Source organism: Physeter macrocephalus, chromosome 13, assembly GCF_002837175.3.
Source record: "Physeter macrocephalus isolate SW-GA chromosome 13, ASM283717v5, whole genome shotgun sequence".
Lineage (NCBI taxonomy): Eukaryota > Metazoa > Chordata > Mammalia > Artiodactyla > Physeteridae > Physeter > Physeter macrocephalus.
The window spans coordinates 85,682,847-85,747,099 of NC_041226.1; the positions used below are offsets into that span (position 1 = coordinate 85,682,847).

At 46.9% G+C, this 64,253-nt stretch overlaps 1 protein-coding gene across 2 annotated transcripts; it reads right to left on the reverse strand.

The window, feature by feature from the left end:
- Window positions 1–15,811: 15,811 nt before the first annotated feature.
- On the reverse strand, window positions 15,812–54,094 carry LOC114483930 (mediator of RNA polymerase II transcription subunit 27-like). Of its 2 annotated transcripts, none has more exons than XM_055089634.1 (3): window positions 53,871–54,094; window positions 51,420–51,564; window positions 15,812–15,891 (listed from the first exon to the last, which is right to left on the reverse strand). In XM_055089634.1, exons 1-3 carry the CDS (start codon window positions 54,071–54,073, stop codon window positions 15,844–15,846), a joined length of 396 nt encoding a protein of 131 aa, XP_054945609.1. In that variant the 5' UTR covers window positions 54,074–54,094; the 3' UTR covers window positions 15,812–15,843. The 2 variants fall into 2 exon arrangements, with proteins under 2 accessions (XP_054945609.1, XP_028353427.1); XM_028497626.2 differs by lacking the exon at window positions 15,812–15,891 and adding an exon at window positions 36,847–36,891.
- Window positions 54,095–64,253: the final 10,159 nt, after the last annotated feature.

The window sequence follows — 64,253 nt, forward strand, 5'->3', positions numbered from 1 at the left end:
AGCCCCTTTCATAGGGCCGACCACTAGAGAATGGTTTTCTGTGTATCTGTCTTTGCCAGACTGTCTCGTACCATTTGACAAGCCCCACAGGCCTAGCGGAGGGCTCTACATGGATGCTCAAGAAATGTTTGCTGGGAATGGGATGGCTCGACGGAGGCAGAGCATAGTGCCAGACACGGAAGGATATAAAAAGAAATGTTCTCTGCTTTTAGGGGGTCGAGATCTGCCCGGAATGCACGCTCCGTAAGAGCAGCTAAGAGCACCACAGAGCTCCTTAGTCTTCATTGCTAGGTCCCCTTGTCTAGAACAATGCTCTGCATAACAGTTATAATAACGAGAGCCAATGTGTGTATAGGACTCATTGTGAACTAGGTGTTATTCTAATTCATTTAATCCCATCAAACTACACAACCATCCTATGAGGCAGGTACTATTATCTGTATTTTACAGATGAGGAAATTGAGCCACAGATGGTAAGTGGCCTGCCCAAGGTCAGGGAGGGCCCAGTAAGAGGCAGGGTCAGGCTTACAATCTGGACAGCCTGGCCCCGAAGTCCCTGCTCTGTAACCACTCCGCTCCACGGCCTCTCCAGAACTTGGCATGTTCTCGGTAAGAATTTTTAATTTTATTTTTATTTCCTTTTTGCTTTTTTTTAAACCAACGCTTGTGTCGAAGTAGCTTTTAAAATACATGAATACATAACTGGCAAGGGACGGCTAGGGGAGATTTGAACTAAATGACAGAGCACAGTGGGAATCTGGGCTCTTAATCACCTTCATGCAGAAGGTCCCTACAAAGTGGGAGGATGGTGGGGCTCTACTGCCTCCCCTTCCTCCCCTTTCCTCATCTGTAAAATAGAGATAATAGTACCTGCGGCATAGTTCGATTGAATTAAATGAATTAGAATAACACCTAGTTCACAACGAGTCCTGTACACACATTGGCTCCTGTTATTATTACTGTTACGTGGAGCATTGTTCTAGACAAGGGGAAAAGGCCCAGCCCAGCCTTTTCAGGGTGCAACGAGCAGTCACACTCAGTTAATAAGGGTTTGCTGTGAGGCTCCCTGGGAAGTAGAGAGAGCAGATGTGTCCCCAGCCAGGCCCCTTAGAAAACGGGCGCGAGCTCGTGCCATTCGGGCAACCGCTCCCCAGCTCACGGCCACTCTGACCACTGGCGCTTGCCGCCTCTTCTAACTCCCTGCGACCGATTGCTCTCGACTCGCGCTTGTTCTCTTCCAGGCCTCCGCCTGCGGCTATGTGAGTGGGCAAATTTGCACACACCACCTTTTCACCCAGTTAGTGCCTCCTCGTACCTGAGAAACAAAGGATGGACAAGAAGCTGGCATCACAGAGCCACAATTTTTTTTTTTTTGGCAATATAAAAACGTGTAAAAAGTTTTGAAAGTCAAAAGCTTTCTCATCGACATAGGCGCCAAAACTCCTGTGGCAGCAAAGACGGACATGAACTGATGTGAGTCTATTTAAATCTTAATTTATCTCACGTAGTGTGAATAGGCAAACGGTTTGCTACACAATCTTTGATTACAGGGTACTGCCCCAGACCCCGCCGGAGACATTCGTAGTATATGAACCATACTACCTTTCAACAATCCAAAATATTCAAAATCCAAAACACAGTCAGACCCGAAAGCTCTGGATAAGGAGCTGTGAAGCTGTGCCCGGCAGTGGCGAGCGGGCCGGGCAGCAGGCGTGACTTCTGGTCACGCGGGTCTCAACCTGAACTTCACCTTCGCAGAGAGTCCCCTCTGGCCACCGGATCCAAAGGCGCCTCTGGGTACTCCCCATCACACTGCAGTGCTTCACCTTAATCACGGCAGTAAACCCAAACAGGTATTTTATATGTATCGTCTGTTTGTTTGTTTAGTGTTTACGTCCCCCACTCTACCCCGCCCCCAACACATACGCTAGAATAAAAGCTCCACTGAAACCCAGACTCTGGCTCTCTTCATCACCACTGCAGCTCCGACACTCAGAACAGGGTCTGGCACGCGGTTGTAGCTCAATAAGTGCCTGACGAACGAATAAATAAGAAAACACTCAGAAAAGGCACGGAGGCATTGCAGGAGCAGTGCGCAGCCAGAGCCACACACCCTGCCTACACAAATGAAAAATCCACATACTCCCAAGCAGTATGGATTTTTCACACCCTCTGTGGACTTTACTTGGTAGACAGTCGAGGGAGGGGCGCCGCTGAGGGTATCAGGCAGGGGAGTGGTACAATCAAAGGGTGCTGTAGCCTCATTCTTCAAAGCAGCCCGAGATCCTCTGCCATCAGAATCACCTACAGAGTGCCCACCAAAAATGCAGATTCCAGGGCCCCACCTTAAATCTGCTGGATCAGAATTTCTACCAGGGAGCCCAGGAATGAACACTGTAAGAAGCAACCCAGGCAGCTCTCAGACACACTAAAACCTGAATCCATTCACAGTATAATCTCAAAAACATTCGTTGACTCACTGATTGAAGAAGTCAGTCTCTAGCTGGAACCCACCAAGAATACGCTACACAGGGAAACCTCAGACAAGTCACAATTAGCTAATCTGAGGACACAACACTAGTTGGCCCACCACGTGGATTCAGGGTTTTAAACATGGATGCAATATGCTTCCAGCGTTGAGAAGCTTCCATCTTTCCAACTCCTGTAAAGAAAAAAAATCTGACTGTTTCATGCATATATTGTTGAAGACTGGTGGAGCCAGCAGGATAGGAACGCACACGGGAGAGACTGAAAGAGCTTTTAGAATCCTGAGACCCTCCTCCAGCGCTTACCTACACTTGATTAAGCAAATACAAAACCTGCATTGCAAGAGTCTTCAAACAGTTAAATTTTCAATCTTTATAAAAAAGAAAACCCATCAGATTTGATTGATAAGTGTACTTTTTAAAACTAAGAGTAGAAAAGTGAAGATTGGCAACATTTTTTGCCACATAATTTGCTTTCTTTGCCTTTTTCCACAGCACTGCACATAAATCAAAGAAATGCTAAAGAGGTCCATATATCACCAACTGGCATTTCAAAACTATTTACCAAGTCTTTAACAGACACAGGTCAGAGTATGGAAAACTATGACCAAGGAGGCTGAAATTAAAGGGAGAAGATTAACTCAAACACTGACAGAGAGTTAATGAAGTTTACAAGTAACTTTCCAATGAGCGAGTGATGATATTTAATAAGAACAGCCTCGGTGAAGCAGAGTTACAAACTATGCAGGGGGGCGGAAGGCAAGCCAACAGAATTTTCCAGGCAAGAATGTATATTTGAACAAGCTGCCCTTCTATGATTAAGCACAGAAATCTGGGAACAAGGCAGGGGAGATGATGTTTTAATAAGGTATGAGACAGGCTTGTGAGCTGCATTTTGTACTCTACCCTTGCAAAAAAAGCGGGGGGAGGGGTGTCCAAAAGTTGCAGATCAAAGTATACAGGCTACTATGTGCGTGTGAGCTGCTGCTAAAGGTGGCACAGAGGTCAAGAAAGGTGGATTTAAATGGGCTCGACTTCCCATACAGAAAATGCAAAGATCCCTCCAGGGCAGCGTGCTGAAATGGGTGGCTTATGTCCTCGTTTTCAAGGACAGGAAGAGATGTAAAAGGCTTTACTTGTCTGCCTTCATCAGCTCAGCTTACCATCACAAAATACTGGGAGGCTTAATCACAGACCCTTATTTCTCATACTTCTGGAGGCTGGAAAGTCCAGGATCCAGGTGCCAGCAGACTTGGTTCTCAGTGAGGGCCTTCTTTCTCGCCTGCACAAGGCCGGCGTCTCGCCATGTGCTCACGTGACCTGCTCTTTGTGCGCTCACAGTGGGAAAGCGCTCTGGTACCTCTGTCTCTTCTAATAAGGATATCCAATCCCATTATGGGCGCCCTACTCTCATGACCTCATCGAATTTAATCACCTTAAAGGCCCCACCCCCCTAATACAATCACACTGAGGTAACATTAGGGCTTCAACATATGACATTTGGCGGGGGTGGGGGGATATAAACATTCAGTGCATAAAATGGTCCATCTGTCCAGGACGGCACAGGCCTGGTGAGTGCCTGGCCAGGTGCTCTACCATTATTCCAAGAAGCAGGGCTGTGTGCACTGGCACCAGAGCCATACTTGGCCTTGGGGACAGCATCCCTCCTCCTCCCCACTAGAGCACTGCTGGCCTTCCCCCGTCCCAGCACAAGGGTAGTGGCTCTAACTTTAATGGAGTCACTGCTTCTTTGAAAAGTTCAGCTTTTAACACTGCAGTCACCCCCGACGTACTCTCGCCCTCAACTATCACTCCGGAAAAGCTAACTGCCGATAGCCAAAGTAAGAAGAAAGCTCCACTGAGAAAGAGGTTTTAAAACAGCTTGTAGGTAGAAAAAGGGGGGAAAGGTCAGTCTTTTCTTCTCAAGGATTCAGTGTTTTATCATCTCTCTTTGCTGCTACATAATGAAATATTAGCATCAGACAGATCCTCTTAGAAGGCATACTAGGGAACCAGAGCCATATTACTCTATTGCAAATCAGCCAGGTGCAAGTGTCTGCACAAATTTCTTAGACTCGTGCAATGAAAAAGAGACCTTTCATGGAATATGAGCCCACTACATCAAAATGGGCTTTTTAAAATACTCAGATGTTGGAAACCTGTGCGTAATAGAAGGCAAAATGTATGCAAAACAGGAGCCAGAGGTCTTCTTGTTGCACAAGGTAGAACGAACAGTCATGTTCACCATACTCCCTCCCCAAACCACAAAAACAAGAGCAAATAAATAAACAGGGGGTGTTAAGTCCCCAGGATAAAGAGAATAGGAGAGGAGACGACGACAGAAAAGAGGTCAACTGAACCGTAGAATATAGAAAGCACATGGACCGGCACTACCTCAGCGGAGAGCAGTACTTGAAACCTACCCTGGCTGGCGGGAGGTGGGAGGGAGAGGGGAACAGGGTTAGGGAGGCTGGGAGGGTAGAATAAGTCAATAGAGAGCAAAGTGAACTAGACTGTAGAATTTCCAAAGACTAAGGAAGTGGAGGCGCCCAGTATGGTGGAAGGCCAGTGGGGTGGGAATAAAAACAAGGAGTATCGGTTAAGTCTTTTGTAAAGATAGATCCCTTACTCCCATCAGCAGCCAGGAGAGGCTGACCTAGAGAGTCTCAGAGACAACTGAAAACAGGGGGACAAGTCTGCACTCCGAACGGCGAGACGGCCTCCCACGCCCAGACTTCACAACAATCGCGTTTCACTATATGGCTTGGCTGTGAACAACACTTCAGAGTCATGACAGTATAAAAACTGAGTATCAGTTAAAGCAAATTGATGGAGAGAAGGTGGGATATGAGAGTTAAATCTGTCTTCCATCGTGGAGTCAAAAGATGACATCTAAAACAGCAGTCTAAGCAAGTTGTTAAGAGAAAGTGTAGGCAAGTATCCAGAGAAACAACTAAAAGAGTTCAAGGGCGTTCCCTCCAGGGAGTGGTGTGTGGAACAGTCAGACAAAGGACGAATGCTTTTGTCACAAACCCTGCAGGAGTACTTATTCACCCTTCTGTATGCCTTTGATGAAAATAAAAACTACACTAGAAAACAAGAAGTAGAGCTTCCAAGTTAAGCAGGTCCTGAAAACGTAAGCCCCTGCATCCTACAAACCGGGCGTCATCACCTGGGGACCATTAGTTTACTATAGTAACACTTAATTTTATTTCAAGCTTTACTGCGGCAGTTAAAGGTTTTTATAATAGCAGATGCCTTCCCTCCCACACATCAATTAATTTGCAAATTCTCTCAGGTTGCAGAAATAATGAGGTGCAGAAAGCTTTTCTCCACTGGTGAGCAGTGCCATCAGAAGGCAGACGTGGTGGGCGAGGCGATAACTGTGATGTTAGCTGCAAGCCAGAGCAGACCGGGCTCGGGAGGGCGCTCTGCCATTAGCCCGCTAGCCCCGAGGACCCGTCCCGGGCCTCAAATCAAGAGAAAGGACACGACGGCAACCGCCATGAAAAATGGAAAAACAGTGGGAAAATTCTAGAGACGCGCAAGGGAGCGAGAGACAGTCTCTGCCTCATGAAATAAACTCATGGTTTTCATGCTCCTGTTTATAGGTTCTCATTCGGTGTTTGCCACCAAAGTAAACCTTTTGAAAAGAAACGATGAGGCGCTCTCAGTTCAACTTTGGACCGTGGCGTGGCAAAACCACCTATCGAGCCCACACATTTGATTTCTTTTCTTTTCTTCTTTCTGAAAGAGCTGAACCGAAGTAACCGGAGTTGTTTCAAAACACAGGGTTGAAAATAGTTACACCGCTTCTGGCTCTGCCAAAGAACTGTCTCTTTTCTCACTTTCACTTAAATCTCTTTGTTTTTAAATGACCCAAATGACAAGATGAACAAGAAGACACTTTATCATTTTCACCTGTGCAAATAACATTTTGTACAGAACAAGGCGTCAATTGTAGACCTTAACACCCTGAGGAGCTGAGAGGGCTCAAGAGGCAGAGGCCACCGGTAGGAATGGCAAACACCCCCATCACCAGGGGCCATTTCCCTGGTTCCACTTGCTCTAGGAAAGCCCTCTCTTCCACCCAGCCACCCTCTTGGCATCTTGTCCCCCCACTCCCGAAGCCTTGAGTCAAGCCCCTCTCCTCATGGGCAGCGCCTGGCACTGCAGCCCACGCTGAGCCGTCTTTCTGGCCTGCGATAAATTGTCCGAGTGTGAATAAGCATTTCAGAAGGCTTCCTGCCTTGAGGATTCACCTTTCCAACGAACTAAACAGGTGTCTACAGCAGCCTGACAGAGAGCAAACCCACATTTCCTCCCTCACACCTGGTCCTGTCCCGAAGTAAACTATCACGCGGATAGCCGGCATCCCCCGCCGGCCGAAAGCAGTCTCACGCACGGCGCTCGCCCCTCTAAACACATCACTCTGTCAAGAATGCCCGTCAGAGCCTCAGGAGTTTGCGGGCAATAATTTTCTTTACACGCCTGTGAAAGCAATCCGAAGTTCCCCTGGCATTTTTCCGACCTGGCATTGTCTGTAAAGGGCACAGGTTAACAACGTTTAAGAAAAGATCACATACAATATATAAATCATGAAGATTCCTGGGACATTGTTTGGTCCAGGACTTCAGATTCAATACCATTATTACCAAGAAAAGAAACTGCTTTTCCTTCCACTTGCACACCATACTGGGCTCCAAAAGCACCATTAAAATGCCAACAAAGGCATTTTCGGATCTACAACCATTTGACATTTTTGCTAAGGAAATTCAAATTTGAAAAACTTTGGTAAATTTAGAGTCTTGTGAAGTACCACCCGCCTCCCCTTCCACTCCCCTAAAAAGGGCAAGAAAATGCATCATCAAAGGTTACCCCTCCCTCGAATGTCATCAGAGAGTGGTATTTCAGCACATACATTTGTGTATATAAATCTCCAACTGTTCTGAGATCTCCACCATCGCTGGCATAACCGGATGAGTTAATAATGGAACGGCTGCCTTCCTAAACTCCTTTTTATTTTATTTTCTCTTCATTTCTGTTGGTGTAACTTAGACCCTTGGTGTTCTGTGCAAGTCTCTGGATTCTATTTGGCCTAAATGTAAGAGGAAGACACCTTCCTTGCTTCCCCTACCAGCCCCCCCTCCCTACTCAAGAATCCAAGGACATTCATAACTTGGTGATTAAAGATACACTATTTTTATTTCAAAAATTCAATCATAACACATTCCCTTCTTTAAAAATTTTATAGCATCTACACTTTCAATCTGGGATTTCTCATTCATGCTAGGTGAGCCTCTTATGTTCTATATTAAATGCAAGGCATGTGTGATCAGTACTATTAATAATATAACAGTGCCAATCTCAGAAGCGGCAACACAGCACTGACACGCAGCCCCCCTGAAGAGATGTGGAAACGTGAGTACCACTGCAATATTATTAAACACGGCGGACTAAAGAATGCGCCTTACTGCTCTGTCCCTCCCAGCTAAAGAATCAGGAGGAATCTTGCCTTTCTTTCCCGAAGGCATAACATATCATTAGCTCTCATAAATATAAACAGATCTGAAACAAAAACAAGGGATTACCTTTATTAGATTCAAGGAAGAAAGAGAAGGTGAGTTTTAAAGTATTCATGGACAAATCAAGACTACAAACTCATCAAAGTGTATCAGACTCAAGGATTTAAGGTCACTAAAGTCACCTTTTATGATTATGACAATAAAATAAACCCCAGTTCTCACTTCTTCAAGAACCAGTTTCCTAACAAAGCTTGCCCTTCACTTTGATATCATCGCAGTGCTCTGTCCAAGGGTGCAACTTGGGAAATGTTCTCTAGAGACGTCTGTAGAAGAATCCAAGGTATACCTCACTCCCAGGTCCGAAAGAAGGCTAAAAATGAGCAAGTGGTGGAGAACAGAGTCTCAAAGTGATAGCTTGGGTTTTTGACATGTTATCGTGGAGACATTTAACAGCACCCTCCTTGTTTCCTCAGCAATCCCATGTACTAGTTAACCTGGGGATGGTTCCTCCCTTTGCATGCAGTGGATTCAGGCAGAGTTCCTAACTGGGCACTGTCTGTGGCCATCACCCTTCTCCTGTCTGGCTATGAGCACAGGTCAACGAGAAAGAGACTCAAGGTAGGAGGACATTACATACAGGGTTTTGTTTTGTTTTTCATTTCATTCTTTTTTAAAAATCCTTTATTGAAATATAGTTGATTTACAATGTCTATTATAAAACATCCGATTGTTGAGAGTAAAAAATGGGGACTGTTTGTGCTGAGGCTTCAGCTCACAGGTATGTGAAGGTGGCCTGGTTCGTTCACAGCACGATAAATTCGCCAGAGCACGCGCACGTGCGCGCACACACGCGTGTACACACACGCACACTTACCTCAAATGAGCAGCACAGAAACAGAAAAGACAAATCAAGACTCCTAGCCTACACAACTTCTGAAACAATGACAATAGCCTCTAAGTGTCTAGTGAGTGCCAGGCATTTAATGCTTACGACCCGATAAAGGAGCAGGCGTTCTCATAAACCTCACTTCACCTTTAAGGAAAGAAGCTTAGGGAAGTTAAGTTACTTGACCAAAGTCACACAACCGATCTCAGGTCCAAATGAGCCCAACCCTGCAAGTTTAATTACTAAGCTATACTGCCTTGTCAAATAGAGTTTCACTCATTCAATAATGAATTATTAAAGAGAATAATAATGAAGGATAGTTATAGAGATGTACTGCAAATCTAGTATGCCTGGCACTGCTCTTAAGTACAATACTGGGAATAAAGCAAGGAACCAAGCAGACGCCCACCCTCACGCAGAGTGCGATCCAGAGGGGCACGGCAAAGACCGTGCACAAAAGGAATAAGGAAAACACGCCGGGTGATAAACGCCAGGAGCGTGGAGAAAAATGCAGCGGGGAGCGGACAGGGGCAGCGAGCGGGGTACGATACTCAACAGGGCGGTGGAGGAAGGCCTCTCTGAGAAGGTGCCACTTGCGCCGAGACCTGAAGGCGCAGAGGCGTCTCGAGGTACCCAGGGGAACTTCGGACAGGGGAGGAGACGCAAGCACGGTCTGCCGGGCACACGCTGACGCTAAGAACCCCAGCGGGGAGCCTCTTCCGGGACAGCCGCACGTTGCACCTGCGCCGCTCCCCTCCCTCGGGCGCCCGCGGGCGGGCGGGCGAGCAGGTCTCGGGCCCCACCGCCACCGCACGGGACGGCTGAGCCGGGCCGGTCCTAAGCCCGGGCCTCCTCGCTCTCCACTTCCATTCGCCAAAATCCCTTCCGCACGAGGCGTGCTCCTCCGGACGCGGCCGTTCCACACGCCCTCCCACGCTCGGTTCCACACAGGGAAAAATGTGCTCATGTACCTCTGTTTGCCCGTTGGATTAACAAAGATCTAAAGACTAGACAAAATCGAGTGCGAGGTAGAAAACAGGCGCTTGGTCTCTGCTGGTGGAGACTGTAAACCGGTACCACCATCCTGAACGGCAAATGGACAGTATCTACCAAAAGGGTAAACGCAGGTCCCCGTACGCCAGAGACCCCTCTAGAAACTTACTGGACATCTGGGCAAACACTAACATGCAGGATATCTGCTGTGGCATTGGCCAGAATAACCTAAATTATTATTATTCATACCCTCAATTCCCTCTGTGGCGAGCCGGGCATGGTGCCTCCACAGAGCAGACTCTGAGCGGCTGTTTAAAAAAGAATGAGGTGAGAGTAGTGCGGATGAAATACTGGCCTTCCAAAAGAATGTCTGACAGGAGCTGCAGCCGTAAATGAAGATCCCTTCATTCTTAGGAGCAGAGGGTGAGGATACAGGAGATCTACTCTCCAGTGCTTCAGCAGAAAACAATAATGACAGTATGTATAACGACAAAGATAAAGTCAATGTGGCTGAATCCAGTTAAAGAGTATACAGAGTTTCAGGCACGATTCTTTCTTATGACTTTTCTGAAAGCTGGAAATATTTTCAAAATAAAAAGTTTACGAAAAGTGTCAAGACCACGGCCCATCATCACTAGGGGAAGGCTCTACGAAGGAGCAGGCATCCAGGCCGGTACCCGAATCAGGCCGAGAAGGGGCAGGGGCGGAAGACCTCTCTGTGGCAATAACTAGCCCAAAGCTTCAGTCAGTCAGTTACCACACAATCCCGTGACCCAGCCGGAGAGGCAGTAACGCAAGTTCTGACACACATGCTGGGTCAGGGGCCGTGCAGCCCACGCTCCCACCCACACATCTTCCCAGTCCAGCCCAGCGGGAGCTGACATTCTGACTGATGGCTATGAAGGACCTGCAAACTCCTCAAAAGAAAAATAAAAGAATAAACAGGATGAAAATACATTTGTGCGCTGGATTACTTAAAGTAGAAAAAGAGATATTTTAGAAACACCTGAAAAAGCCAGAGAACAAAAATATTATCTGGCTAGCTTTTTTTTTTTTTTTTTTGTGGGGGGGGGTGCACCGGGTCTTAGCTGCAGCAGGCGGGCTCCTTAGTTGTGGCATGTGAACTCTTAGTTGCGGCATGCAGGTGGGATCTAGTTCGCTGACCAGGGATCGAACCCAGGCCCCCTGCATTGGGAGCACAGAGTCTTATCCACTGTGCCACCAGGGAAGTCCCCTGGATAGCATTTCATAAATAAGAACACCTCATCTTCCTAAGCATCTGGATGCACTCGGAATACAGGTCATTTGGTTTATCTGTTATCGTGTTTTAACTGTCTTAGTAATTCATTAGTCGGGAGTGCCAACATCCCCTGCTTATTAAGAATGAACATGTTGCGATAGTTTGGGTTTGAATCTTGGCTCTGCCCTTTATGACCTGAATGATCTTAGGCAAGTGACTTAACCTCTTTTTACCCCAACTTCAAAAACATATAATACACATAATTTCATAGGGTTGCCTGTGAAAACTAAAACACACCATTCACCGCAGAAATATTACCGATTCTATTTCCAGGTACAGTGCTAGGTGCTAGAGATACAGCCTTGGGCCTCACGGACCTTACAGCCTGTTAAGTATAGCTAGACATTAAATAGATAACCGCCGAAACTAAAAATTCACAAACCTTTGTGACAAATGCCTCAACAAAAAGGCCCAGTGCTGAAAGCCCAGGCCAGAAGGACATTCCCAGCAGAAGGAACAGCATGCGAAAAAGCAGAGGGAAGGGGGAGCTTGTGAAAGTGAAAGGTGAAAGCGCATGTGAAATGTTTAATCGCAGTGCTGGGAGCAGGGGAAGCCCTCCACAAAGGGCGGCGGTAATAACAGAAGCCACTAGACAAGAAGCACACCCTGACCATCGTATGCACGTAGTACTCCATTTATGGTGGAGAATGGGACGCTTGAGTCACAAAGCAAATAAGCAGAGTAGAAATGAGTGTAATCTTAATTTACGGGCTCACTATATATGGGGTTGCTATATTCTGATCACTTTCTGAAATGACTTTCTGACTGAGTGTTGCCTATGGAGTGAAAGCATGAACAGTAACAGCTGTGTGAGGGTTTTCAAGCCCACTGTTCAGTTCTGTACCTGGGAACCAGCTCGTTCGGCCACAAATCGCCCCAGGCATCTACACGAAATAAGAGTAAGGTAGGCTTTTAGAACAGTGGTTCTAGCAGTTGAAAGACTAGTTACTGGCATACAAAACAAACAGCAAGCCATTGAAATCCAGGGAGCGGATGGTAATTCATATTTCAAAATCTGAAGCTTGGATGGTAGAGAGAACAGATGGCTGTGCAATATGCAAACACATCCACAGCAACAATGGCTGCCTTGGGTGGCCGAGAGCGAACTGGAGCTGCCGGGCGGTGAGGGGAAAGGACGGCGGCCTGGCCAGGAGGCTCCCGGGGACATCACAAAATGCCAACAGGCAAAACAGGCAGGGCTCTCCCCGAACAGCTGGGGCCGGGCAGAAGAGGCATGTTTCTTGCACACAAGCTTTGGCCAAAACAGAGCGCCTTCCCACGCCAGAAGTAAGAGGAGCGTGCAGATCTCTGGATCCAGCAGTGACGTGTCACCTGTCTCCCCAACACCAGCTAAATCCCGCCTGCCCCACGGATGCCACAAGCTGGGTAGTGGGAGGACGGATGAGTGACGCAACCAATAAGGGGCAAAGAATCCGCAGAAGTTATAGCCGGGAGGATGCAACCTTTCATCTAGTACACGCTGCTACGTATTTAAGAAAAAACAAAAAAAGGCCCAAAGAGAAAATGGCTTCACCAAGGCGACACTTTCATCCATTTCTTTCACTCATTCATTCGTTCGTTCGACAAATATTTATGGGCTGCTTCCTAAAATGTGCCAGGCATCTTCTAAGCCCTTGGCAAACATCAATGAAATAAACAAAGAATATGTCCTAGTAGAGAAAGACAGACAATAAGCACTTTTCTTTTTTAAAGTAAAATATGCGGTGTGTTAGAAGATGAAACGCGTTATGGTTTTAACACATGCAGGGTAGGGAGGCTGGAAGCGAGGGTGCTGCAATGTTAAATACGGTGCTTACTGAGAAGATGAATCTTGAGTAAAGATTTGAAGATGAGGATACAGACATGTGGCTATTCAGAGGAAGAACGGTCAGCCCAGAGGCCCCGAGGTGGAGATGGGAGCACACCTCGGATGTCTCGGAATCAGGAAGGAGGCTACTGGCTGCAGCAGAGACAGCAAAGGAGAGAGGAGAAGCGCAGGGCTGGGAAGGATGGTGGGCAGATCTCACGGGGTGTGGAAGGCCACCGAAAGCATGGCGGCCTTTACTCTGGGACAGATGGGAGCCACTGCAGGGCTTGAAGCAGAGCAGTGACATGCCTGGACTTTCCTCACTAAAGGACACCCTGACTGCTGGTCAAGACTAGGCTACAGAAGCAGGGAGAGTCACCAAGTCCAGGGCAGGCCCAGAACAAGAACATGAATGTCAACCTGGTTTAACAAGGGCTTCAGACTTAAGTGGTAATATTTTGGTCCTTTTACTTTCAACTTGGACTTCTAAGTGGCAAAGAACGTCATAGACCAAAATAACTCCCCACAGGATAAAAGGGTTAATGATTTTCAGATGGGAGGAGAACTTCTCAGGCTTCAAAAAAAAGTAAGAACACAGACAGAACTATTAGTAGATTTGATGTTCAAATGCTTTAACTTTATCATCAAACCTGTCATTTACAGGTGTGATCAAACACGTCATTTACGTGAGTGCAACGTGTCAGGTGCTTTGCTGAGAGGCAGGAGGGCTCAGGGGCCGGCGGAGGGCACGGCTCTGGGGCCAGACTTCACCACCACCCCGCCGTGGAAGATAAGCTCCCAGCCCCCTGAAATGAGAATGCTAATAATAACTGTACATATGCCTTAGGGCTGCTGTGGGGATTAAACGTGTTAATTCACGACAAAACCTCGCCCACCGCCTGGCACGTGCCAGCGCTCAATGAACGTCGGCCGCTGTCAGGACTTGCTGCCACAGTGCAGTCCGCGGATGGGCCCCAGGCCGCCACACTGAGGCAGGAGAAGGAGGCGGGGCCTCACGGTTGCGGACACTGAGCTGAACCGCCCCCCGCCCCCCCGCCCCAGGCTGTCTGATGTCAGAGGCCGCGCCGGGTCCATGTCAGCTTAGGAGGGAGGCCTCCTTCAAGCGAGTCCACCTGGAGAGTGAATGAGGACACCGCTGCCCAAGGATGAGGAAAAGGGGCCGGGGGCAGGTGTCCACCGGAGCAGAATCACGCCCCGTGTGGGCCAGGGGACACTATGACACACACACTGGGTCCCCCCTCGAGGCGGTTTCACAAGGGACACCCTTCACCTCTGTGACCGCAGGTCCATCCCTTATAAAAGATATTACCTACGGCCTCTCTTCTGGCTCTGAAATGTCATGGTTCTGTTTTGGATTTTTTTGCGTGCCTGTTTCCTAAGGCCGTAGAAGGGGGAAAAGTATCAATAAAAAAGCAGGACAATTTGATAAAGAGAAAACAGACAACACGTACTCCCCCTCCACAAACACTTTCTGATACGAGAAATCTCACTCACAGTACCACACCGTTATCAACCACCACACGTCACTTCTCAAGATGCCGTCAGATAGAAATTGATTACTTGTGAGATTTCAGCTCGTCGTGCTCAGAATCAGTCCTGACACACGGGTCAATCGACACTAAACAAAACCAGGCCTTTCGAGCCTCGGGGCCTCACTCTCTTCCCTGAGGCGGGGAACTGAATTATTAAAAGATGAATAGCAAGTGTCGCCACCTTTTTGCTTTATTTCCCTATGGGAGAATAGGTGAAACTACACGAGGTAAGAGACTGCATGGCAGGTGACTTAAGAACAGTCATTTATAAAACACATACATATAACACGGGGGATGGAGTGGCGGGGCAATGAGGAAAGGGGCTGAGTGAGCCGAGGTGACTCCACACCCAGAGAAGGTGTCACCTGACGGGAGCCTGCCCATGCGAATGTCACGAGAAAGCTATAAATAAGGCTGCAAATCTATACGCTGGGCAGAAGTGCGACGCGGCAAAACAAATACTAAGGCAGCATGTTTACTTTTAGCCGCGTCCTGATGGGGACAGACGGCAGGGCCTAACTACACCCAGACCTTTTAGCCCGTTGAGAGAAATCTGGATCAAGGACACGAAGGCCCCAATAAGAAGTATGAGAGGTGACAAAGTATTACACTTACTCAGCAGGTTTTCCCTTCCTCCCGCTGGCATGTCCCAGGCACGTGCACTCCACTCCACCCTCACACACCTGCACACACTTCAGGATGTGCTAGGAAGGCTCCAGCAACATTTTAATTTTCCCCCTTCTTTCGCTAATTTCAGAGATAACGGATGCTTACCTTAGTCACTGTGTCTCGTGCAGAGACTGGGTGAGGGAAGGCATCTGCAGCCTTGCTCCAAAGAGCCAGGCTGCACCCGCGGCCAGGATCCAGGGCCACGGAGGTTCCAGCATGACTCCGGGGGGTGCCGCTCACGATCTATCAGTGGAGCAGTGCAAGGCAGGGACCGCACTACTCACATGACCAAACCATGGGCAGCAAAGAAGGATAAAAAGGAGGAAAGAGAAAGAACAAAATCAAGCTGAAGAAGAGGGGCAGAGAGGGGAAACACAAAAAGAACAAAAGGCAGGTCAAGAGAGGGCCGCCAACATCGGCGTCCCTTAGTGCCTGACCTGGGCCGTCAGTGGAGGCCGGAAGGATGGAGAGGAGGAGATGCACTGGCAGAGGGGAGAGGAGCGTGGTGACGAGGAGAAAGCAGCACAGACACAGTCATGGGGGAGCCAGGCTTGAGTGGGTCGAACTGAGCACACAGACGTGTGTGCGTATTCTCCCTGTTCTCACATCCTCTGTCTTTCACCATCAGCCTGGTGATTCAAAGGCGAGGAGCGATTGCGTGGACACTAAGCTCTGGAAAGAACAAGGTACGGGAAGCGTAAGGGAGTGGCAATGAATGAGCATTTAACTTCTGAGAATCCAGCCTTGGGCCGGCGAGTGGCTGTACGGTGCCCACAGAGCTCATCCGCGCCCTCTCCCCGCCCGGGGCTGCGGGCTCCCCTCGTGGAGTTGGCCGGCCTGCAGTGCTCCTGTGTGTGTCGACAGAGCTCTAGTCGTGAGCTGAACCCCTGCTGCTGAAAAATGTGCAGCCACAGGAGCTGTGGACCAGAAAAAAAAAATTATGTTTCTAAATTTTTAAATATTGTGTGGCTTAAAAACTTAGGACCGAAGTCCAAATTAGTACTGTGTGGCAAGAAGAAAAAGGGGGGCTGGGGGGAATTCAGTCTGAAGCAATTACGTGAAAGCACATGCATGGGGTCTGGCCTATGATGGCAGCTGCCACTGACTTTCTTCTTCTCAAGGATGCAAATGCTTAAGATAGATTAAATACCTACTTTGCTTGAATACTCTTGATAATGAGTTTCTTTCCTTCTTTTAAGGGTGTTTGATGTTGGCAGTTGATGGATCTTGAGTTAAATTGTTTTAATTCAGAACAGCACCATCTGTTGTTAGGATCTGCCGGCTCAAGACAGGACGCAAGAACACCACCGCTGAGAGCCAGCGAAGGTGAGAAGCAAATGGTGCAGATGTTGGTGCGGAGACGTGGGTGGCAGGGTGGAGAGAGCACTGTGCGGGGAGTTCAGAGACTGCGATTCTTGCCTCAGCCCGGCCTCTGAGTGCCCATGAGATCTGGGACTCGATTTCTTCCTCTACAAAACGGAAGACTGGCTTAAAGACGGCGATGACGGTGACCCTGGCAATCATGACTGGCAGCTACGATTCTTAGTGCATGCTGTGTGCCTGGCACTGAGAGGAGAGTATTACACAAACGAACTCACCTATTCCCTTTTTATACCTTGTTTAAACTCCTTATGCCCGAGAGTATGTGTACTAACGTTGTCCCCATTTCACAACTGAGAAAATCGGACTCAGAGAGGTAAAGTCACTTGCCCAAGGTCACACAGCTAAGAGTGGGAAAGCCAAAATATGTGTCTGACTCCGGAGACTGCGCTTGTAACCACAGTACCATGCTGCCCAGCAGCCACTTAAGAGCCTTTGAAGAGCCCTGGGATTCCCGCCCCTCCAGTATGCAGAGCCCAGTGGCTACAATCTCCCTTTGCTCTGAGTCCTCACTGAAGCAAAAGCCAAGATGAGAGCTAAGCAATTCTGCTCCTGGAATCTTAGATCTGGGAGTGGACTCGGCTGCACCCGGCAGTACTGCAAGACAGGTCTCATTTCACTGGGCTCCACTTTCAGTCCACATCTGTGACTCGAATATTGAAGTGAGTTGTAAAAATTAACAAAACCTGAACTAGATCCAGTGGAAAATCCCCAGCATTTGATTTTTGAAAGGCTCGCTAAGTATCTGCCAAGATATGCTTATTCACTTGGAACCATGGCATTGACTGCATAAAAGGGGTGACGGTGTTCCCATTAATCGTGTGGACATTACCTCGACCAAGCCTAGATACGGGAACAAATTAGGGGGGCCATCAGGTTACTTTGTGAGGGGCAAGGTAAGTTTTCTAGTAACATCTGAAGTAGGCAAATATAAAACTCTCAGTAATAAAAGCACTACCTCCAAACAACTTGAATGTACTCTTCAGAAATCTATATAATTAAAATTAGGAAGATGAGGAGGACATCATACTCCCAAGAAAATGAGCAGATAGTACAGTGTTTCAAAAGAGAAAGGAAATATAACAATCTACCAGAAGCTCAAGATTTAGGTGCTAGTATCACAGATATTTTTACTGCCAGACTCTGGGCAACTCATTTAACCTTTAAGGCTCCATTTTCCCATCTACCATCTTAAAAAAAGGCAGGGGGTGGGGGGGTGGGGGGGGGGTGGTAGGTAAAAATGTCTGCCTTCAGGAAATAATAACCTCACAATCGGGAACACTGCATGGTGGGGTGCGCTGGGGGAGCTGGAGGGGGAGGGGCTCAAGCACCTGGGCAGGAACTGTCCCCTGGCTTGGCTTCTTCAACTAGGAGTAGGCACACAAGTATTCACTTTCTTATTATTTATGCATTTCAGTATGAATAGCTTCATAGTTTACACATAAAATCTGGCATAATTTTCAAAAGAAAAATCTCTTCTGATTGTCCTAATGGGGAGAGCAAATGAAAATATATTCTATCAGAAAACGGTACACGATGACTTCGATTAAAATTTAAGTTAACAGATTTAAAAAGGAATTCTAATGGTCAGCACCGTAATTTATGCTTCAGGAAAAAGAGTCTTGGCGTGAGAGAACCAACATTCGACAGCACAGTAGACGGATATCAGTAAGATAAATGAGAAACCATCCAACCGAAAGAAGGGCCAAAGCATGAACGAGCAAAGCGCAAACGAAGACACGCAAATACCACTTCCTCCTGGGGAGCCGGCAGAGCTCTTCTTCCGTTAATATCCGGTATTGACAAAAATCACGGGAAATGGCATCTGCACACACTGTGGTCCAGGGTGTCAGCTGGGACTTATTTTCTTCCTCATAATTGCTATAATTTCCAAATTTCTGTAATAAACCTGTAACTTTCACCATTTAAAATGTAAGTTTTTAAGTGACTCATGAGTTTACTGAAAGGAAAAAAGAAAAAAAGGACAAAGGGTGGACAGAGAGCCAGGAGAAAGGAAGGAGGGAGAAGAAGGAAAGGGGAGCCTGAGGCTTGGCTCCAGGCTCGGCAGCTGCAGGCCTGGCACAGGTCACTAGTTCTCCAGGCTCAGTTTTCTCCTCCATGAAAGAGGGACAACAGTGCATATGTCAGAGTTGCTTCTAGGCTGAGAAATAACATAAAGCACCTAGCACAGTGTCTGAGAGCTTTACAGGTGCACAACGAATGCTCTTTTTATTATTACTCCTATTTCCCACGGCCGCCACTTCTTCGGGGGTCTTTCATCAGAAACCCTGGAGGGAGAAGGGGCTGGTGCCCGGGAGGTCTGTCCTCAGGGGCATGAGAGAGGCGGGAGGATGATGCAGGCTTCCCCCATCCCCGGGGTGGCTGGTCTATTGGCAGCCTGTCTGCCCACTGCACCACATTTTTAGTTTGCAAGCTAACGTTGTTTCTAATTATCTGCTTTGCAGTTGGATCTGCTGACCTCACATCTGAAGGACAATCCTGTATCTGCTTAAATGATCAAAAACAGTGCACATTTTACCCACAAAGTCCATAGTTGGAAAATTACCTGTAGAACTGAGTCAAAATGAAGACACTCATTTAATTTGTTTCGTTTCTGGTCAGTTTTCATTTAACAAGGAACAGGCCATTAACAAGGCAAAAATAAAATTTATTTAATCCGGTGGAAATGCATTAAAAACAGGGAAAGGTTTTAATCGAATTCAGTGGAAATGCATTAAAAACAGGGAAAGGTTTTAATCGAAAGTGTTATCTCACGCCACACACCAAAAGTAATTTTAGATCGATTAGAGTTAAAAGTATGAAACCAAGTCACAGAAAAACATGGGGAAAACAAGATGTGACCATCTCACAACTACTTTCTTCGTTCAAAAGAGACATGAGACAAAAAGAAAAAGACCAACAGATTTGACTAAATAAATACTTTAAAACTTCTGTGGGTTAAAGAAATATATATATAACAAAATCTAAGGCAAGCAACAAATTGGGAAGAATATATACAAAAGCAAAAAACCTTAATAGTAATAATGTTAAAGGAAAACAATGAAAAATATTTGCACAACGTATGCCAAGATATGTGTTCAAGAATATTCCCTGCAGCATATTTTTAAGTATAAAATAACTAGGCAACCTGTCTATCAATACGAGAAAGTAAAATATAGTGGCTATATCCATATGGTGGAATAGCATATGTATGGTGTACATACATATGATCTATATGATATATTACTGAATGAAAGAGAATTATAAGATGTTTAGTAAGATCCACTTTTGTTGTTGTTAATTACACACACACACACACACACACACACACACACACACACACACACACACACACACACAGAGGAAGAGGTCCTAGAGAACTACTCACCAAGATGTTAATAGCAGTTATATCAAAAAAAGAAAAAAAAAAGTGGTTACATCTGAGTGGTAGGGGGAAAAGGGTGGGAAGGAACCCCACCCTAGCCCTTCCCTTTTTACTTTTTAGACCTCTGTGCTTGTTTGTTTTACAACAAACAGATATTATCTTACAATTCCACAGAAAGCAATACTGTGGCAGCCACTTCCAACTGCTTGTCAATATCCATTCTCCTTTACTTTCTTAGAAACAGAAGCCCAAGTTTTTAAACAGGAGCCACTGCTGCCCAGCCAAAGGACTATATTTCTCAGCAATCCTTGCATCTAGGTATAGCCAAGTGTCTAAGTTCTGACCAACAAACAAAATGTTCTGGCAGGTTCTGCGAAACCTTAAAAGCTCATGATGACTGCCCTCTGCTCTTTCTTCTTCACTCCTTCTTCCAGGTTGCTGCTAGGAATGAGAATGTGATGATGGCTGGAGCTCCAGCAGCCATACCGGACAACTTGGGAATGAGAGCTATGCACGGCAAAGCAATAAGATAAACGGAACCTTGGTCCCTGACAATACGGAGCTCCCGTTACCAAACCTGGAATATTCTGAAAGGACGATGGCATCTACGGCCAAACCTGATCCTGATATAAACACATTTATATAGACAATGATCTGAATTGACAAATAAAGAGAAGAAAAGAAATACACCTAGGAAATAATATAGAGGTGAAAGTTCAATCTCACTACCAATTAAGGAAATAAACGAACACAGTAAGCTGCTGTGGTTCACCTATCAACTAAGTAAAGATGGGAATATCTGTCTTATTTTGACAATTTTTTTCCAATACTCATCTTTTCACACACTGAAATGGGCCAACTGATATTGCCATGGATTGTCAAGTGGTACAGTCATTTTGGAAAGCCAGTTGGTAATATGTACCAAGGGTGTTTTTAAAAATCCATACCTCCTATCAGACCCAGGTAGGAGTGAGCGTTCTCCACCCTGCCTCTCCACTGACTGCAGCTATAAAACCCGGACAGCACGTATGGAGCAGTTATCTGAGGAGTCTGAGAAGTAAACAGTAGCAGATGAGTTAAGGAAGAAGACCAGAAGGCAAAGTACCACGGAACCAGGGATGAGCGAACCATCTGTTTATCCTCTAGTATCCCCCAGCCTGAACTCAGTGCTGCCCCAAACTGGAAGTATGCATCTCTAGTTCTGGCTCAAAGAGTGGGAAAAGGGTCACCTAGTTCAGAGAGAGTGGGCAAAATCGTCACCTGTTGGGTTTTTTTCTTCTCTCCATTCTCTCATGTCCCAGCTCCTCAGCAATCGTAGCAGTGGCAGTGACAACAGCATTAGCAGCTGCAATGGGAAACCAAAAGGGCCTAAAATCTTGAGGGGAGGTAAATTTCCTTTCCAATCAGAAGAGCTGTAGACCAAAGGGAGTGGAGGAACGTGCCCCCACCCTTTTATTCTCTCTCCGCCCTCCCATTACTTTGTCCCAAATGCAACAGTGAGAAATACATAGCAGGGCAGGGCAAATACAGCCCCAGCTTTCTAGCCACGGAGCAGAAAGGAGAGAACCAGAAAGCAAGAGAGGCGGCAGAAGAAGGTGCGCCTGGGGAAGCAAACTCCTAAAGTTGTTTACAAACTCCTGTACAAGCATGGCTTTGCCCCTGGAGAGCATAAAATACGTTCTTACTTGACAACTCGACTACGGGATAGAGGATCACCAAGTCACAAACGCTGAGGGGCATAAACATGAAACAGACTGGAATAGCCACGCAAAGCCTTTGAAAACAAAACACTGAAACCACAACCCACCGAAGGCTGATCTGAACCCGCGGTCTAAAACCCAACAGGCTCGACTGCCTGCTAAAACAAAAATATCCATACTCCCCACAGAATTTAAACAGTTTCCTAATGTAATAATGAAAATGTCCAGGATACAATCCAGCATTACTTGGCATATAAATGGTAAGGAAAATTTCAATTCAAATAGGGAAGGTAAACATACCACTACAAGATGACAGAGATGTTGGAATTTTCTGCCAAAGGCATTAAATGGCTGTTATAAAAATGCTCCAACACGTAAGGGCAAACACTCTTGAAATGAATAGAAAAATAGAAAGTCTCAACAAAGAAAGAGCAGATACAGAGAAGAGCTAAATGGAATTTTCAGAAGTGAAGAACAGAAACACACACACACACACACACATCTCTTAGACCACTTGGCACCTCTGCCGTAGTTCAACTGGTAACCTATGGTTTTATAATAAAGCCTGAACAAATCCTGAAAAGTAAAAAAATCCATACCCCTTGACCCAATAAATCATACTTCAGGGGCTCTATTCTTAGAAAGTACTCCTAAGCAAAGATAAAACTCTGTGCATGAAGATGTTTATCCCATCAATATTTGTAACAGTGGCAAACTAAACGTCCAATCGAATAGGGAAATAGTATGGGAAACTATGGTACATGTCCTGAATAGAATATTACAGTTTTTAAATTTTAAATTTTCTGAATACTACAGAATAATGTTACAAAATCATTAAAAAAAAATTCTTGGGATATAATGGGAAACGGGGAGGGGGTAGTTTTGATTGCATATGAAGAATGAACACAACAAAGCTAAACACAAACAATTACCTAGGAAAAAAGACTAGAAGGAAAGAATATTAAAGTGTTAACGGTGCTAAACTAAGTAAAGGGGTTATAGATGCCTTTTTTCTTCTTTCTGCTTCTCTGTTTTTCAGATTGGAAAAATAAGCACATATTACTTTGAAAATAATAATTAACTACTTCCTGCCTCCCCCGAAGTTCTCCCTATCTTGCACTCTCAACATGATCTCTCAAGATACTAAGTCACATTACAGATTTTCCAACCAAAATTTTTCTCTCAGGATTGAAAAAAATGTTTCTTGAATGCAGGAATCTCAATTACTCTTGTTTCTAACCCTCCAGTCAAACACTTGGCAAGGAAAAATATTCCTACTGCTGATGGTTAATAAGTAATGTGAAATTATTCAGAAGTACTCAAATCAGAACAGTCCTCCTTATTAGGAAAAAAAATTTTAATATGACACATTTGCAAGAACACCATTCCAAAGTAGCTTGGTCTCTATGGACAATCACAGAATGTCAAGCTATCACACAGACGCCATTAACAACTAAACTGTTCTTTTGATTCCTCCTAACTTAAAGGTCCCCACCTTCCAAACTGTCAAGGAGGCCCCTTCCCCTCCATCTGTTCTACTGTACCAGGCTTAACATGAAAGGCCAACAGCAGAACCCCTCTGGGCCCGTCATCCTGGCCCTTCAACCACATGGATAAGCCAGCCCACTCTGTGGCCACGGTCTGTCCTTCATCTGGTCTGTCCTTTATCCGACACCCTGGTTACGGGAGAGGGGCGCAGAGATTGGCAGCATGCTGGGGTCTCATCACTCACGTTACAATTTCCAGAAGCAAAGCAGACCATTCCTAAACCACAGAAAATTAGCTGTGACTAATTTTCAGGCTAAAAAATGCACACTGGGTTTCTGGCCTTGAAGCATTGGTGTAACTGCTTAGTTAATTAGAGATGTGCTGTTAAAAGCAAACAGCTCCAAAGGAGAGCACAGGGTCAACTCTGGTACCTGGGCAATGTGGTATCTTCTTCAACCTCCCCGAAATGTGGTTAAGCATAACCTTTAAGAGCAGTGGATCACCGATCCATTTCGGTGAAACAATCTTGCGTGGGACACAAGAGCGTGCCCTGTAGAGGGAGGAGCCTACCGTGGCAGCAGGGCCTAACCATCTCACTGTGCAGAAAAAGTTACCGAGATTTATCTCAATTGATTTTACTTGCAAGGAAAACACATCATAAAACTGCAACCTCAGCAGGACGCTAAAGGTCGGTCTTGGCTTCTTGAGGGATGAACTTGATATCAATAGTTATTAGGACACATTCATACAAGACACACAGGAGAGATGCAAAGAAGATGCTGGTAATCTTACTTAATCCTGATGCGGCCCTAAATCAGGCTCTGCAGACTGTGGGAAAGATCAAGGAGAAACTTCAGTATGCCTGAGATGAGATTCTGTGTGCCTGTGCTCATCTCTGGAGCCAGAACAGCAGCAAAGTGGTGATTCTAGAGCCCCATGAAGGGAGACGTCGTGCAAGGGGCTGGAAGATCACCAGCGTCGATGCTTCACTGCTCCTGCGCTTCTCGGTGACAAGCTAGTGACACCCGGTCCGGTGTCCAGCAGAGAACTAGGCCGGCCCAACCAGGAAAATACACACAATCACAGAACGCTGAGACCTGGACAGGACCTTACAATCAGAAAAGGGCTGAGAAAGAAACACAGCAATTCGAGCACTCAGCAGCTGACACTCAATTTCTGCTCCACCAACTGTCGGCGAGGCTGGCTCCCAGAACCCCACGTTACCCTAACCACACATTCAATCCTCGGGAAAAGGAGAAAATTGAAAACACTGCCAGAAAGAAATGGAGGCAATCCAAAGAGAGCAAGAAAAGGTAAAATTTCCTCAAAAGAAACCAGAGTTGGGATGTGTGTGTGTGTACACACAGGTTTTACACGGTTTTAAAATAAAGTTATTCCTTTTTCTTAAACCTAACACCACAAAGAGTTCTTGAGCCCAAGAAACTGGAGGAATAAAATGTTTCTTACACTGTGGAACAGGCCTGATCATATTTATTACCAATTCAACAAACATCGGGGCATTACTTGTGATGTAATACAAATGGTACTTAACTATGAATCAGGAAGCAAGGGGTCCGGTCACAAGCAGGTGACATGGGAAAGCATCCCAGAAGAGGTGAGGGCAGGTGGGCCTTTTGGGATAGGGAGGATCTGGGGAAAAGGGAGGAGAAAAGGATGTTTCAGAAGAGGCACAGTATCAGCAAAAGGGAAATGTGGAATCCAAGCTGACAGAAGACTGACTGGTCTGCCTACAGGAGGTACGCTTAGGGCGACAGATGGGAGAGGCAGCCAGGGTGGGCTGCAGTCGGAATGCCAGGCTAAGGAGGGCAGGGGCCACCAACGGCTCACCACCCAGGACATCGCCATGGCAGGAAGGAGGCAGGCCGCAGGTGGCAATTTACAACCTGATTTTGGCTGCAAATGTCCAACGAGGGAAGTCACTGCAAGAGACAGGGTCCAGGCCCTGTCATATTCATGGGGAAGAGAACACTAGGAAGTCGACATAAATTACAGACGCGGAGTATCTTCCTTTGACAGTAAAAGATACTAACAGCAACAACTGTAGCAGAGCGCCTTCAAAGGACTCTTGGGGTGGATTTCTCGCCGTTTTTCTGTAGGGAAGGCTCTGCCCGGTAGCTCCCTGCAAGAAGCCCCTGCCTCTCACACAGGCCTCCCCGCTCCCCACCTAAAGGAGCCCCACCCCCACCTGTCCCTAGCCTTTCATCCTGCTTTCGTGTGTCTTTAAAGCACTTCTTACTACCTGATGTTATTTATATTTTTCATTTGTACCCCCCCACCCCTACCGAGAATGAAAGCTCCACACGGGCAAGGACCTGAAGACTTTTCTCACTACTGCACTGACAGCATCTAAGCATACAGTAGGCATTCCGTACGTATTGGATGAATGACTGAAAAGACTCAGTGATGGCCTCGATCAGCGTTTATCAATCATAACTCGTCCAAGGAAGCCCTAGATTCGACACATACATACATAGACACACATACACACACACACGCTCTCAGCCCCAGGCACATACACCTCACCCAACACACACATACTGCTGCCAACGCTCTAATCAATCTATCCTTTTCAACTGAAGTGTCAAGACAGCAGTTTTTATAATCAATTGTGAGATGCCTCCCAAATAATGTGTTCCCGGTAACAGTTAAAGTACGTGAGACTGTCGATTATTTACTGATAAACAGATCAGATTCAAGGTTAACCCGCTAACGTGTCTGCCACTCATTTGCGTTTCAGTAAGCTTTCCTGAGCGGGAAAGAAAGGAATAGAATTACAGCTGGCTGGTAGGTGGATCTCTGGAAGGATCAGCCCAAATGCTGCATGTACTTCGTTCTAAAATCTGACAATGCTGGGGAGAAGAGAGGGCTTGTCTTAGCCACAGACTGGCACCCTCTAACTGAGGGTCCGCTTTCCTTCTCATCCCATCATTACGATACTTTTCAAAGACCTATGCCATCTCTTGCCCACATCCCTGAGCCAGACATCAAGACTGTGGAAATACGCACAGTTAAATAAAAAGGAGGGTTATAGCCCTGGTCTATGTGGCCCAGAGTTCTTTCCAGCCTCTAGATCTGTGTCATCCAATATAGTGGCCGCTGGCCACATGCGGCTACTTAATTTAAATTTAATTTTAAAAAATTTAAAATGGAGCCCCTCAGTTTACACTAGCCACACTCCAAGTGACATGTCAACAGTTACAGGAGTAACCTAGAGAATATTTCCATCATCACAGAAAGTGCTATTGGTGAGCACTGCTCTGGACTCCTAAAGTGAGTATGTCACGTGCCAGACGAACTGCGATGGAGGAGCCTCAAGTGCCAGAGCAGGCCTCTTCCCTTGCCGTCTTAACCGTGACGGGGCATTCAGCTTATGATCAATTGTGCAAAAGAGGAACCATAAAATAAAACAAACTGTGGTCCGGGAAAAGGGCAACAGAAGAGAGTAACAGGGCTACCATTCACTTTCTGACTTATTTCATCCAGCCCTAGCATTAGCCTGGCCGTGATACGCGCAAGCTGCACACAGCAAAGCTGTCACAAGCAGAGATGGATGGCCACACAGAAAAGGGACCGTGAAGGAGGAAACCAGCATCAGCGAGTACCGGGATCTCTTGACTCCGGGAGAGTTGCCTTAAGACAGTTTTATTCTTTTACATTTCCTTTAAAGGGGGTCAGCTATTTGTCTACAAACTTCTGCTTCACAAGCAAAACCAAAACATCTTGGAGAAGGGCTGACATTTAATCTGCAAACAGTCCCTTTTTTGAGGTTTCACAATGAAAGATTAATTCCACACAGTGGCTATCTAGTCGTCATGCACTGTGTGTGTGTTTTTTTTTTTTTTTTGAAATATACAATGGCTCTCAGGTTAAAGCCTAACAACTCTACGCCTAAGTAACATTTCAAAGGTAAGACTTAAATATACACACAATGAGAAAAAAAAAAAAAAATCTCTCCATAACAAAACCCAGTCAAACTTAGGAGCAGTGAGATTCTCCACACCACACTCCAGGTCAAGCGAAATTACTGCTCCATCCTGTTCTTTATGAATCGGCCCCTTAATAATTTCATGGAAAGGTGGCTCAGAAACCTGTTAGTTAGCTACAGGGTATAAAGAAAACACAGTAAGGAAAAGAAAGTAATAGGGCGGGAGGTGCTAATTTCTTTACACTAAGCACCAAAGATCTGAACACAGACGGGGGCTTCTGGGGAAGTGGGGGCAATAGGCAGGTTGGTTAGAGGAAAATGCTTCCTTCTTAAACACACGGACACGGACACTCTAGTGAGTGCTTACTACGTGCCAAACCCTACAGGGAGTAATCCATAGATATTATCTCAATCCTCATAATAACTCAATGAGGAGGACACTATTATCCCAATTTACATGCAAAAACTGAGGCACAGAGACGCTAAGCAACATGGCAGAAGTCACACAGCCAGGAAATGGCAGAAGCAGGCCATGAACCCAGAAAGCCAGGTTCTAGAAAGCAAGTTTGAAACTCTGGTGCCACAAACCCGATGTTACTGCTCTGCTTCTCCTACTGTTCTCCTCTGTGTGCGTTATGTTCCGGGCAAACCAGTCGAGTCTCATTAGCAGAATACAGAGTTCACCAAAGCGTGTAAGATGGTGTCTACCAGCTGAGTCCTGGGCTGTTCCCAGGTGAACACTGTTTTTCACATTAGTAGCTCTGTATTACAATGTCTATTAGAAAACTCATACAAATTAATCATTAAAGAAGTCACAAAGTTTCCTTTTCAAAGAAAATATATTAAGGAAAAAAGTTAATCTATTTAAAAGGTATCAAGTAATCAAAAGTAAAACTGATATGGGAAGAAGAAGGTGGTATGGGAATCTCATTTTTTCAGATTGGCAAGTTCAGAAACCTAGTTTTTTAGCACCTTAATTTTTTTTTTTTTTTTTTTTTAACATTTGCTCACACTGCCCTTTCCACCTGGAATGTTCTTCCCATTTTCGTCCCCACCCTCCATGTCTGCCTGTCAAAAGCACAGACATCATTCAGGGGCAGGTCAACACCGCCCGCCGCCTCCCCCCGCCCCCAGTCTCCTTCAGGGTGTACTGACCAGGGTCGTCTCCTGCAAAAGACCCTCAGAGACCCTCTGAGCCTTGCCGGTGTGGTTATGGCCCTCTGCTCTGTACCCCGCGGATGTGTCCTGCTCACCTCTCGCTGCACCGGAAGCCTTACGAAGGTGGGGCCTGGTCTTCTCCAGGGCCCCACAGGGTCCAGCACACAAGGCCCTCCAGAAACATTTCCTAAAGGATCATGCTGGGGCTGTGTCCCGAGCATTCTCAGGAGACAAGGTCAGGCACGCCTCGCTTCCGTCAACGAAGAAGAAGAGGCGCAGAAGAGCTATGTTCCAAATACTTCCTGAAACAGAAGACTCCGGCAGAAAGGTCGTGAGCCAAATCTATAAAGAGCTGGAGGTTATGTTTGCACTAATGCTCATCGAGTTTGATTCCAAGCCTGCGGGCCTAAACCGGGCGGAGCTTTTTCTAAGTCCCCCACAATGCGCCTCACCTTCTATGAGAACTTTATAAACAAAATACAGTAATTAACCTTGGGACCACTGAAAACCACAAGTACAACCAGACAAAATTAATATTTACAAGATCAAACAGGACGGCAAAGACGATTAAATCAACAAGGATTTAGATGTGGGTCAACTCAGACTCCAAACCACAAATGAAACCTGCTGCTAAGATGCCTTCCACTCACTCACAGCACTGCTAAGCTGCTTCCAAGACAGAACATTAGGGAGGGGGAGGCACGTGGACTAATATCGCACCAGTGGAGGGGGGACTCCTCATTATCCACCCGTTCCCTGGGTCAACAGAGCAGCCAGGACCACTAAATCCGCAGAGTGCAAAAATCTCATTTTAGTCAAGCCTCCATCACAGCGCAATTGTAACGAGCAGTCCTGCTAAGAAAAGGAGCTATTTATTGAGCCCTTATTATATGTCAGGCACCACTGTAAGTGCCGTAGGCACGTGAATTCACAGAAGCCACACAACACCCCAGTGGGGAGGCTGTTACGGTTTAGGCCCCCTTCGCAGGTGAGGAAGCGCGGAGGGGCTCGTCACTCACCCCCAGGACACCCAGGAAGGACTTGGCACAGAGGCAGAGCTTGAAGCTGGCATCAGACAGAGCCCAAGTGCTCAATCATCGTGTCATATTCTGTGTATCTAGCTTCGCAGTTTTACCCTCAAACATAACTGACACAACATTTGCTCCCATTTCCACCACGGTAATTATGGCATATTGTTTACTGCATGCCTTCATTAAGTAACTTCATTAAGCAGGACAAATAATGGCAGTTCTTACAGCTCATTATTAGTCCTACAACGCATACCGCTCCTGTGAGAAATAAAGATTAATCTTCCTACATCTGAACGGACTCCTGGTTGGGGCCACTGTGACGGGGAAAGGAGGAGCAGGCCTCAGCCTCATCAGTGGAGGCCCTGGTAAATGATCAGACGGCGACCCATCCCCCATCCCAGCGATTACATGAGAATTGCTGGGTGAAATCACCAACTTCCAAGCGGGCATGAGCCGTTTCAGAAAAGCAACTTTCTGACTTTCAGAGGAAGAGAGGAAGAGAGGAAGGTATAGCCATGGTCCCCGAGGACTCAGGACGTGCAGAGGAAGCTTCTGACTGGCTCAGCATGACTCCTCCCTCTAAGAACTGCCCGCCCCAACTCCACGGGCACACTCACTGGACCAGAACAGAGAGCTGACTCCAGATTCCCTCGTGGAAAGTGGAACTGCAAGGTTCTTCGTCCAGCCCCCCTACTGCTCACATCAACTGAGGTGATGTAAACGCCAAGGCCATGAAGCTGTCTTGCTCGACCGAGCGCACCCATCTGCAGACAGAAAACCCTGATGGAGACACACAGGGAGCCAGGGACAAGGGACCATGAGTCCGAGAGTGCCGAGACAGGCAGAGGCGTTGCTCTGGTTCCTGACATCTTTCTGGTTCTCAGTGCCATCCCCCTGGAAGGGCTGGCTCCATCTCCTGCCTGCCGGTCCCATAAAACACCCAATAAAGGCCCCCCTTTTGCTTATTTTCCTTGAAACCAGATAAGCCTAGAAAAGGTAAAAGTAAACATTAGCCTGCGTCACGTGAGGTAATTCTCAGCCAACCCCGTTAAGCAGGATTATTTAAAGTGCTGGGGCTTGTTTGGGTCTCATCCACCTCTAAGGGGAGAGAGTGGGGTGGGATCAGGAAAGCGCCCCGGGCTCGGCCATCTCAGGGTTCAGGCAAGGCACCTGCCTCTGCACCAGCAAGCAAGCCGGGACCACCACGTTCAACTGGTTTGATCTGCAAGTCTCTGGGAGGTCCAAATGCGATCACGGATGGGACTCTGGGCTGTGCTCTGCTGTGAGCAGTTTCTCCAGGAGTGCTAGGTGGGCCTTAAAGAGGGAACACAGAGCTGGGCACTTCAATATTCTCCTGCGTTTGTAGCCAGTTTCCTTCTGCCTGAAATAATCAGGAATAACTTAGGTGGGACCTCAGCAAACTTCATTTTCGCTAGGATAAATATAAGCATGTGGCAAAGCCAATGGGAAGCCAAAATGTCAATTTCTCAGATATTAAATTAGCCAGTGACTAGAACATTCTGCATACATCTGGGATTTTCTAGCAGGTGGTCCTAAACATTACTCATCAAAGTGAAAAGCCTCCCTGAGTTTAGGACTCATAAGCCCCCTGAAGGCAGAAAACCAAGTTTATCTTTCTTCAAGATGCTGAACAATCAGTGCCCCCCTCCACTTTCTCAGCCCCTCCTTGACAACAAGGATGAAGTTGTCACCACTATGGCTTCCAGTGAGGCAACAAATACAATGGAAAAGTCTGTGCTCAAGGGAAAAAATATGAAAAGTAACAATCCTATTTTTTTTTAACATTAAGAATTTTATGAGACTTAAGCCACCAGCTTAAAAATAAAATCTTAATATCAGGCTGAATGAAATATGTTGATCATATGAGATCATTCGAAAGTCATACATAAAAAGCATGATATAATATGCATTATAAGGATGCCGGTCCCCTCTTCCTACTGCACAGAGAGGCAAAGTGCATTACTTTTTTTTTTAGCAACTGGAAGGTCATGTAAAGGACACTGACAAAAATGTCTGGGCCTCCAAATCCACATCTCTACAACTTCAGTGAAAATGCATCAAAAGCTAAAGATTTTGTAACCAGCTCCATTATCAATATACCATATTTCATTTATTCTAAAACCTTCTGAAATCAAGATACATCTGAAAATTCTCTTTGGCAGAGCTTTCGCAGTGGTACATAACGTAATGATGCGTCTTACAATCAATGGCATCTCACAGTCAATAAAACAGAAGCTATTTGGTGAAGGCGCCACCCCTCACAATTCACACCACCTTCCCAACCCTGAAAAGCACTAACAGACCCACAAACCCTAGCTGCATTCGGAAATCCCGCTCTATCTGAAAGGATGAAGCAACAGCAGTGGCTAGATGTCCTCACTACATCAGAGAGAAATGAAACGTAACTCCCATGCAAGGATCAGAGAGAACAGATCTCCACAAGTCAAACAAGACCTCCGGGATCAGAAGCCAAACAAGTGTTTTTCCTTTCTTAAAAGCTTCTAACTAGAGTATTCACTTTGGAGAGAGGCTCGTATCTCAGGGAGGGTAGGAGGGGAAAGAATCACCCTCAGAGTGACTTCAGTGAAGAGCTTACAGACCAGCATGGGGCTCGGTTCAAGGGAGACAAGCTTCAAGTTTAAACAGTAATTTGTGCATAATTATCCTCACAGGTTGATACAAGATAGTTAGATTAAATAAATTAATCAAAGTACAAATTGTGCTGGCAAGCTCCAGCGTCTGGCTTCTCCTAAGGCCAACCTGCCAGCAGCACCAGGGCTGCGTTTCGCAGCCCCCAAATCGGAGCTGGCAGGTGACGGGGGCAGAAGAGAGGCAGTCACGCTCCCAAGCAGGGGAGCCAAGGTGGCAATCAGAGGGGCGGGCAGAGGAAGGGCTCCGCCGAGCCGTAACAGTGGAAGCCTTCAACACAAGATCCATTACAGCCTGAACACCCGCAGCCATTTACACATCACGGCTGGAAATAAATCCTCGGGAAAGCAAAGACCAAGGGGAAGCAGCCATTAATACGCCTTGCCCGAAGCCCCGCTCAAGCCAGATCTCTCGTCTGCTGAGAGGTGTGACCAGGACGTTCTCTTTCTCTCACCCGACCCCCTCACTTGGAAGTCAGGTTATTATCAATATATTAGTATCAATGCTAATCTATTTCATTAGCATACTCCTAAGAACTAACATTTATTGAGCCCTGGGCGAAGTTCTTTACTTAATGCTGGTAACCCAAGGAGGTAAGAACTATTATGATTCCCATTTAGAAGATGTGGAAACTGAGACTCAGGGACCAAGGGACCTGCCCAAGGTCACCCAGTGAACAAACCACAGAGCCTGGGATCAATCTAGATACATAGCTACACTGTCAGGGGAGGAGAGGAGGCTCAAGGTAGAAAAAATATTAACAAAGGAACGAAAACTGTTTCCATTTCTTTGTAAAAGAAATGCATGAACATGATCCCATGTGTAGAGATTCGTGGTACAACTAGCAAGCGGGTCCCTGCTATGAGGTGAAGCAGGAGCGACACACAATCTGGCAGAAACACAAACCCATGGCCTCCGGCAGACAGACACAGCCCAAAGAAGCTGGGTCAAAGGACCAAGGGAGAAGAGTTGACAGAAAAGTTGTAAAACACCACCCTTGATCTTTTCGGCTGTCAGCTCCATCTATACCCCTCAAGCCAACTGATAAACATCTTTCTTTGCAGTTGGTGGGGAGAACAAGCACACAGGGACAGCATCTGTTGCTGCCCTCCGACTGGGGCCCCTGCACAGTCCCATGCAATGGCCACGTCTCTCTGGAACCTTCATCAGAGTGTCACCCTTTCTGAGCTTCTCTGTAGGACACTTTACACTCTCCACTCATCACACTCCATTACTCAGCTTCCAAGTTCAACTTTCAAACAAACTGTCTCAAACATCTCCTGTTTTCTTTCAGAGGAAGGCATGCACGAGCTTTGCCTTTGTGTCCTGTCACCCCGCAAGTAGCTCCAGATAATACAGTCACCCCTCATCTACAAAGGACTGATACAAGACTCTTTCTGCAACACTGAAAGGTACTTTAGGAGAGAAAGCACAGACAGGAGGAGAGGGACCACGGGAAGGAGGGACAAGGAATGGGTAAAGCCGTGAGGGAGGGAGGCTGAACCTGGACTCTGGGAAGAAGTCCTCAAATCACAAAGTGAGCCAAGGCTAAAACGACTGAAGGCGCCTGGTTCACAGCACACTCCTGCAGCCCTGCCCCCCAAGGTTCTAAGGCTTGGCTTCGGGAGGGTCTGTCCAGCCCACCGCAGTCAGAGCTGGAGGTGAGGTTGTAGACATAAAAATAACAATACTCCTGGGACTTCCCTGGTGGTCCCGTGAGTAAGACTCTGCGCTCCCAATGAAGGGGGACTGGGTTTGACCTCTGGTCGGGAAACTAGAGCCTGCACGCATGCTGCAACTAAGAGTCTGCATGCCGCAACGAAGATCCCTCGTGCCACAACTAAGACCTGGTGCGGCCTAAATAAATAAATTTTTTTAAAATAAATAAAAAAATAACAATGCTCCTAAACCTCTTGATGTTTGTTACAAGACTGTGCTTTTTATACTTATGCTGGTAGTAGGCTGCAAATGAAGTTTGATGTGGCAGACTTTTAAACTATATTGTTGTTTTGTTTGTTTGTTTGTTTTTTGCGGTACGCGGGCCTCTCACCGCTGCGGCCTCTCCCGTTGCGGAGCACAGGCTCCGGACGCGCACGCCCAGCGGCCATGGCTCACAGGCCCAGCCGCTCCGTGGCATGTGGGATCTTCCCGGACCGGGGCACGAACCCGTGTCCCCTGCATCGGCAGGCGGACTCTCAACCACTGCGCCACCAGGGAAGCCCTAAACTATATTGTTTTAGCTTCAATATTCTATACTTTTTTTGTTTTTTTACAAATTTATTTATTTTTGGCTGCATTCGGTCTTCACTGCTGCATGCAGGCTTTCTCTAGTTGAGGCGAGTGGGGGCTACTCTTCGCTGTGGTGTGCAGGCTTCTCACTGCAGTGGCTTCTCTTGCTGCGGAGCACGGGCTCTAGACGCACAGGCTTCAGTAGTTGTGGCACATGGGCTTCAGTAGTTGTGGCACGCGGGCTCAGTAGTTGTGGTACGCGGGCTCAGTAGTTGTGGCTTGCGGGCTCCAGAGCGCAGGCTCAGTAGTTGTGGCACATGGGCTTAGCTGCTCCGCGGCATGTGGGAACTTCCCGGACCTGGGATCGAACCTGTGTCCCCTGCATTGGCAGGCGGATTCTTAACCAATGAGCCGCCAGGAAAGTCCCTGAATATTCTATAATAAGCTTTTATGAAGTATCACATGCTAAATCACTACAAAATTTGTTGTATTGTAAGAAGGGTGTAAATAGTTTATTAATAAAATGCTTCGTATGCAAATTTAAAAGAAAAAGAAAAAAACAATACTTCTTTCTCTGTGGCAGTGGTTCTTGAACTTGTGGGGGCCACAGAACCCTGAAAGGATCTTGATGAAAGCTGAGGATTATTCTCCTGATAAATGGACCTACGTACATTCAGGACCCAACAGAAGTCTGACCGCAGACCCCAAATTAAGGACTCTTAACTTATGTGAGCTACTTTTTGATGACATATATTTTATCAAACAAAAACAGGCAAGCAGCAGTCAGGGTGGGAGGGAGTGGACAACCGACAGGCACAGGATATATATAATATAATTCAACGCCCAGTCCAATCAAATGCTTAAATTATTTCTATGACATCTCGGCCACATGCCAGCAGAAGCCGCAGGAATGGATGAGTACTGTTGCGATGACCAAGATCAGAGATCATTTATTTCTAGGGTCCGGAAGCTTCGGGGAGCTAAGTTATGATTTAGCAACTCAAATTTAAAGGTAACAACAACAAAACCCTGAAAATATGACATAATATAGTTAAACCAGGGAATTACAATTCACATAAGAAATTCTCCTTTGCCAGTCCACATATATATGTAAAATGAGATTACAGACAATGACCTTTGTGACTTATAAAAATGCTTGGGGTCACAGATCTCATAGACAGTTAGTAAACTTTTGGAAGTTTCTATCCAAAGGTTTTACCTAAAAGAAGGGCCATTTTCTAACAACGCCCCCGTTATAAAGACACCACCATGTTCTCCAAACAGAAAGCAGTTGCCCTGCATCTGTGCCACTGAGACAGCAAAGGCACACTAGAGAATAAAAGGATCCGAAGTCAGATGATCGTGCCTCTACAAACCGCTGGCCTGGGGCACGTCTCTTAACTTTTAGGGATCTGGGCTCCCTCTTCAGTAAAATGAGGCTAAGACGCAGAGTTGTGGCGATGATGAAGCTGACAGTGACACAAAGGACGGTAACTAACACACACCAGCCCTCCCCTGAGCCCCTCGCGTGCAGCCCTCCCCTGAGCCCCTCGCGTGCACTAAGCTCTTGATCATCACAGCAGCCCTGAGGGAGACACTGCCATCAACCTCATCCTACAGATCAGAGAGCAGGAGGAAGTTGCCCAAGGTCACAAGTAGTAAAGAGAAGAGACAGAACTTGAAGCCAGGCAGGCAGTCTGGTCCCAGAGCTCCTGCTTTTATCGCCACGCTACACAGCCTCTCCGGCTGGATGAGACGATGAACGCTTCCACACTTTAGAAACCGTAAAGTGCTGAAACGGGGACTTCCCTGGTGGCCCAGTGGTTAGGACTCCACGCTTCCACTGCCGAGGGCCCGGGTTCGATCCCTAGTTGGAGAACTAAGATCCCGCAAGCCGCGCAGCACAGCCAAAAAAATAAAGTGCTGAAATACAATATAAGACACTTCTGTAACGTTCACTGTCTCCTTTCTTTGCCCTTTTCATATCTGCCTCAAAATAAGATAATCTGCCTTCTGTCTGTATCCCCAAACTAGTTAAAAAACAAAACGAAACAAAACTTAATATGCATTATCCTTCAGTAAGTCAGGCCGTGAGTGGAATGCACAAACCAAATAAAGACATCTCAGCAGCTGTGCACCGAGGAAATACAGCGGCTAAGAGTCACCTCCTACCCGAACATCAAGAAAAGTGGGACCTGGAACCCTAAAGCCCCACCTCCCCGCTCAAAAACACATCACTGGAATTTTAATATTGACTTCAAAGACAAGCAAGCTACTTAGTTAACTCAAAGTGTTTTGTTCGTTTGTCTTCTTCTGCTGGGCCTCGCTAGACATTGGAAATAGCCTGGTGAACAGGCGGGCAGCGGCCCTGTCCCCTGCCCCAGCTATCGGCGCCCACGGTCCATCGCGAATCACGCCACGATGTGGGCAAGGGGGCTGCAGGAGTACAGGGGGGGTCACCTCACCCTGACCTGGGGAGCTGGAAAAGACTCTCCCGAGTACGTGACCATAAACAAATATGGACAAATAAAGTGAGAGAATATTAGCCAAACCAAAAGAGGGGTGGGGCCCGTTGAAACAGGCCACTTCAACGGCACGAGGGCAGGAGGGCGTGCAGGTTGAGTGCGGCGCTGGGGTACCGTGTGAGCCAGACCGTTACCAGCTACACTCCAGAGTCTCTTCATCCTGAGCGCAAGAAGAAATCATCACCATATTTTAAGCAGGAGACTTGTGAGATCAAACTTGCACATTTAAAGGTCACTGACGCTATGTGGGGAGAGACAGGAGGTGGTGAGACAGGGAGGCCAGTTAGGAGACTTCTGCAAATGTCCTGGCTATGAGAGAAGACGCCCTGAAGGAGGGTGGGCGTATTCGCTCATCCATTTAGCAACAAACACTTACTAAGCGCACGCCAAGCACTAGAAGCCATGGTTCGGCCCCGGCGCTGGAGGGCTAAGGGTCCAGCACAGCCGATGTGCAGACGGAGTGAAGCCCAGGAGGCAGGGGCGCTGCCTGACTGATTCTGCTGGCTGTCCTTAACCCACCCCAGAGCCGGTGTTTCCAGCACTCCCCTGGCCACCAGCTCCCAAGTCCCCACCTCCCCACGAGGCTGGCCTTATCTGACGAGTGGGAGTAGACGGCGGAGGTAGAGCCATTGGGAACTGCCCTCCAGACCCCACCGCGGTGCACATGTTGTCAATGTGCCTTTAGGATCAACAACAAACTGGAGGCTTATGAGAGCCCTTTCCCATCTTGTGACTCATCAGAATAAAGCAACTCCACCCTCTGCGAACCAAAAGCTCTGAAAACCTTCCTCAAAAGCCATACGTGCCCATCACTTTGTGACTGAGAAGGACGACACTTCACAATTCGGAGGACGTCTCAACAGGAAAGGCAACATTCCCCACAAGACATCTTACTAGGAAATTACCACACTCCGGTTCTATAAGCTGAGGCCCCCAGGCGCGGCATTTTGGCCGAGGATTCCAATGAACTGCCAGCAGGATAATGTGGTGACGCTCTCTGAGCTACTGTGAAAATGCATTAAAATCTCAATGTTTGAGCTCATCCAAGCAGTTAAAATGAACACGACTGCTCTGTTTTAGACTGGGAAAAACAAGGATGGGAGAGCGCTGGTCTCTATAATCCTCTGAGGCTTCACGGAACATTTTAAAAGCATTTAGATAGCACCTTTGCTATCCAAACCAAGCTGACGGTAATCTAGTTAACCAGCAACGTCTCCACTGGCTCAGATTAAGTGTTATCGGGGAGAGGGCATGGCGGACGGGAACCTGCAGCGCTGAAAGGAAACGCGTACCCACCAAGGGCTTCCTCTGTGCTGGCCCCGCGCTAAGAGCATTACCTGACCGGAAGAATAAGTGTCTTCACAAACATTTTTCAGGTGAAGGGGACGAAATCTGGAGAGGAACTATATAACATACGGAAACCATCGCAGTGATTTTCACAGGAAAGAAAATACAATTCCACCTGATCACTAAACAATGCTCTTCAACGGCTGCCTCATCGTTTTCTGCTCACTAAGAAACAGAGGTCGAGAATTCATTTTATCTTGAAACTCGGGTGGTTCAAATTCTCGTCACAAACACCATGGATGATGCAGGATTTTGAATCAACTCATTCTCTGGGAAACATACTGAATTATCAAGTGTGATTTTAAACAGTGAGCTAGACAAATGACTGGATGGACAGCCAGGCAGGTGGCCAGGCAACAGGAGAGGACACAGTGCAGGCAGCGGGCCCCAGCTCGCCCCTGGTGAGACGCTGAAGTCAGTGCACAGGGCCAATCTCACCCACGGGCAAAATCAGCCTTCAGGGCTCCAGGTATTTAAATGAAATTTAAACAGACCCATTCGCTGGGAATTCCCTGGCGGTCCAGTGGTTAGGACTCGGCACTTTCACTGCCAGGGCCCGGGTTCAATCCCTGGTCGGGGAATTAAAATCCCGCAAGCCCCATGGTGAGGTCAAAAAAAATGAAAATAAACAGACCCACTGACAAATAAGACAGAATAACAAATGTGTAGCACCCTTTGCAGTCACTAATCCATATCAAAAAAAAACCACATGGAGAGTTCTTCTAGGACAGAAACAGTCCAACTGGGTCAGGTCTCATGTCAACGGTGGCAAGAAAGTCAGCACCCTGACTGATTGATTGGTTTTTTTGCCTTCGGACACAAATATAAGATATATATTTAGTGTTCTCTTAAAATCAATGAAAACCCCTTAAAACAAGCAAAACCTGGGACTTCCCTGGTGATGCAGTGGTTAAGAATCCACCTGCCAACGCAGGGGACACAGGTTTGAGCCCCGGTCCGGGAAGACCCCACATGAGGCGGGGCAACTAAGCCCGTGCGCCACAACTACAGAGCCTGCGCTCCAGTGCCCGTGAGCCACAACTACCGAGCCTGCACTCCAGTGCCCGTGAGCCACAACTACCGAGCCTGCGCTCCAGTGCCCGTGAGCCACAACTACCGGAGGCGGGGCAACTAAGCCCGTGCGCCACAACTACAGAGCCTGCGCTCCAGTGCCCGTGAGCCACAACTACCGAGCCTGCGCTCCAGTGCCCGTGAGCCACAACTACCGAGCCTGCGTGCTGCAACTACTGAAGCCCATGCGCCTAGAGCCCGTGCTCCGCAACAAGAGAGGCCACACAACGAGAAGCCCGTGCACCGCAACGAAGCGTAGCCCCCGCCCGCCACAACTAGAGAAAGCCTGTGAGCAGCAACGAAGACCCAACGCAGCCAAAAATAAATAAAAATTAAAAATAAATAAATTTATTAAAAAAGAAAACAAAAAACAAGCACAACCTTAGGCTACAGCAGAATATGGGCAAACTGGTGACACGCCAAGGGCAAACAAACCAGAAAAGTGTATATTACAGCAATAAATTTGCATTTGCGTTAAGCACAAGACAGAATTAAAATGCACCAAACTATAAAAACAGGATGATACTTAAGATCTCAGGAGTGCAAGACAAAATTTCCTTTATGTTCAGGCCCTATTCTAGATAAGTTACAGGTGTCAATTAAGTCACCCAGCACCCTATCAGTTATGCTCCTTTCCGACAGTAAAGACAGGTAAACTGAGGCATAGAAAGGCCACTGATTAAGGGGGAAAAAAGACCAATAGTGGAGTCGGGAATTATTGTTAAAATCATGTGCTTTGGGCATGCTGATCAAGTTAGAGAACTGGATACATGCTAAGTTCCAGGAAGATGGGAACCGATCAGTTTCATTCACCGTGTCTAGAACAGTGCCTGAAACACAGTAGACGCCCAATAAACACGTGTTCAACAGACGGATTAGATATTTCCTGGCCAACAGCACACTGCTCAAAAGCAGTTTGGAAATCAATATGATTGAGCATTTTATACCAAGCGCAGCCACTTTCTCACACATGAATGCATATGCACACACTCAAAACCCGCAGACTCTCTCGCTTCCAAATCTACCGCGTACGGTCGTCAGAGGAGCGCGGAGCCCAAATGCTCAGCGGCAGCAACTACTAATACGTGATCGGTAATTCGAGAAGCCTACTGGCTGAAAATCGTGATGGTACGATGTAACCCTCCAACCCTAAAACACACAAGAAACATCCAAACGGGGGAAAAATAAGAGCAACTGGCATCCCATGAACCCACTGGAGGACTAAGTACAATTCCTGTTAAAAAGGGGAAAAAAGTGGGCAGGGGGCTTATCTTTACACAGCCATCCCCGGGGTCCCCACCCACGCCAGGAAGGGGATAAGAGGCTCCAAGGCAGTACCCTTCTTTTCATGACATGCCCAGCAGATATGCCAGTTAGTTGCTCAGATCCCAACTGCTCATATCATACTTATCATATCGGAGCTTAAAGCAGATGAGGGTACCTGCCTCTCTGAATCTGCGGGGCCTGGGGCTGCTCTGCTCATGGAGGTCAAGGCAATTGCCCTGGGCCACATCCATGCCTGCGCCGGGCCCCACGCAGTCCTGGTCAGCGCACAGACTGCGGCTGCCAGGGGGTCACACCCACCCCCGTGGTTCCCTCTGATACAGCGTGTGGACTGACCGCTGCTCCTGCTTCACCGACAGGGGGATCAGCAGACACGAAACCACAGGTAAATGGCAATATTTCAATGGGCTTCAACAGCGGAAGAAACCTCTCTGCTTGCCTGGACATCCGGATGACATTCCCTCTTCAGGCCACCGAACACTGCGGGTCCCGGTTAGAGGGCTGGCGGCGTGGCCCTTGGACAAGTCACTCTCTCTATAAAAGGAGGGGCGCCGCCCCACCTGATCGTGAGGGTCCCCTTGAGACCTAACACTTGGCCAGAGGAGGCACAGTGCCTGCAGTCGGTTTGGAACTGTGGGGGGGGCTTGGGGGGGCTCAGTTACGAGTGTCTACCGTGTCCCCGACGGGAGGCCTTCAAAGTGACACCAGCGCCCCAACCCTCGAGGAGAGGGGACGGACCTGGAGGGCGAGCCGCTGCGGCAGTGCGATCAGCGCAGCTGCTGAAAGCCTGTGGGGCAAACACAGACCAGATCAGCTCCGCCTGGTCAGTCTGGAGGCTTCTCTGCAGCAGCGCTTTAATCTCTGCGCTCCTCCCAGAGGAACCGGGCTGCGTCTGGCGCAGCAGCCACAAACGAAGCTAGAGATTTCAGAAAGAGCCTCCCATCCACAGGGCTGAGGCAAGTCTGACGGTGCAACAAGCTACTGACCTGCCAGAACCTACTAGGTGAGTATACTGTCCCTGGGGGGAGCGAGGGTCTGGGGAGTTCCGGTCACTTGGTCAGGTCAGCGAGGAAAAAGCAGCAGGCCGAGCAGGGCCCCGGCCCAGGGAGCGCGGCAACCAGCTCCTGAGAGGCTGCTGGAGCCTCCCAAACACACACGTGACTGCTGCAAAAGAAGGGGAATGCTGACGGCACAGGACCGCCAGAGAAGGGATAAAGCGTCTCGGCGCTCCCTTCCACACCTCCTCCGTTTCAGTTCCCCCACACCCAACAACAACACAAAGCTGCAAAAAGTCAAGGGCAAGTAAATAGCAGCAGACTCAGAAGGGAAAAAACTCAAACTGATCATCTAAAAAGGAAAGAGGAAGAGATTTAGAGGCTTCAATTTACTTAGAAATAGCTACTAGCAATAACAACTATTTACTGAAGGCCACTATACATCCTTCCCTGAACCAGAAACTTTATATACAGTTTCTAATTAGACATTCAGACCAATCCGATGAGATTGGTATCATGTCCATTTTCTAGTCCAGCAGGCTGAGGCTCAAAGGTGTCAGATAACACCCAAAGTCTAAGCCCTAACACAGGACAAGGCTTACCCTGTGGGGATAACAAACAGGCAGAGGAGGAGAAAAGCCGCCACAGGGGTAAGCGCAGGGGCACCGAATCTGGGTTCATCTCAGAAGACTTCCCAGAGGAAGTCTAAGACCTAAATGACCAAGACTTTTCCAAAGAAAGGAGGGAGAAGGAAGAAGAGCGTGTGCAAAGACCCTGAGATCAGAAGATCCTGGGGAACCTCAATGCATTCTGCAGACGAGAACGGGCAAAAATAAGAGCAGGGAAAGTGGGAAGAAAGGAAGCTGAACGCTGAAGGATTCGCGGTGAAATGACACGATGTCGGGAACTGCTTTCAAATACTCCAGTCCTCACCCCGACCCCCAAAAAAGAGAGCAGGGGGATGTGGAAATCAAAGAAATAAGAGTGGCAAAATATTCTTAATTGCTGAAGCTGAGTAGACAATGGCTCATTAGGTAATTCTCTTACTTTTGTGTAATTTGAAACTTTCCACAATAAAAAGTTTAGGGTTTTTTCCCCCAGAAAGAAAGGAAGGAAGGAAGGAAGGGTGGGGGCTAGAGAAGGAAGCTGGTGCCAGACCGTGAGGCCCTGCACCCGGCTGCTCATGGTAAACAGGTCGTCTGCCGGGCTCTGCGCCGCGTACTCGAGGGAGTACTCACGTATCCCCACAGCCACCCTAAGATGCAGGACTGTTCGTGCCATTCTGCAGATGAGGAAACGGAGGCTAAGAAGTCTGGCCAAAGGTCTGTCTGCTTCTGGACTCAGGCCCCTGTGGGTGCGAGAACTAAAATGCCTCCCAGAGCCAGCCGGGAGCTGGAATTAATCCTAAGGGAGACGGAGGAAACCACCGAGGAGCAACCCATCGGGTGTCTTCTTTGTCCAGGTCCCCGGGAACTGCCGAGCAGAAACTGGCTGCAGTGGGTGGGAAGGGGCAGGAGGCCAGAGGGGAGGCAGTAGCATTGCCCCAAGCAATAAGGGGGCCTGGGCTCAGACAGCGGCAGGCAAGGTGGAGAGGCAAGACTGAGAGGTTTTGGAGAGGTGGCATCAGTAGACGTTGGTCAGCAGGTGTGAGGGTCTGGGCACCCCACCGCGAGAAGCAGGCCTGGGGCGGGGGCAGCGTTTCCGTCCTGGCCTCCTTCTGCCCGAGAAGCCTGTGAGCCCCAGGCGCAGATGTCCAGCGGGCACTCTGACACAGGGGTCAGGACCTCAGGCGAGCTTCTGGGCTGGCTGGAGTGCGGTGTCACCCGTGTACGGCTGACAAGCGAAGCGGCAAAACAGATGGGCTGGCCCAGAGCAGGCGCAGACCACAGGAGAGAAGCACTAGTTATCTCTCAGCTCTTTCCCAGCTCACACCCGCCGGCAAGAAAAGAAGACAAGCAAAAGGGGAGGCTTAACATCAGATTCTTTCTGCACTTGTAATGGTACACTTCCTTCCCCACCGTCAATGTGCAACTTACCAGGAACAAAAATGATATGGGACAATTTCCTGTCTACTAAACATTCCTGGAAGAGAAGAGAAAGTGCCCTTTGCAGGCTCTGGTTACAATCTACATACACAAAGCTTCGGGCCAGCCGCACAAACCCAATCAGCCCAGAAAAGGCTACTATAGGACAGCCAAAGAGGGACTCCAGCTGAGTTACCCTCACCCCCAGCCCCGGACAGAGTGACTCCTGCAGGGCACGTGTGACACACAGCCAGCAGCCTCTGCAGCCTGCCCGGGGCGGCTTCTCAACAGAGTTCCTGCTCCTTTAGAGAAAAAGGAGGGAATCACACATCTGATTCCAGGTCACAACAAAGTGACAATTTTCAGAAACCACAACTAATAAGTAGAACATAAAGATATGGAACTAGGCCAAAGCCTTGGGGTGGAACCCACTTAAAACTATGGGGGCATCAGGTGATTTTCATGATGGCTTACACTCCGTGTGTTACAGGAGGCTACGGCTGTCTAGAGAGCCTCTGAAAGGTAATCTTCCCCTAAGGGCCTCTAGGGCTGCTGCTCTATCCTGGTCTGTTCTGAGATGCCCTGTAGCGTACACAACAGTTGTGCTTAAGAAACGTTACTGGACAAGAATTACTCTCCTCTACTCCCCGGGTTACACTTTCATTTCCAAAACCACGGAAATGCCTAAATGATGCCACTGCTCCTTCCCAAGTGACAGCCAAAAGGGACTCAAGAGATCTTCAGTCCAGCTCTTCGTTCTACCAACAAGGAAGCTAGAACCCAGAGGAGCAAAGCCACGGGCACAAGGCACACAGCTGGAGAGCAGACAGCCAAAACCAAATCCCAGCCTCTCGAGACCTCTGTCCAGTGTTCCCATGACTACCGCTGCCTCGATAAAGCTTGAGCAGTAATATTAAAAGGAGTAAGAAGAAGCACTAACACCGTTGCGCGCTCACTACACACGGGGCACTGCTCTGAGTACCTCCGGTGCATGACACTCATCAGTCCTCACAACAGCCCTACAAGGCAGAAGCGTTTTTATCTACTTTTGACTGATGAGGAGGCTGAGACAGAGGGAGGGTGTGGAACTCAGCCCAACTCACACAGCCGGGGAGTCAAACCCAACAGAGTCCGACTCCAGAGCCCTGCCTGTAATGAGCACCCAATTTACAAAATGGATACAATCCAGGTGTTTATTTTTACACGGGCCCGTGTGTGCAAACATTTTCCTAAAGAAAACAACGCCAGAAATCCCAGACTAGCCTATGATGTTTTCCCCACCAGGAAAGAGGACTACAGGGGAACTCTGAGCTCTGGGGCAAGGCCTTATCAAGTGCCAAAGTGAGAGGATTCCTCCTCAGTTTGCACAGATGGTCTGCTCTGGGCAAGACACCGCCCTTCTCACCAACTTCTCTGCCATCCCCTCATTCCTCATTTCTTCCCAGGCCCCTCACCCTGTCTTCACCATCCCTCAAGTCCCACATCCCATCCAAACCCCTGGCTCCATATCAAAAGGTTACCAAAAGGTTAGCTATCTTCCTCACCAAACTCCCAAACCTCCAGGTTTTATGAGGAAAGAGCCCCCTCCCACTAATTCATACTAATGTGTGAATTGTTGATATCTATGCCCAGGCTTCCTCAGGGGGAAAAGGTGCTGACTACCTATAAGAATCTAATTTGTAGAACTTCAGAAGAATATACTAAAGTCAAGCTTGGGAGGCTGTGTGATACAGCGGAAGTCACTGGAAGACAGGCCCGCACTGCCTGGGAGTGTGTCCTCGCCACTTGGTTAAGATAATAATACCAACCCCTAGAGAGTATTTACTCTGTGCCAGGTAAGTGCTGTACTTATATTACCTCATTTAGTCTCAACGTATTTTTCTGTGGTGGGTACAACTATCGTCCCCATTTTAAAGAATAGAAAACTGAGGCACAGAGAGGGAAGCTTCATCGTTGTCAGGGAGCAGAGCTGGGATGTGAACCAAAGTGGTCTAGCGCTGAAGACTATGCTCTTAACCGCTGAGCAATGCTGCCACTCCATAAACACACACACACATACGCTTAGTGTGCCGGGAGTTACAACTACCATTTATACACACTTATGACATGTGAGTTGTTCTAAGGCACTTCATACGCATTATTTCATTTAATATTCCCTGTAACACTATGATACAAATACTTGTATTACCCCCATTTTACAGACGAGGAAACGAATGCTTTAAACAAGTTTTTCACGTGTTCAAGGCACAGCGTAAGTGCAGAGCTGGACCATATCTCAGGCAGCCTAACTCCAGAGCTTACAGCTAAGCCTTGACTTTTCTGACCGTACCTTCCTTTACTTCTGAATCCAACAGTATCTAGAAACCCCGGAGATTGGTTTTGTTTGCTTCTTTTTCCTGTTTGGTTGTGTTACTCCTTGTTCTTTTCATAATGGCTCACACAGTATCAGGGCTTTGGGTGGGGGGGGAGGAGAAGGGTGCGGGGTTCCAGGCCAACCAGGGCAGGCACTACTGCAGTCAAGCTCACTCCGCTGGTAAGTTCACGCTGAGGGACAGGGAGCCAGGAAGGTGAGATTTAGGTGTAAGAACACCTCTAAGAATGGTACCTGGCATGTCTGCTAATAGTAACAATCCAGGACAGTGCCTGATCCAAAGTCATGATGATTAAGGTTTTGGGGGGCATTTAAGTGATTTTCTTTCCTCATTATGTTCTGAATGAATCCGTATTCCCTGAGTGAGTTGGGGGCGGGTCTGGCGATAAGGAAAAAACACTAGGAACAGAAATTAGTTATGGATAACACACCAAGTAGGGTAATCCCTAAGAGGCTGATGGAGCTGACTCGCCTCTTCCCAGTTTTCGCATTTCTGCCAAAACAACAGCTGCCGCAGAACACCTGACATCAGGTGCTGTCGCTCAAATCAGCCTGACTCAGTCAACTCCGGACGACTTCTACCAAGTCCCATCCCCTCCTGAGCACTGGCTGTCAACCCGGCTCTCTCAGGAAGGGAACACCAGATGACAGGCAACGTAGATGAAACTTCCAACCTCAGCCCTCAAGGAGCTTATCATCAGTTCACCGACTGACCTCACCTTTCCTTCCAAATTACCCTTCTGGAATCTGGCCCTGGCCTCCAGCACAGGACCTCAGAATTTCCTCTCATCTACAAGTAGCACAACTAGATTTCTCAGTAATGGCCCAAAATGGCAATGTCCTGATGGCACTTCATCAAAAATACAAGCAAGCAAACCACAAAAGGGGTTGTAAATTAAAAATTCAACAGAAAACCCTTTTTACTTATTCTTTCATTCATTCAGTGAATTCTAATTGAATGTGCACTGAGTACCAGGAGCCCTGCTAGGCGCTGGGGACTCCCCCCTGGGAACGAGAGGGACACAGTCTCTCTCCTCAGGGACCTAAAAGAGGACGGGGTCCCTAAGGGAAAAGGCTCCGTGTTGCAGTTTTAACCAATCCTACCCATTAGCTCCATGATGCCAAAACGTCAAGAGCACCTTCAAGGCTGGGTGTGAGGGACACGCATGTTATAGCAACTTAAAGCCACTAAGTAACTAGATTCTGATAAGAACAGCTCGGGAGAGTAGAGTGGAGGAAATGTCTTCAGACTTTCCAACTGAGTACCCTTGGAATTGAATTTTGCTCCTTCTCTAATAAAAGTGAAAAATTAAGCATGCAAAAACAAAGAAAAGGCAGCGCCAGCCCCTTCCTCAGGGCCCATTTCCCAACCCCGGGAGAAAGTGACACTTCTGGGGTCTTTGCTGCTTGAGACACATCACCAGGAAAAGGCTGAAGTCTTTGCCCCCTTTTCAGGCAAATACACAAGCAGCCTCCTGCCATAAACAAATGAAGACAGTCAAAGCCGGAAATCAAAGCCTGGAGACAGGACACTGGAAACCTTTGGAAAGGGGCCTTCAGAATAGTTCAGCCTAACTCTCAGCATATCTGAACGTAATAAGCGATAATAATAAGAACAATCCGGAACAGTGCCTGATCCCAAGTCATGATGATTAAGGTTCTGGGGGGCATTTAAGTGATTTTCTGTCATCATTATGTTCACATTCACTATCTTACAGCAAGGACCACGTTGACGCCAATTATTTTTTGCCATCGTCAAGAGCTTGTCATCTCTCTACAGAACAATAATCTATAGGTGCACAAGAGTTGAAAGCTAAATTCTTTCCCCAATTCAGCATGGGAAAAGCGCTGCTCCCAGCGATTTGACATTATTTCATTAGATTAATTTTTATTTTTTTATTTTTTTAGGTTAATTTTTAAATGTGTTATCCTAACAATTATGCCAACTACCATGTAATTAATATTCTGACTGACGTTACAAAAATTACAAAATCCCCTGAAGAAAATAATTAGTCAGTAAGCGTGAATGAGACTTCTCTATGGCCAATGGCACATAAAATAGAAAGTTCATCACATAATGGGTGGTGTCAAAGCCTTTCCCACACTTCCTTCAATTCTTAGCCAACAGTGCAGAAAGCTGACCTTGGCAAGTTACCCTAAACTTCACCTAACATATTAATGCACTTTCCCGTTTAAACTCTTCGAGGGTAAAATGAAGAATGATGAAAGCTTTTGCAATTAAAAAGCTCTTTTCATTTGTAAGAGAGGCATGATAAACACATATCATTGCTGCTTCCATATCCCCAGCTGGAAATTAGAATACTGGCTTATTTCTTGGGGCTACTTCTTGAGTTTATTAAAGAAATGTACATAAGGCATCCTCACCCTTGTTTTCCTCTTTCTTTCAAGGTTTGAAGTACAGTATGCGTATGATAGGTCTTAAATCCCTTCTAGAGTAAGGTAAGGTATAAATAAGCAACAGTCAAATAGGACATTATCTACCATAACAGAAATAAACCATGTCTCCCCTGTAGTCCACCTTTGAATAACTGGCAGGGCTGCCTAGCCCCAGAACACAGAGTTGTGAGCCCAGAGGTGGCCTTAGCAGGAAAGAACACAGAGGGTGGTTAGTGTGTCTGCCCTGGACAACAGTGACAGTTTGAGGACCATGTCCCATGTATTTGCCATCTCCATCCTTCAGTAAACCACCAAAAATGAGTAAAATGTGATACCGGTTCATGAATAAAATATAACATATGAATTGCTCCTGTGATGAAGGTTAAAGGGGGAAAAACGTTTGCTATAGTCAAAACCTTAAGCCAAACCTGATTACAGCATCAAGTTTTAGAGGAAAGAACACTGACCTACATCAGGAAAGGCAAATTCTAGTCTAGCTATGAAGCCATGAGCAGGTTGGTTCACTTGGCCTTGGTCTGCTTGGCTATAAAATAAGGGGGTAAGCTAAACATCTCTTAATCATTCTCTTTATTTTGCCAATTAATGGTATAAGACTCCAAAATCCCCTCTCTGCTGGGGCACTCGGCAGCTGGTGAAAGAGCAGTTACTTTAGAGGCATGCACCCCGCCAGGACATGACGGAAACCCCTACCCCACTCCCACTGCTGATACGGGACTTAAAATCTGTGATACACTTCTACATCTAGTTTTAACCTGTAGCATCTCCAGGACAAGAATTTCCACATACATAATATTTCTTTTCCGTAACACATCCTCTTGTCCACCTGAGGGCAAGGGTGGGGGGCAGGGACAGGGTCTTCTATTTTAATACTCTAATAAATTCAGCAAACAATTAAAATTACCTTCATTCAAAAGCTAAGAGTCATCACTTCAAGTTAAAACCAGTCGCTTCCACTGGAGTCCCACACACTCACGGTTTCGAGATCAGCCTAAATCTTCCCACCGTTGAAAAGTCTCCATCCCTCAAGCCTATTCCAAGAACAATACCCACATGACACATGAACACAGTTTCCACGTCCAAACACCAAAAAGCAAGACTTTCTACCAGAAGTCCAACCGGAAATAAATCACCTACAGATCAGACCCCACCCAACCACCAGGTAAACTCACATTAAGATGTCCAAGCGTGCCCCTGGGGAAATAAAGAAGCTCAAACAGAACAGCCTGAGAGGGCAGGGCTATCTGCGTAGGGCCTGAACAGTCTCATGTCTGGCCCTGGCAACTGCAACAGACATCTCTAATTTCTTGTCTGCCCTGTGTCCTCTCCTGCCTCTATCTAATTCCAAGCAGCCCCAATTCCTGTGCTTCAGCTGATCTGCACTGGGCAGTCAGAGAATCTCACCCCCTGAACTCAATGAGCTGTCCGGGTAGGTAGGGGCCACCTACCAAACAGGGCCAGAATCCATTTTTAGGGTCTGGTGTGGACACCTGGAGATCAGCTGGTAGAAGGACCATGCAAACCTACAGCTGCCAGTGTGTCTTTTCCACCACTGGGAGATATCAGGCCAACACTGGGAAGCAGGCGTAGATAGGGCAGGAGAGTGACAGATCCCCATACCATCTGGGCACCCTGATCCTCAAGACTGAAGTGGGTCTCTGTCAACAGCAGCCCAGAGCTTGGAGGACAAGCCTTATAGGTTAAATGCACGCATCCCAGGTTCAAGCTCCTTTTTGAAGTGCCCCACAATAAATCATTTCTCCCTGAGTCTCAGATTCAGCCGCCAGGGTTCCACTGCAAACCAAAGAATGTTAAATACTCCTCCAGACAAATTCAAAGGAAAAATTCTACACACTGGAAACAATGTCAAGGCTCACCTGTCACTTAAGACCTGAGAGGGAAAAGAACCAAAGGAAAGAGGAAAAGGATGACGGATAACTGGAGGGGAAAAGGATGACGGATAACTACAGTTCACAATCAGTAACTGTAAGAACAATTATCTCCAGGGAGGTAGCAGTCTAATGAGAAAAGCTTCCCAAAATGTTCCAAACATATAACCTAGCTTTCTCTCAGCAGCAAAAAAACAAAACAAAACACAATAACCCACAGCACCCAAACAAGAGGAACTTGTTAGTAAACTAACTGTTTCCAGGCTTGTGAGCCTAATTGTTCCTGTTATTTTTACACGACAGCTTAGTTTTCCTTTTACAGCTGTCCTAAGGTCTACGCCACGGGCCTGCCTACCGCAGGAAACCATGAATAGCAAATTCGAGGGAGAGCGTTTAGAACAATCTCCCTCAGACGGGTGTAGAATAATTAGAGAAAAGAGAGTATTAGGAGATTATTTATTTTATACATAGTATACACACTACTATGTATAAAATAAATAACCAGCAAGGACCTACTGCTGGTTATTTTTATAGCACAGGGAACTAAACTCAATAGTTTGTAATAACATATAAGGGAGAGAATCTGAAGAAGAATACACACACACACACACACACACACACAGACACATCACTGAATCGCTGTGCTGTACACCTGAAACTAACACGATATTGTAAATCAACTATAGTTCAATTAAAAAAAAAAAAGGTGAAGAAAAAAAAAGAGATGGGGACTTCTCTGGCGGTCCAGTGGTTAAGACTCCGCGCTTGGGTTCGATCCCTAGTTGGGGAACTAAGATCTTGCAGGCTGCGCGGCATGGGGCAGGGGGGCGGGGAAAGAGAGACAGTAATCTACCAAACAGTACTCTAGTGAGGTTCTTCCATCAACAAGGGGGAGGACAGGCCAAGCAACAGAAACCATGTGAGTGACTGCACACTTAGACCAGCAGCCCTTCACCTTCTGGGGGTCAGGGACCCCTCTGAGAATCTGGTGAAAGCTAGGAGTCCTCCCCAGAAAAACACACACACACACAACATTCTGCATGTGATTTCATGGGGTTCATAAAAGCTGCTCCCTACACCCAGCAACCAGGTTAAACGCAACTGACTCTGAACAATCCTCAAAGACTTCAAAGGACTACATAATCTAGGGAAAGTCTAAACTTCCAACTCTGTAACTCGATGCTGAATCAAGAACAAAAAAGGAAAGAAAAACCCTCACTCTCTGCCTTTATGAAATGTAAGAACACTTGTTTTTTCCTTTGTTAGCTTCATGTCTGACACGTCCCCCTTACCTTGTTTGACCACTTATATGCCTGAAGGAGCTGACTGTAGAGAGGGGTTTTGTCCTGCACGGGATCCAGACTCAACAGCCCGCTGTTATGGAGAGGATGGTTCTCAGAAGGCTTGCCGACCAAGTTGCTCAGACGTTCCAGCTCACTGAAAAGTAAACAGATACAGCAAATAAACCCGAGTCCACTGAAACTCCAGTGCTAAGCCAACCACATTGGTCAATGGCTGTTCTTCAAACTGCCCATCAAAAGTCCCTTAAGGGGCTTCCCTGGTGGCGCAGTGGTAGAGAGTCCGCCTGCCGATGCAGGGGACGCGGGTTCGTGCCCCGGTCCGGGAAGATCCCACATGCCGCAGAGCGGCTAGGCCCGTGAGCCATGGCCACTGAGCCTGCGCGTCCGGAGCCTGTGCTCCGCAACGGGAGAGGCCACAACAGTGAGAGGCCCGCGTACCGCAAAAAAAAAAAAAAAAAAAAAAAAAAAAAAAAAAAGTCCCTTAAGAAGAAATACTTTCTGAAAGGTTAAGAAGACTAGGGCCACTTGAGACAACCCCTAACTGGGGGCTGATCTTGTTTTGCAACTGAGCTCTCTGGCACCATGCTAAAGGAGAACAAGAGTTAAGAGCGATGAAATCAATAAGCCTCCTAAAATCAGCCTTGAACAACTCGAATCATTCTCTGAGGGGGTGTGGGGGGAGAGGAGACTTTCTGGAATTTTGAACGCAATATAACACTGCTTCTCACTAAGAGTGTTCAGACCCACGTACAGATCAGTACCTTTAGCAGAACAGCAAGTACCTGAATAAATGATGATTATTTACCATTCACACAGAGACAGATTCGTACGTGGTGCTTCACAGATGGTAAAACTTAACAAAACAAAGAAGAGATAAAATAAACAAACGTAACGGGAAGACACCACCGAGGGGCTGTGTCAAAGAAACACGCTTCAGTCTAGCAAAAAAAAACCCTCTAGAGCAGCTTGGGAAAGGGAGCCAACAGCAAAAGCACATTCCAGAAGCACGCCAGTCTAAGGGGCCAGTCTCAAAGTGTCAACAAAGGCTTTGGAGGAACAGCTTCTCATGCCAGGTTCATTCTGGAATCTTCAGCCACCTTCTTCTTGGTACTGCTGTCTAAAGATTTAAGAAGGCAAAGGGGTGAGGTCAACATTCTTAAACTTTCTACAATGGTGAAGGGTTACAACATTCTGTATATTACCAAGGGAAGCCAATCAAAGAGGAGATGGAAGAGAGGAAACAACCACCAGCACATCCCCTCAAGTAGGGAAAGTATTAACTGGCACTGAGCCAGAGAACAGCAAGTGGGTGTGGGAGTTGAGAAGGGGTGTGTGATTTCCTGGCTTTCCCCCAAAACAAGAATGGCAACTACTTAGAGGAAAATAAATAAAAAAATAAAAAGAGGCTCCCATCATTTGGTCACCACCTCCTCTTCCATCCTACCTCCTCCTTCCATCTGGTTACTAAGGAGACCAAGTTGAGAAGGGAAAAAAAAAAAAAACAAAAAAACCCCAGCCACTCCACAAATTATAGGATGACTAGCTCACCCGATGCCTTCCCCTGCTAAGGTCAGTTCTGAGAGGTAAAAGGCGAAAAATCCTGCAATTCTAACCCTCCTGGAAAGGACTGACTCTCATAAGCAGGGGAAGGCAAGTCCAGGACCTAACCAGTTAAAAAGTGCCTACTGTGTGCCAGGCATTTTACAAACATCCTCTCACTTAATTTCACTTATAAAGTAGAAGAAGGTGACTTGTAAGAAAGAAATATACAATCCTTAACCCTAAAAGACCACAAATTAATATTTGTTGGGGGGCGGGGGGAGGTGTAAGCAGAAGTGATTAAGGTGGTTAAGGCCGAGATTAGGTCTCTCTAGAGGCAGAAACTTAACAGGACCAGTGAGAGTGGGCGTGAAAGTACTGAACAGGTGGTTTCGGAAGGAGTAGGGGAAGAAAGAACAAAGCCTATTTTGTCGTGTTTGGGGGTGGGTTAGAGTGGAACTGATGAATTCCAGGTTCAGGGACGAAAACCTGGGGCCAATCAGACGGGGTGCACTTGGCTTTGGGGCAGCGCAGCGCTGAGCAGGTCCTGTTTGGTACTATTTTATCAGACATGGTGGGGCCCAGAGGGCCCACAGGTGAGAACCCTGTCGAGCTGAGATGAGGAGTGGAAGTTCCTGGGAAGAGTACGTCCCCCAGTGAGAAATGGAAGGACCACTGAGGAGGTCCAGGGCGGCGGGAGACAGCCAGGACCTGGAGGCCAAGAGAAGGGAGACGAGAAAGCGGGGGTGGAGGATGAGCTGGCCCTAAGGGGCAGGTAGAGGCTTGGAGAAGAGGGAGGGGGAGCAAGAGAGCAAGGCAAATGGACAGCAGCCCCTGACTGAGGAGACTCGCGCGGGGTCGGGACAGGGTGGGAGGTCCCCGGCCCCTTCAGCCGGTACCTACTTGAGGTCCCGGTTGACCGAATGCAAGTTGTCCTGGAAGTGCGCAATGAACGCCTTCTCCCGGCCCTCCAGCGTCTCCTTGTTCCGCATGCCATCCTTCAGGCAGTCGAACACCCTGCTCACGCTGGAGCGCAGCGCCTGGATGGCACTGATGGCCTGGGCAAAGGCTTCCAGGTTCACGCCGACACTTAACACGTCCGCCATGTTGCCGCCGCCACAGCGGGCCCTCCAAAACCAGCGAGCAAAAAGCCGCACTCGCTGATGACGCAAGCCCCCGAAGGGCTCTGGGAAATGTAGTTCTCGCGGGGCGGGGCGGCCCAGGTGATTCCTCAGAGCCGTGTCCCAGAGAGGGTTTCCACTGTAAACATGCGTGGGCAGGAAAGTGATCCCCTGGACCTGGGGAAGTCGGGCTGCACGCTCGACTCTCCTAATGGTGACAAGGAAATACAGAAAGTTCCCTCACTTCCCCAAACTTGCACTCTTGGGAGTCACATGGAAAAGAATTGCTCAGAGCGTTAAGGTGTCCCGTGGTGTAAACGGTTGCATAAAATGCTTCCAAATTCGTAAATCAATAGGGGAGAAGAGAAATTTCTTCCCTACAGTGGAATGCCAACTAATAAATGTAGAAGAAACGATGGAAAGAAAATTACCATTTGGCAACCGTTAGATTAATAACTGATGCAGATAGGAATTGCAAAGAAAGAAATATACAATCCTTAACCCTAAAAGACCACAAATTAATATTTGTTGGGGGGCGGGGGGAGGTGTAAGCAGAAGTGATTAAGGTGGTTAAGGCCGAGATTAGGTCTCTCTAGAGGCAGAAACTTAACAGGACCAGTGAGAGTGGGCGTGAAAGTACTGAACAGGTGGTTTCGGAAGGAGTAGGGGAAGAAAGAACAAAGCCTATTTTGTCGTGTTTGGGGGTGGGTTAGAGTGGAACTGATGAATTCCAGGTTCAGGGACGAAAACCTGGGGCCAATCAGACGGGGTGCACTTGGCTTTGGGGCAGCGCAGCGCTGAGCAGGTCCTGTTTGGTACTATTTTATCAGACATGGTGGGGCCCAGAGGGCCCACAGGTGAGAACCCTGTCGAGCTGAGATGAGGAGTGGAAGTTCCTGGGAAGAGTACGTCCCCCAGTGAGAAATGGAAGGACCACTGAGGAGGTCCAGGGCGGCGGGAGACAGCCAGGACCTGGAGGCCAAGAGAAGGGAGACGAGAAAGCGGGGGTGGAGGATGAGCTGGCCCTAAGGGGCAGGTAGAGGCTTGGAGAAGAGGGAGGGGGAGCAAGAGAGCAAGGCAAATGGACAGCAGCCCCTGACTGAGGAGACTCGCGCGGGGTCGGGACAGGGTGGGAGGTCCCCGGCCCCTTCAGCCGGTACCTACTTGAGGTCCCGGTTGACCGAATGCAAGTTGTCCTGGAAGTGCGCAATGAACGCCTTCTCCCGGCCCTCCAGCGTCTCCTTGTTCCGCATGCCATCCTTCAGGCAGTCGAACACCCTGCTCACGCTGGAGCGCAGCGCCTGGATGGCACTGATGGCCTGGGCAAAGGCTTCCAGGTTCACGCCGACACTTAACACGTCCGCCATGTTGCCGCCGCCACAGCGGGCCCTCCAAAACCAGCGAGCAAAAAGCCGCACTCGCTGATGACGCAAGCCCCCGAAGGGCTCTGGGAAATGTAGTTCTCGCGGGGCGGGGCGGCCCAGGTGATTCCTCAGAGCCGTGTCCCAGAGAGGGTTTCCACTGTAAACATGCGTGGGCAGGAAAGTGATCCCCTGGACCTGGGGAAGTCGGGCTGCACGCTCGACTCTCCTAATGGTGACAAGGAAATACAGAAAGTTCCCTCACTTCCCCAAACTTGCACTCTTGGGAGTCACATGGAAAAGAATTGCTCAGAGCGTTAAGGTGTCCCGTGGTGTAAACGGTTGCATAAAATGCTTCCAAATTCGTAAATCAATAGGGGAGAAGAGAAATTTCTTCCCTACAGTGGAATGCCACCTCATAAATGTAGAAGGAACGATGGAAAGAAAATTACCATTTGGCAACCGTTAGATTAATAACTGATGCAGATAGGAATTGCAGGATGCTAGTGGGTGAAAGTGTGAGGAGTAATAGCATAGTTACATAGTCTCAACGTATCATTCCACAAGAAACTTGCTAATTAAGAAGGGAAAAATAATGATCCAGCAATTTCAGTTCCGGTTACATACTTAAAAGAAGGAAAAGCAGGGTCTGGAACAGATATTTGTACACCCACGTTCATAGCAGCATTATCTACAAGAGCCAAAACGTGGAAGCAACCCAAATGTCCATCATGGGAGGAATTCATAAGCAACCTGCAACATATGCATACAAGGGAATATTTATTCACCCTTAAAAAGGAAGGAAATTCTGGAAATTCCCTGGTGGTCCGGGGGTTGACTCTGTCGGCACTCCCAATGCCGGGCGCCAGCCAAATTCGTAAATCAATAGGGGAGAAGAGAAATTTCTTCCCTACAGTGGAATGCCACCTCATAAATGTAGAAGGAACGATGGAAAGAAAATTACCATTTGGCAACCGTTAGATTAATAACTGATGCAGATAGGAATTGCAGGATGCTAGTGGGTGAAAGTGTGAGGAGTAATAGCATAGTTACATAGTCTCAACGTATCATTCCACAAGAAACTTGCTAATTAAGAAGGGAAAAATAATGATCCAGCAATTTCAGTTCCGGTTACATACTTAAAAGAAGGAAAAGCAGGGTCTGGAACAGATATTTGTACACCCACGTTCATAGCAGCATTATCTACAAGAGCCAAAACGTGGAAGCAACCCAAATGTCCATCATGGGAGGAATTCATAAGCAACCTGCAACATATGCATACAAGGGAATATTTATTCACCCTTAAAAAGGAAGGAAATTCTGGAACTTCCCTGGTGGTCCGGGAGTTGACTCTGTCGGCACTCCCAATGCCAGGCGCCAGGGTTTGATCCCTGGTCAGGGAACTAGATCCTGCATGCCACAACTAAAGATCCCACACGCCGCAGCGAAGATCCAGCACAGCCAAATAAATAAATATTTTTAAAAAACAAGGAAGGAAATTCTGACACATGCTGCAACATGTGTGAACCTTAAAGACATTATACTAAGTGAAATAAGTCGGACAGAAAAGGATAAATACTGTATGATTTCACTTATATGAGGTACCTAGAAGAGTCAAATTCATAGAAACAGAGAGTAGAATGGTGGGTGCCAGGCGCTATGGGAGTGGGGATGGGGAATCAGCGTTTAAAGGCAACAGAGTTTCAATTGGGGAAGATGAAAAAGTTCCATGGATGGTGGTGACGGTAGCACAGCAGTGTGAATGCACTGAATGCTACAGAACTGAACACTTAAAATGGTTAAAATGGTAATTTTATGTTATGTATATTTTACCATGAAAGAATTTAATTCAGTAATGTAAAGGTAATAGGTAATAGTGACTTCATAGTGGGGAAACCTGGCTGACACTACCCTTACAAGAGATCAAGGTCAACGTCACCAGTGTAGGACAAACCACCCCCTGATATGACCCACTGAGGAGAGCACAACATGACTTCTGTGATATTCCTGCCAAAAATGCAAAACCTGAGTCTGATCAGGACATCTGACAAACTCAAAGACATTGGACAAAATAACTGACATCTGAAAGAGAAAAACAAATACTGTATGCCAACACATATATATGGAATATTAAAAAAAATGGTTCTGATGAACCTAGGGGCAGGGCAGGAATAAAGACACAGACATAGAGAATGGACTTGAGGACACGGGGAGGGGGAAGGGTAAGCTGTGACAAAGTGAGAGAGTAGCATTGGCATATATACACTACCAAACGTAAAATAGATAGCTAGTGGGAAACAGCTGCATAGCACAGGGAGGTCAGCTCAGCGCTTTGTGACCACCTAGAGGTGTGGGATAGGGAGGGTGGGAGGGAGGGAGACGCAAGAGGGAGGGGATGTGGGGATATATGTATACATATAGCTGATTCACTTTGTTATACAGCAGAAACCAACACAACATTGTAAAGCAATTATACTCCAATAAAGATGTTAAAAAAAAAAAATCACAGGTGAGTGAAAATGCTTAACAGCCGAGTGAATGGCCTCCATGTTTCCTTGAGAAGCCAAGAGTGTAATCTGTTAGATATTCTCCAGAATAATGAATTGGCATGGTCAGCTCTCTGAGTTAACGCCTCTGAAACACGGTCAAATAAATTTGTGCTTGTCTCTAAAAAAAGAAAAACAAAAAAACTGACATCTGGCAAACTCAAAGACGTTAGACAAAATAACTATTGACCTATACTTTCTCACAAAACACTTGTGTCGCGAAAGACCAGAAGGATGGAGGAGCAGTCCCAAATTAAAGGAGACTAAAGAATGCATCCCATGATCTGGGATTTTCTTTTGCTGACCCTATTGAGACAATTGATGAAATCTGAATAAGTTTTGTAAATTAGTTCATAGTATTTTATAGGTGACGCGATGTCATGACTTTGTTCATCGTATTGTGGTTATGGAAGAGGATATCCTTGTTTTGGGGGAAATATACCCTGAAGGGCATAAAGGAGCATTGTTATGTCTGCATAAAAAAGAAAATATGTATGGATATGTTTATTTAGAGAGAGAAGGATAAAGCAAATGTGGTAAAATACTAACAGTTGTGGAAACTGGATGAGGAGTATACAGAAATTATTTGTACGATTCTCGCAATTGTAAGTCTGAAATTGTATCAAAATACTTTGTTTGCAATGGCCATCGATAAGGGGCGTGGAAGGTGTAAACACGATCTAGGTGGCAAGAAAAGCCTTCAGATCTACCAGGCTGTGCGGACCAGGATTTTGAAACTCTGTAGTTTATCTCAAGCCCACTTCCTTAATCATTCCACCACTCTTCTCCAACCTCACTCCCCTCACACCCCCTCAATTAAAATTCTCTGGTTCTGGAACACTAAAGATAAATTCTGCTCAAAAACTGGGCTCTGATGTTGCTCTCCATGAGTATTTAAATTTAAATACCGTTTAAATGAATTAGTAGTCCCATAAGAAAGAAAGGTGTTTTATTGTCTTGGGTTTGTAGAGTTGCTTTCATTTTCTGACATATACCTCACTTTTCCAGTGTGGCCATTTATAGTGTTTCCTAAGGAGAAAGGGTAGAGATAGCAGGAAACTTCTAGGTGTGGAATTTTAAACAAGTCACTGAGCCTCACAGAGCCTCAGTTTTCCCATCTGTAAAATAGGTCTAGTAATAATACCTTTTCTTATAAAATAGCTGTGGGGTTTATAACACCTTGCAGGCAAAGCTTTTGAAATATTGTTCAGCATATAATAATCACTCAGAAGATGGTAGCTGTTAGGAGGATGTGCTGAGAAAGTTTCTGATGGGGCTGTGACATGTGCTCCCATCCCCCGCTTGAAGATTCTTTGCACAGATTCAAGAAAGGATTAGCAAGAAATCTATTCAAATTATCTCTAATGACATGACCCTGTTGCCAAGAGCTTGTCAGTAAACTGTGTCCTATAATTCATTATTTTTAATGGCCTTTTCTTATCTCCTTTGTAGTGCAGGGGGGTTGTTTTTATTTTTTTACAGTTTCTGTAGAAAATATGTTTTAACTTTTCAAAAGTAAAGTATCCGTGTCTGTTGGCTTGTTTTGGTTGTGGCTTCAGTTCATTCATTCTTTCTAGGGGAAGAGTAGAGAAAGCTAACTCCATTATCATGTTCTTACTCACCTGAAGGCTTAGAGAATGTGATTCCTGCTGTATATTTTGTCCCGGGGGTGGTGGGGGGGGTGGGAACTGTACCAGTCTATTTCTGCCCACACCCATGTGTATCTATAAACACGAAGTTTTGCATACAATTTCAGGGAGTTCACAGCCCCCACTAAAGCCCAAGCATGAACCTCTGGTTAGAATCATGCTCTAAGGCAAACACCATGGGAGGATGGCTGGTAGCTAACTTGTAACCATCAGGTCTCCAATGCCTTGGGCACAATAGATGTTCACTCTGTGAAAGCAGTGAGTTAACCCAATATATTATATTTGCTTCTTAGATCCTCTCTCGAAATTATTTCATCACTTTGTATACTCAGATACCATCTCTCCCTCCTGCTCAGCCTTCCTCCTGCCACCCACCTCCCCCCCGCCGACACACATACATACAGACAATTAGATTTGCCTTTGTCTCATTCTCTGATTCAGTGGTTTAGACTCTGATTGGCGCAATAAAGTACAAATACGCTCTGCTCCAACCTTCATTAGTTTCCAGGATTTCTCTTGGGCTCTGCTCTTTTGGGAAACTCAGAAATTGATGGGTGGAAATATACATTTCCCCTGAACCTAGTAAAGCAGTCTTTCATCATGTCAACAAAAAACTTTTCATTATGGAAAGGAATGGACAGAGTTTCTCTAAGGTGTTGTAAATTCTTGAGAATGTTGGCACATATATGCTTGCATCTGTGTGTGTTTGTGGGATAAAAATTACTTCAAAGGAGTTCATTTTGAGAAATATCAGACTTTAATTATTATGATCTAATGTTTGGGTAAAAGGCAGCACCCTGCTACTAATACCTTCCAGAACGAACAAGCCATTAGCTTGGTGCTAGCAGCTCAGGCGTATTAGAATGAGCAGTCAGAATTAAAGTTGTTAAGCTAAATTAAGGTCGGATTTAATTAAAATATGCTGCAACTCCCATCATATTCAGAGAGCATGTGTTAAGCATTCAGACTGAGAAAGCACCCTCATCAATTAATAATTATTAAGGATTCACTAGACGCAGAACACTGCATTGGACGGTGGGGCAGAATGTCACCAGATAGATTCAAAACCAAATTTTCCTTGGATAAGCCACAGCGGAACTGAGCCACCTGTCGTAGTCAAGGTGGCACAATGCCTAAGACCTTGGGGGTGGGGGCCCTGAGGATTACACTGAGGCAGCGCACGGTTCTGGGGACATGGTAGGCATTCAAGTTAGTCGTTCAACAAATAACAGATAATGAATGTGCTCGACATTTTGCTAAACACCTGGGGAGCCAATGGTAAAACCAGGCCCAGCCTAGCCTGATAAATATCACTGAAAATATCTTGAAGTAGATTATGTGTTCTTCCCCATTCATCTGTTTAAGGCTCAGGGCATCGGTCATTTTTAACTTGCTTAGAACCAGGTTTACTATAATTAATTTAAGCAAGTTTGGTAAAGAATCCTCTTTTGGTCTCTTCTGAACCTACCCCCGCTCCTGTTTTCCTCTTATTTCCTGCTTCTCATGAACCTCATTTCTTGCGTCTAGAGAATAAGGAAGTGGGATGGCCCCCAGAGCTAACCACCAGGAGTGTAAGATTAGAGGAACTTTTTATTAATTCAAGAGCGGGGAAAGGGAGAGAACCATTTGCGTTTAATGCCGATCACAGGCACTGCACCAGGGTTCCTGCACTCCCAATGCATTCATTTACCTGGAGACATCCACTGAGTGTGAAAGGATTAAATAAGGATCCAAATAGAACACATTCCTGTCCTCATGGCGTTAGCTCACAGCCTAGGAGGGGAGACAGTCACAAATGAGACATGAAAAGCAGTGAGGGTCACGTGTGGGGTAAGAGACCCGAATGGAGAATTTTGGAGGCCTTAGAGAGGGTGGTCACAGCGTCCTCCTGCAGAGGGGAGGCCTGGGCGAAGCCTTCCAAGGCGACTAGGGGCTAATCAGGTGCAGTTGGGGTGGGGGAGGGGTAGAGGTAAGCGAGTTCAATAGACAGTTCTAAGTGGAGGTGTGACGTGTGGAGATTAGAGCTGTGTTTGAAAGTCCATTCTCCAGCTGCAGAAGTGATCAAGCCTAGAGGCAGAGACACTAGAAAGCCAGGGGGAACCTCCACCTGCAGAGCAGACAGCAAAGGACCACATGCGAGCCATACTCTTCCCATCTCAGGAAGCCAGGAGGTATTTTAAATTTTTTAGTAAATTATTGATTACCCTTTCGGATGCTCACTTAATCAACAACGAGCATGTTGTTAGGGACCTCCGCTTTCTGCCGTGTTCATATGTAATCAAGTACAAAACATCTCAGGAATGGACCCTTTCACCAACACATTAGGCTGAATCAAAGCGGAACAAAACACAAGTTGTTTGCGCAGGCTTGACCGCAGCCCATTTGAGGGAGGAATTGCCTTCTAATTCCATTACTGTGTTATGTGGACGGCGCATTTTAATTAAGAGGAACCATGGACGGCCAGCGTCAGAAGCTACCAACCCTGGAACCCTCACCCAGAACCTGGCGGCAGATGCCAAGCTTGTGGGCTCCCAAGGAAAGCCAAGACGTGGGACGGCCGCAGCAGCGCAAGGATCTTTGACTCAGAAGCTCTCATTCAGCTCCCCTCCTCCCCGTCACATGCCCTTCCAGCTCCAGGTCCCCTCCTCCAACTCTTGGTAAGCCTCAGGAAAGGCAACACGAAGAAGGCATATCAGATCCCCGACAAAGAAACGATCCATTCACCTTGGCGATGAAGTCTTATTTTTTCTAATGTGTTGCTTTATTTTTCCTAATTACAAATACACGCTTACTTTTGAAATCTTGGAAGGTGTAGACAAAGCCTACATAAGAAGATAAAGTTACGTATAGTTCCACCTCTCGACATTCTGGCTATTCACACTTACACATTATTTTACAAAACTGGAAGCACACTGTTTTGTGACCTCCACTTTTTGTAACAGAGCCTAAATACCTTTCCCTATCATAAAATAGTCTTCGAAAACATTTTAATTATTCCAAGGATTCCATTCGATGGTTTACAGAATTTCTTGAATCCCCTATTGTTGACCATCTAGGCTTTTCTACCTTAAACAATACAGCAGTGGACATCCTAACTTGTAAATGTTTGTGTGTAAAGTGAACCCATTCCTTGCAATTGATGTCTGTTCACCGTTTGGCTGCAAATTACTTTCCCTGTTTGGGGACAAGAGGTGTAGAGGAGAACCAGGAGACCAGTTTCCACCTCCTTGGTATCACCAGTCCATTCTTAGGAGGCAGTGGACGGGGGGCAGAGGTAGAGAGAGCACAGGCCTTGGAGGACAGACAGACACCTGTTCAGGTCCCAGCTGCGCCACTTAGGAGTGATCCCATTAGAGAAGTGTTCGGCTGCAACTAACCATCACAGAAAAAGCTAAAGGTAGTTTAAAGAGAGGAGGGCTTATTGGTCTCACGTGGTAAGTGGTCTAGAGGTACATATGGGCTGATGCAGTGGCCCGTCAGGGAGCCACACCCTTTCATCTCTCTGCCTCAGCACCCTCAGCCTCGTTTCTGTCACTTCTTGGTTGCAAGACAACTGGGTCCCAGCTCTGCATTGCAGGCAGGAAGAAGGAGGAAGGAGCAGAAGTGGCAGCAGCAGACTTGCGCTCACACCTCGTTGGCCAGAATGATGTCACGTGGCTACCTTTACCTGCAAAGGAGGCTGGGAAATCAAGTTTTATCTTTCTTTTCCAGCACTGCTGTCCAGTAGACATATAATGTGAGCCACATATTTTCTACTAGTCATAGTAAAAACGGTAGAGAGCCTCACACCTACTAGGATGGCTACTATTTAAAAAAAGAAAGAAAGAAAGAAAGAAAATAAATTTTGCCAAGCATTTGGAGAAACTGGAACACTTGTGTGCTGTTAGTGGGAAGGTAAAGTGGTGCAGTATGGAAAACAGTACGAAGGTTCCTCAAAAAATTAAAAATAGAACTGCTATATTATCTAGCAGTTCCACTCTGAGTATACATTCAAAAGAATCAAAAGTGGGGTCTTGATATTTGTACACCCATGTTCATAGCAGCACTATTCACAATAGCCAAATGGTGGATATAACCCAAATGTCCACCAATAGATGAATGGATAAGCAAAACATAGTATGTACATGCAATGGACTATTATTCAGCCTTTAAAAAGAAGGAAATTCTGACACATGTTACAACATAGATGAACCCTGAAGACATTGTGATAGTGAAATAAGCCAGTCACAAAAAGATAAATACTGTATGATTTCTCTCATATGAGGTACCTAAAATAATTGAATTCATAGAGACAGAAAGTAGAATGGTGGTTGCCTTGGGCTGGGGATAGAGGGAAATGGGGGGTTGTTGTTTAATGGGGACCAAGTTTCAGTCTTGCAAGATGGAAAGAGTCCTGGAGATTCATTGCACAACAGTGTGAATGTACTTAACACTACTGAACGGTACACTTAAAAATGGTCAAGATGGTCAGCTTTATGTTATGTGTATATTACCACGATTGAAAAAACTAAGGACAAACCAGGTGAAATTTCAACAATAGATGTTACGGGGCTTCCCTGGTGGCGCAGTGGTTGAGAGTCCGCCTGCCGATGCAGGGGACATGGGTTCG

What these genes read in the sequence shown, in the direction of transcription:
- LOC114483930 (XM_055089634.1), bottom strand. Translation starts at nt 54,073, where the DNA reads ATGGCGGACGTGTTAAGTGTCGGCGTGAACCTGGAAGCCTTTGCCCAG. An exon ending in TCGGTCAACCGGGACCTCAA is followed by an intron (nt 51,565 to 53,870) that starts GTAGGTACCGGC and finishes TTTACTTTTCAG; the next exon opens with TGAGCTGGAACGTCTGAGCA. An exon ending in CATATAAGTGGTCAAACAAG is followed by an intron (nt 15,892 to 51,419) that starts GTAAGGGGGACG and finishes TGTTCTTTCCAG; the next exon opens with AGCTTAGTGTCCACGCAATC.